Source organism: Saccostrea cucullata, unplaced genomic scaffold (genome assembly GCF_032062105.1).
Source record: "Saccostrea cucullata isolate Sc308-1 unplaced genomic scaffold, CSIRO_AGI_Scuc_v1 ctg889, whole genome shotgun sequence".
NCBI lineage: Eukaryota > Metazoa > Mollusca > Bivalvia > Ostreida > Ostreidae > Saccostrea > Saccostrea cuccullata.
Window position 1 is genome coordinate 176,649 of NW_026932237.1, and position 72,089 is coordinate 248,737.

Genomic DNA, 72,089 nt, shown 5'->3' on the forward strand with positions numbered 1-72,089 from the left:
TTTTCTCACATTTTGGATGAACAATTGTAGACTATATGTTTTTAACTACTATTGGCATATAGTGACCAACAAGTAAAAGAAAGCATATATGAAATACAGAATGAGAAGCATAAGTTTCCATTTCTATTGATAGTAACACATGTTTGAAAATAGACATGCTGCAAAATATCGGAAATGGATCAAAAGGGATCTGGATCCCTGGAATATTCAACTTTATTATTACCCCCCCCCCCTCCAAACGAAGTTTGGGGGTATATAGGAATCAGCTTGTCCGTCTGTCTAGCTGTCCATCTGTCCATGTATCTGCGCAAAAGTGTCCGGTCCAAATCTTCCTTAATATGGAACATTAGAATCTACTACTCCACACAAAGATTGCCCATTACCTTAGGGTGTGTCATGACCTTGATCAAAGGTCATTTGGGGAAGTTCAAGGTCACTAAAAAAATTGAATTCGTTTCGACATCTTTCTTACAGATAAACTTGGCATGTTCTTATTTCACACAAAGATTTCTCATGACCTAAGATTGTGTCATAACCTTGACCCAAGGTCATTTAGGGAAGTTCAAGGTCACTGAAAAAAGTTTCATAATTCGTGTCCAGTCCATATCTTTCTTATGGATTAACTTGGTAGGTTCTCATTTCACACAAAGACTGCCCATGCAATAAGAGTGTGTCATGACCTTGGGCCAAGGACATTTGGGGAAGTTCAAGGTCACTGGAAGAAATATTTCATAATTCGTAATATTGCCCATGACCTAAGATTGTTTCAAGACCTTGACCCAAGGTCCTTTAGGGAGGTTCAAAGTCACTGAAAAATTTCATAATTCGTGTCCAGTCCAGATCTTTCTTATGGATAAACTTGGTATGTTCTCATTTCACACCAAGACGCCCATGACTTAAGGGTGTGTCAAGACCTTGAACCAAGGTCATTTTGGGAAGTTCAAGGTCACTGAAGAACAATTTCATGATTGGTGTCCGCTCCATATCTTTCTTATGGATGATTTTGGTAGGTTCTTATTTCACACAAAGATTGCTCATGACCTAAGAGTGTGTCATGACCTTGATGCAAGGTCATTTGGGGAAGTTTTTATGGCTAAACCTCAATCTTCTACTTCACACAAACCTTGCTTATTACCTGATTTTCTATCATGACTTTGATCCAAGGTCATTAATGCAAGGCCAAGGTCACTGACAGAAAAAGTTCATAATTCGTGTCTGGTCCGTATATTTAGTCTGGGTTTTTTTTTTATTAGGATGAGCCTTCGTTTCATTTATGAAAATATTATGAGCAATCACATTTGCATTAAAATGTTTTAGCATTTCTCTCTTCTCTTAGATCCATTAAATATTCATGATTTAACACCTCTGAAAAACCAGCGGGGGTATTTAGTCCCGTTTGGACAATTCTAGTTTAAACTGACATAGTGATTTGAGCCACCGCCTCCTAGAGAAACTTTTCTGGATGCACCTAACAAAAAAATTCAATCGGGCTCGGGCTGTCAACCTGAATATAAACGATATTCATTAAGAAAATCGCTGTCATTTGAGTGTTTAAATGCAGGGAGAACATACTTTTGTGATACATGTAATGGAATGAGGTGGACGCGTTGGCACGCCGAAACAATTAGCCATGTCAGTTACAGCTAATGAAAGATTGACCGCAAATTTCATATCCCTCTTTCGAGAAAAACGAACGATTCTTTATTTTCCTGATTATTTATAAATATGTGTTACTATAGGCAGAAATGTAAAAATACCTTTAAACATTATTCTTATACACTTTAGCTCAAGCTTTTTCATATCGTTAATCATATTCTGTCGATAACAAATAAAAGCCGTTTGTCTGCACTTTGACCATCCCTGATATTAGGAAAAAAATGCGAAAGTCTACATTTTCTCGAGAATTTGCAGCATGTCTATTTTCAAACATGTGTTACTATAAATAGAAAGAGAAACCTCTGCTTCTCATTCTGTATTTCATATCTTCTTTCTTTAACTTGTTGGTCACTGAATGCCAATAGCAGTAAAAAACATATTGTCTGCAATTGCTCATCCAAAATGTGAGAAAAAAGTAGAAAAAACTACATTTTTCCGATAGTTTACAGTATGTCTATTTTTAAACTCATGTTACTATAAATAGAAATGGAAACCTCTGCTTCTCATTCTGTATTTGACATAAGGCTTTATTTTACTTGTTGGTCACTATATGCCAAAAGTAGTTAAAAACAGATAGTAAGCAAATTTTCATCCGAAATTTTAGAAAAAAGTACAAAAAATGACATTTTCCGATAGTTTACAGTACGTCTATTTTTAAACACATGTTACTATAAATAGAAATGAAAACCTGCTTCTCATTCTGTTTTTGATATGATGCTTTCTTTTACTTGTTGGTCACTATATGCCAATAGCAGTTAAAAACAGATAGTCAGCAATTATTCATCCAAAATGTACGAAAAGAGTACAAAAAATGACATTTTTCCGATATTTTGCATCACGTCTATTTTCAAACATGTGTTACAATAAATAGAAATGGAAACCTCTGCTTCTCATTCTGTATTTCGTATATGCTTTCTTTTACTTGTTGGTCACCATATTCCAATAGCAGTTAAAAACATATAGTCTGCAATTGTTCATCCAAAATGAGAAGAAAAGTACAAAAAACGACATTTTTCCGATATTTTGCAGTTCGTCTATTTTTAAACATGTGTTACTATAAATAGAAATGGAAACCACTGCTTCTCATTTTGTATTTGATATAAGACTTTCTTTTACTTGTTGGTAACCATATGCCAATAGCAGTTAAAAACAGATAGTCAGTAATTATTCATCCAAAATTTTAGGAAAAAAGTATAGAAAACGACATTTTCCCGATATTTTGCATTACGTCTATTTTTAAATATGTGTTACTATAAATAGAAATGGAAACCTCTGCTTATCATGCTGCATTCCATTGAATGTTCTTTTGTTCTTGTCAGTCACATAATATCAGTTACATTTAACGACAGTAAGGCGGTAAATTTCCCATCTCTAATTTGAGAATTGGTGGAAAATCAACATTAAACAGTTAATTTCATATGTGTCTATTTTTAGACATCTGTACTATTTATAGAGATGAGAGCCTGTCCTCAATAATTTGTGAGATATTATACTATTCCTTGTTCTTATTGATTAAATATTGGAGAGATCCATATTTTTATTATTTATGATTCAGTGGAGCTTCAAAATGATGTAAAATTGACATTTTTCATCATTTTATGAGACATGTCTATATCTAGACATTTGAAGCTATAAATAGAAAACGGAAATCCCTGAAAATAATATGCATGGTAGTTATTGGTGTCCAGTCTCTGACATTAGCATATTGACTTTTACAGTATATTTCATAATTACCTAGCAATGGCTTCTTAAATTCTGCCCAAATTTCATTTTTGGATTTTTCTGAAATATGTCTATTTTTAGATACATGTTACTAAAAATAGCATTGAGATCCCACTCCAATTTCTTCATGAGGGGACACTACTAATACTGACGTTTGACGACACGCATATGATTTGAAAAATTTCCGTAGACAATTTTTTTTATTTAACCTTTAATTTCTCAAAAAATGCCAAATTTTCCATTTTTCACATTTTGAGAAACTATGCTATTTTGCAGATCCGTTTTCTAAGAGTAGGGTCAATTCTGGATTTACTGGTTATATACCCTGTATTCTTTAACAGTTGATGTTTTCTTTTGATACAAAGATTTATATTTGAGTTCACTACATAAAGATAAAAATGAATTCATATTTCCTCAATTTTTATGTTTTTGTTTGGACAAAAATGGCCGAAAATGGCCAAGTTCAATGGGTCCGTCTCCATGGCAACCGGGTGCACGTGGGAAACTTCTAACACCATATTTGCTGGTTTTGTACCAAGGTGCACCTGTGGTGCAAATTTCATTATTAAAATTGGAGATATGTCGTTTCCAAGATTTTTTGGTGCTTACAGAGAATGCATGTTAAATGCTAGTTACATTTTAGTATTGGTTAAAACACGCATGTTAAAAATAGCAACAGAAATTAAGAGAACAGGTAAACCATTTTTACATGTAATATTCTTCGATCATCGTAAACGGGAGGGGGGGGGGCATGTCTCAGCTATGGACATTCACGTTTAATTGATTACCTGAATTAATTAAACAAGAACAAGGCACACATGTACAATCTTAAGCTGTAACTTTTGTTATTTTTTAAAAAATAATTAATTGTTATAATTTATACATTTTTTTTATACACGAGAGGATGTACAAATATGAATAGGTTAGTAGATCAAGCACGCAATATTCAAGCCGACCAACATGTATTTTATATGTTCGATGAATCCTTTATTATAGAATATAGAGCGATTTGATCATTGACTTCAGTATAATATATTCAGATACAGATCTTGAACAAATATAGGCATATTACCACGGATTATTAATAATAATAATAATAATAATAATAATAATGCTTTATTTAGAGAAGGTAACCCGATTAGTACCAGGTACTATTCTTCCCCGGGGGCCTTCTAATTTCAAACAACATATTACATAAAATGATACAATCAAAGATAAAACATGTAGAGTTCGTTAGTGCATAATGTAATGTACATCTAAATGAGATATAGATTCAAAATTAATAAAGAAGTCAATATTAATTGTTCAAGAGACATTGTCTTAAACAATAGTAATAGTCAAACATCTTGTACAAAGGACATATTCAAACATTTATTTACATACGTTGGCTAATTATAATTTTTTCTACATTTCGTCTAAAAATAGGTAAGGTTGGTGATAATTTTATATGTAATGGTAGGTTATTCCATGAATTTACACCTGAATATTGAATAGAATTTGTAAATAAAATTGTTCTATGTTTTGGTAAACGAAGATTATAATTTAATTCTGAAGGTAAGGAATAGGAATCATTGCTATGAAAAACAAAAAGGTCCTGGAGATATTCGGGGCTCATACCATCAAAAGTTTTGTACAATAAAATACACTTATGAAGTGTGACTAATTCAAATACATTTAGCCATCCCAGTTTTTCAAACAATGGTTTTGATTGTTCGTCGGGTGCTGCATCAAGAATAATTCTAGCAGCCCGTTTCTGAAGTTTATGAATTCTTTCAATGCTAGTTTTAGATGCATTGCCCCATATTGTAAGATAATAGTTTATTGAAGGCAAAATATATGCATTGTAAAAAAGTTTTCTGGTATTTAATGGAAGAAATTTCTTAATTTTACGGAGTGTAAATAACTTGTATGTTAAGGATTTACAAACTGAATCTACATGATAATTATAATGAAGATTTTGATCTATATAGACATCTAAGAGTTTTTCAACATTAACATTTTCAAGCTTTTCTCCAGAAATTTCTGTATTAAGTTCTGGAATATCTAATTTTGACCTTTTTTGTTGTGTACACAATGACATAAGCATAGATTTTGATTTGTTCGTGTTCAGAATCATTTGGTTCTGTAAACACCAGTTTTCAATTTCGCATAAATCATAATTCAAAAATGTTTCAATATTATGTACATTGTTATCAGATAAATGCAGAGTTGCATCATCTGCAAACATATCAATATTACAGTGATTGACACATAGGGGGAGGTCATTTATGTACAATAAAAATAGCAGTGGACCTAAAATAGATCCCTGGGGCACCCCTGCTGTGATAGGTAAGATATCAGAAGAACATGCACCAATTTTAACACTTTGGGTTCTTTCATTTAAATAAGACTGAAACCATTTAATTGTAAGTAAATCAAAGTTATAGTGCCTCAATTTCTCAATTAAGAGATCATGACTGACTAAATCAAATGCTTTACTGAAACCTAGAAATGCTATGCCAGTGAGATTCCCTTGATCCATTGCTTGCAACCAGCTGTCAGTAAGTTTGGTTAGTGCCGTTTGGCAAGAATGGAATTCCCTAAAGCCACTCTGTGAGTTTGTAATGAGGTCAAAAGCTCTGGTGAATTCACGTACTTGATTAGCAACATGTTTTTCAAAAAATTTTGATAAAGTCGGTAAGATTGATATTGGTCTGTAATTACTTGGATCATTTTTATCGCCCTTTTTATATATAGGGGTGACTTTAGCTTGTTTCAGATGCAAAGGAAAGATGCCATGAGTAATGCTAGTATTAATTAGATGAGTTATAGGCTTAGAAATTATATCAGCAGAGAGTCTTAAGAGGCGGGGACCAATGAAATCTATACCTGCCGATTTATTAATGTCAAGTTTGCATAGCATTGAGAAGACCTCGTCTTGTCTTATAGGAAGTAAGCTAAATACATTTTCATCATTAAGTTTTGACTTTGTGAATTCTTTCAACTTTTCTGGTTTAAAGTTACGCTTTGGCAATTCATTTAATAAATTGCTAGAAATTTTTGTAAAGTGTTCATTAAAAACATTGACAATACCTTGTGTATCGTTAATTTCTGATCCGTTGTCCTTAATATGAGTAGGAAAAAAATATTTTGGCTTTGAGGATAAATGGTTCAGATAGCTCCAGAGTTCTTTAGGATTAGAGCTCTCCTCAATAGCTGATTTATAATAAGTACATTTAGCATTATTAATCAAAAGCGTAACTTTATTCCTCCAATGTCGAAAATTTTCAAAGTCTTTGTGTTGATGATAGTAATCTCGTAATTGTCTAGCATCATTAATTTCTTGTGTTAACCATTTTGGACGAGACTCAGTTTTCACACGTTTAGTCTTTACTTTAGCGTGACTATTTAGAATAGTATTAAACATATTGTAAATGATATCGTTAGGATTGTCCAAATTCGTAAGGGCATCAAAATTGACTTTTTAAATCGGAAAGAAATTTTTCTTCATTAAAATTCTTGAAGTCGCGGTATTGAATTTCAGTGTGTTTTCCCTTACGCTGCATGCTGTTAGATCTGCGTGTTGCACAAACAGGGTAATGGTCAGGTACTTGGATTTCACAGATGAGGTCAGGTTGGGTAGTGTAGAAATGATCAATAAGGCCAGCATTTTTTTATTTATAGGTTTACGAACATCAGAATAAAAAAGTACCGTAGGAGGAGGAAATAAAAAAGATATTTTTTTTTTGGATAAATTATTGACTTTTGTACATTCATTTTGCTTCTTTTTTTATGCTATCCTAACAGATTCCTTGCCACTTGACACATAATGGTTACAAATAGGAAAGTGGAACCTTTAATAATTTATTTGCTTATTTCATCATCTGTTAGTTTGGGCCAGTGATAAGTTGATCAATATATCGTCAGTTTTTTTTAGATATGTGTTAGGTGAATGTGTGGCCATTGTTCTTAAATATACCTGAGACCTAAAATTATAATTCCTTTCATAAAACCAGGGACCTATATACTAAGTATATAGGTCCCTGATAAAACAGACGGTTAAAAGAATGATTTTTAGACTGTAAACTATAAAAGATACCTAAACAATGTCGCTGGCAATAGCTACCATGGGCAGTTTTAAACCTGTGGTAGGAAAATAATTTACAGACAGAATACTTTTGAATACGTATGCAGAATTATCTCACCAGCATGTCATTGTGCAACAAAGTCATCAGCATTTTATTTGTCCTGTGAACGGGTGAAATGTTCTGAATGGCACTTCTATCAATAAATTTTTAACTAATCCAAGCTATGGTGCTACTATGGACTTTTCAGATCCACGTATATTTACCCGCCATGTTCATCTAAAACCGGAAGGTACGATTTCGTATATTTGAAATCTCGATCCCGACTCAAATTTGACGACATCGGGAAGAAAAAAATCTGTTTTTCTCAATTTTATTTTTTTTCTGAAAATCCAAAAACTTGAGCGGCGGGTTTGTAAACCTTAAAATAAAAAAATGCTGGCCTAAGGGTAGATGAGGTGTTAGTAATTCTAGTAGGTGTGGTAATTAATTGAGTTAGTCCAAATTCTTCTAGTGCAGATGTCCAGGATAGAGGGGGGTCTTTTAGTAGATCAATATTAAAGTCACCTGTAAGTATGATTTCTTGGTCATCACAGCAGGAGGCACGATTTATCTCCCTAGCTAGGTCCTCCACCCAGCAGGTGGGTGCAGATGGTGGGCGATATGCAGAACAATAGAGGATAGGCTTTGTGTTTTTTAAATTGATTTCTAACCATATTGTTTCTATGTTACTAATTTCTAAATCTTGTCGACGCTTATAGGATAGATTATTTGAGACATAAATAACTATTCCACCACCTCCCTTATTTTGTCGATCTTTTCTTTCAAGTACATAACCATCTATATTCAAATCTGCGTCACTAATTTGTTCATTTAAAAAAGATTCACAAAGCCCCAACACATCCATAGATCGTTCATTTTGTAAATTAATTTTGGTAGAAGATGACACACGTTAAAATTTCCGAAACGCAAACCTTTTTTAATTAGACCAAAACCAGAATTTGTCGGGGCACATTTATTAGAGATGTTTATTGCTTTGGTAGAATTTAGACTTTCAGGGCTAGGGCTTTTGTTTATCTCCTGTTTAGAATTAGATTTTTGCTTAGTTTTGAGATAATGTATATTTTTGGCAGCTGAAAATTCTATTTGAGAATTTTTTAAGATACATTTACATGAATTTTTGTTACATTCTGAACATAAAGTTTCGAGAGGTAAAAAGTTATTTTGCAGACTTAATGAAATACTCTCTGTATATTCGGCCAGACATTCGTTGCCCCTATTCTAGTACGGACAGAACTTTTGTTTGTGGCCAGGTTCCCCACACTGCCAACAATCTACTTTGCTCCCATGTCTACAATTCCGGGATGAATGGCCTTGTTCTCCACAGAAGTAGCAGCACGTATATTTCATCGATGCGGAGGGAGCCGGTACTTGATGTTGCTTCAGAACTGGGGCATGCTTATTGTATAGTTTCAACAGAGAGGCGGTTCCTTGGTCAGATAAATGTATACCGTCCTTCCAGTATAAAGGGGAATTCCAGGCTTTGAAAATTTGACTTGATTTAATCACTGTCGCACCATACTCTTCGCACACAAAACGGATAGCTTCATTCACATCAATGATCAATGCATCTTTTCGAGGCATGACTTCACAAATGAAAACATTAATATTTGAATTCCTCTTCTTCAGATCCATTATTATCTCGGAAAAGTCATTTTCTACTGCTTCCATATTCCGTTTATTTGAGGCATCATTTCCTCCAGCCTGAATTATGACATTTTCTAGAGAAGACACATCGTATTGCTGCAATTTCTTACGAATATAAATACTGGCTCCTCTGTTGGTACTCACACTAACATTTGAACATAACCCACGGGTTTTAATACGTTGCAGAATTGAACTTCCGATCAGGAGTGTAGTTTTCTGCTGGTTGCTAGATGTGGAATTACGTTGTTTCTGGACGGAACTGTTTCCTAGTTTCCGGTGCACAGGTTGTTGTGATTCTGTGTTTGTAGAGCTTTCTTTCATAGATACTTCTGGTATAATTTCCTTACACTGTACATGTCTAGAAGTGACATTGTTAGAAGCCTTTGGCAGATCATTTGTACAATTGCCTTTATGTTTGAGGACTGTACAGGTTGTCTGAGTACTTGAACTGGTTACACGTTTATTTGCATTTTCACTCAGTTCCTTTTTTAACGACTCGATTTCCTGCGTTAAGCGTTGAACAATTGATGAAAGTTCCTCCACGCGTAAGGCAGAATTACAGCACCTGCTGCATTCTTTAGTTTCATTACACGGAGCATAATTCGATATGTTCCTCCTTGGCGTAGATGCCATTTGTTGCGGCGGTTGGGAAATAATGATATTTGTTTCATTTATGTCACATGCGTAAACACTTATTTCCTCAATGAATTTCTCGCACCATGATGATGCTGTATTCCCCTGAATATGGAGTACCGAGGTACTTCTGTAAATTGTAGCTGTAACAGATCTACAACTAGTCTTAAAAATATGGCCATCTCCCTTAGTAGTTTTCTCACATAACAATTCCTGTTGCAAATATGAAAAAATAGTTTCATATTTTTCTTGGTCAAGGTTCACAGTAAAGCTCCTCTTATTGGTGGTGACTTTTAGAAAGCTTGGTATGTCCACATTAATATGCACGTCATCATGATTGTCATTTATTGGATTTGTGAATCCAGTAAAAGAATCCAGAAATGATCTAAAAAGACTGGAACTTGAACTCACATCCATCATTTGATTTACTACATAGTGATTATTGAAAACAAGACTTATTTTGTAATCCAATCAGAGTAATTGCACAGGTAGCTCAGGTAAAATCAGGAGCCAAATTTAAGCACGTCTTATCACCTCGGCGTCTTATCTAATCAAAAATCTTTGTCAGGTCTCCGGTCTATCAATATATTTTGCATAAGCATAAGCGTCGGAACCCGGGGGGGGGGGGGTAGGAGGGGATAACCCCCTTTTTTTCCTAAAGATATACTTAGTATAGACATTGGACATTGCTGCGTAGGCTTAGCCCCCCCCCACTTTCCATAGACATGTTGCAATATAGGCTTAAAATGGGGAAAGTGGTGTGTTTGGAAATCAAAGTACTGAAAGTACTGAAAAGCGGTTAGCATGCTTTCATCTAATATGTACCGAAAAAAGTGCATGAAATGATGATATTTAAGTATGCATATCTTTGTCCAATGTCATCAGAGAAAAAAAAAACCAGACATTCTGTTTTTGTAATACTTTACTTAATAGTAAAACCAATAACATTCCAAACTGATGTCACAGATGGATGCAATCTAATTAAAATAAGATGTTCCGAATCCGCTACTGCTTCTCAAACATCTAACAACATCCTATTTGGGGTCATGTAAGAGTGAATCGCCAAAGAAAATGGTTCCTCCGAAATCTTGTCTTATAGTTCAGATGGGTTTCTTGTTTTCACTACCGAACCAAAACACCCGAGGAGTTTTGTAGTAAACAAAATATGCATTGCATAAGCTGTGTTATGTATGACGTGTGGGTATCTTGTGCTCTTTCGTTTGCATTATTCACGTTCAGATGCCAGACTGAAGACTATACATGAAATTGATTCCAAAATTACTTTAATTCAACGTAAGACAATATCAATAATGATGATATGTAGCCGTGGAATTAATTTGAGAATTGTTTACCGAGGCTTGAATCTACATGGCCAAAGTGTTTGTGTTTACAAGTACATGTATTTATAATCGACAGGTCGCTCTGATGTGACCCCGAATGGGATGTTAGATGTTTGAGAAGCAGTAGCGGATTTGGAACATTTAAATAAATTTTAATTAGATTGAAATGCATGTTTCAAAATTTAAACATGAGATTTCTTCAGTTTGAAAGACAGGAAGTGCATTTTTAAAAGTTCTCTCTTGGTGGCATCCAATCGTTCTCTGGATGAAAACAATTATGTTGATGTTGAAAATTTGATTGTCTTTCATGCTCTATTGAATCTGAAGTTAGGTAATTGTAAAGCCTACTATAACAAACAACTAAAAAAATGACAAATTAAATTCTTTAGATTAATGGATTTGGAGTAGTGTAGATCTACAGCTAGCTAGTGAGAGAAAAAAGGATGACTGAGCAGAGACTTTGTAAATGAATTGATATCAGAGAGCTCCTGTTGTGTAGGCTCATCGCGGGTATAACCTGTCAACGAGGGATGCTTACTTCTTCTAGGCAACGGATCCCACCTCTTGAACTTTCAGGAGTCAGCTTTTCTTCTTAAATCGTTCATTGATCATTCTGTATTTTGATACAGATACTGAATACTTCCGTTTAGTAATATTATGAACTACTACTTCTACGGGAAGACTGGCGAGTAAACAAGATTATCAAGCTTTATGAAATGTACTTTATTGACTTTTCAAACAAGTAAATGTTCGAATAAAGTAAATGGTATATGAGAATCATTTAAAAGAAGTCTTGCACAATATGTCTAGATAAGGACATATAATGTGTATTTGCCATATACTCTTCATGCAATATTGTTCTCAAATAAATATGTGAAAAGGAAAGTTGTCTAATCAATCAATACTAGTATTTAAAAATTCAAATGTACACTTAAAGTCAGTGTAACTTAAGAGGTTATCAGTGTCACTTTCTTCAATAAGTCGGTTAAACAATATACACTGATTTCTTTTCTATCAATGTGCCTCTAAACACCTGTATTTTAATTTAATTCTACTCAAACGCTCAAAATAATAATGGACAAATTGGACAAATTCAAATTCAAAAAGTATTTTCACAGCTATTAATACGTTCCCTAGGAATTGATCAAATTTTCAAAACTAATAAATATATTTTAAATTTTTGCTAATTGCCAAGATTTTTCATACCCCATTCTTCTGTGAATAATAATATCGGTTGATTTTTAGAAGAGGATCACAATGCCGATTAAAATTAATATATATTTATCCATTTTTTTTTCAAAATTAATTTTACTACTTTAAGTGCCCCATTATTTTTTTTAAAACTAAAAGTAAGTGATCCCTTATGATCGTTTGTACATGTAATAAATTATCAAAGATGGAGTAGAGAATTTACCCCCTGGGAGCAGAGCTTTTATAACTGTTTATTAGACAGAGAAGAAAACAAACGTTTCATTGTGGAGGTAATCCTATTGCTTCCATTAAAACGTTACAAAAAGTGTAAAACTTACAGATGTATTCGGTGTTTTTATAAAAACTTTTTTCAGGTATTACTTAACTTAATAAATGGTGTTTCTTAATACTTTGGCAAGGAAAATCAAACTCGATCGAGAGATTTGCTGATGTTTTTGCAGTCTGTAATAACCTTCAACCTGCTGTATAATTAACCGTATCGTTCAACTTTCAAAAATAAACTAACAGTTGCTATAAATCGCGATCGCACGATATACATGTAATATTAAGGACCGAATTCTCAGTTCTTTGAAGTTAGTGTTCTAAGTATTGTCAATGCTTTGGTAAATACTAATAAGAATTCGATATAATAGTTATAAAAGCCAATCTTCGTACACAGCATATTTGTCAATCTCTCACCAGGGGGCGTATTACGCCAACAGTATACAAATCATAGGAAGCGCTTTGCTGAAGTTACCGTTGTAGATAGGTAGCGCCTTGTGGAAGTTTCCGGTTTTGGTTGCAGAAGGATAAGGTTACGTGCCATAAAGCGATGTCGATAGGTAGCGCCTTATGGAAGTTTCCGGTTTTGGAGCACCCATGCCATAAAGCGGTTAGCTAGCTAACCGCTTAAAAAAGGTTTGGAGTTCGAACCTAACCCCCCCCCCCCCCCCCCCCCCCACGTAATTGGATTTTCGTGTTAAACCAATGCACATTTCTTTTTTTTTCCTTGCTTGTCAGGTCTTTGTGAAGGTTTAAAAATTCCTTTTACCTACCCCCCCCCCCCACTTTCAATTTGCTTCCAACGCCAATGTTTTGAGCAGATTTGTACCGTACTAATTTTGCATTAAACTGTCAATACATGTACATGTTCAATGCAACTTTTGCAGGAAAAATTTATTAACATTGTAAAAGTTTGTTACTTGTTTACATGTAATAAATTACGTGTTCTTGGTAGCAAATTTTCATAATTTGAAACGCATATACATATTCATTTAATTGCGATTCAACAGAGGGAAACACAATTATTATTTTCCAAGGTAGATGATAAATCGTGAAATGTTGGTAGTAAAGTCTTTGTCGGGGAAATAATTACTACAGGTTAAATAATCCTTAATACTAAAGGTTAAAATAAAATCATTAAAAAGAAAGTCTTTAACCTCTAAAACGTTTAATTTATACTCTCATACTGCACTGATGTTTTAAAAAGGGCTGAATGTGATGAGCACCGGAGACCTTACTACTTGTACATGCAACAGCCTGATTCAGCGATTTTATACATGACCGAAATTATGTTGTTTTTCAGGAATCCAGAACTCCAGAATCTTCGTTAGTACATGTAGATAAACCATGCACAAAATAATATTATTGCTTCAAGAAATTCATTATATTTGGAAACAGGCTGGGAACCACTGGAATATAGAAGAAATAGGGCAAAACTAATAACAATGTATAAAATGCACAATAATTTAGTCCCTATTTACTTGCAAAACTTAGTACCTGATACAAGAGGCAATATTTCAGGATATACTACCCGGAATTCTTTAAATTATTCTTTGCCAAAATATAGATTAGAACTCTACAATAAATCATTTATTCCCGATACCGTTAGAAAGTGGAATTCCCTTAGTCTAAAAACAAGAGAGGCAACTTCTATTAAAATTTTCAAAAACTATCTTCAAAATAGTAATGTTAAACCTCAGAAATATTTTTCTTATGGAAAAAGGTTTTTGAACATAACTCATACAAGATTAAGACACAATTGTATTTTAAAGTCTGATTTATATCGCTGTAACCTAATTACCAGTCCTAATTGTTCTTGTGGACTACTAGAAGATACATATCATCTGTTTTTTGTTTGTAAACATTATGTAAAAGCAAGAAATTCCTTAATGAATAAGCTATTGTCATTAAATTATTTACATATTATAGATGTACATTTAATACTTTGGGGCGATGATTCTTTAACTTTCGAACAAAATGCTGAACTTTTTAAGACTATTCAAACTTTCTTAAATGAATGTGGTCGTTTTTCAAAATAAGTTTTTTCTCAACATCTCAAATTATTTTTGTATATTTAAAGAATTTATTCCTGTTTATTGCTACAATGTATACAATGTATATAGTAGACCATATGTATATATGTTTGTTTAACTTTGGCAATTTTACAAAATGTTATATTAGGAGAGGACTATCTAAGTTACAGAACTTGTGTCCGATCCTTTTGACTTTGTCAATAAAATATGTTCAATTCAAAATTCAATTCACAAAATAATAATAGTTTGGAATAGGTTTGAAAGTTTTAAAAGTGTTCAAACAATTTGTATGAATTTGTAACAATGTGTATTAATTATAACATTTTAGTGATGTATCATGTTTGCCATTTTTACATTCGGTGTATTATGTATAAACTCATCAAAAAGATTATGGAAAGGTCGATAAACATAAATATGTTCAATCTGTTTAATTCTCAATCATGAAATATTTTAGACAGTGGGACCTTAACTTACAATGTTTGCGAGCATCCGTAAATTCAAGACGAAATTAGCACGAAGTATCCAAAGAAATAAAGCAGACACGCGACACAGAAGAAAGGGGGGATTTTTTCTACATTTTTTGTACAGCATGAGAAGGTGTTCAACAATAAAATAAATTGAGAAGCTCAAAAGGTCTTTCTTCAAAATATTCATTTTAAATCGACAGCTAAAACTAATTCCGGAAGAAGTGTCCAAATCAAATACTCTGTGTCGTATCTATAGAGAATACTTTAAAAAAAAAAACTAAAATTAACTATTTATCAAAAACAGTTCTAGCTGCAGTTCTGTAGCTCTCCGAAAAAATATACTGAAAAAAACGGAGAGCTACAGAGCCACACTGTAAAAAATGTGTTTAGATGATAGACACTTTCCTAAGCACTTTCTTGTCACACTTTTTTTGATGCGTTGAAATTCTAAACACATTTAATTTCATTACGTGTAACGGAAAGTGTTTAGACCCTAAACACTTACATGTTTAGACTTTAAACACGTTACAAAACATGTTATGATACATGTTTACAAATTAAACACTTGGATGTTTCGTTGTCTTCCTGCAAGAAAACTGAAAAAATAACAATTGTTTACATTTTAAATTTTATTCAATGAACATTCAAACATGGATTTTTAATAAAGAATTTTAAATCAAATATACATTATATTTTTACACGCTGGTTTTAATTCTAACCAGATTAGCAAGCAGTTATTCCTCGTGTATGTTTCAAGTTTAACTTCCGGCAATTTTTCACTGAGCAACACACGCATAATTTGTTTTCATCTGTGACCGTCAGTAGGTAATCCACTGTCATTATTTGAGAATATTTTTAGGTTGTTCAAAGCTATAACGAACAGCAGACTTCACAAAACTCAGTTTCCCCTAGAGAGTAAGAAGTGTTGAAAAATGTAAGAACGATGGCATGCCATTGTGGACTTGGAGATGGCAACAGTTTCTCTGATACGTGTATTTTTGCTTTCAAGTTCGATGTGGACCATATCCTGTAAGAAAAAAATTCAATTTTATTAAAATATGCTTTTCACTGGCTGGATTTGTATGAACTTTTTTTTTTTTTTTTTTACATGCTTGATAGCTATTATTGTGCTACTTTTATTGAACCTCGTCTATATAACCACTATTAAGTATTGATACTGTTGTAGATATTATTGATATTCTATATAATGTACTCTTTTCTAGATTTCAGGAATACAAAATATAACCGAAGGTAATCTTAATCTACAGCTACATGTGCAAACGCATGTCTATTTACGTAGCCCATCATGGTCAATTTATGTAAAATAAAAATAATAGTTAACATACCTTTTATCGCAGTAATGTTGCAGTTTAAATGCATTTCACAATCTCTTCATGGTTATCACTTTGATTAGCATTCACTTCCTTTAATCCATCTTCTTTAGCTAACATTGGGATTTCCTTTGTTTCGATAACCGCTCTATTTATCATTCGAATATATATGCGTCATTTCCGGGAAGATAACTCTGCACTTCACATAAAAGTGTTCAATTTCTAAACAGTTATATCTAAACATGTGTTAAATCTTAACATCATTTAGATATAACACACGTTTAGACCTAAGTGTTTAGCCGTTAAACACAATCTAACACATGTTTAGACCTAAGTGTTTAGCCGTTAAACACAATCTTATACATGTTTAGGTCAAAACACGTAATGGAAGTGTTTATTTTCTAAGCGCATTTTTTACAGTGCACCCATTGCAAAAACTGTATATTTGTTGCGCACAAAAAAGTGCGCTCGGTTCTCGATATATTTCTCCATGTTTTTAAAACCGTGATCTCAAAATATTACTCACCCTATGTTCCTAACATATTCTTTCGCTGTTTCCACAACCATACATTCCTCGTAATTGTTGTTAATAGTCCTCCTGACCCTGATATTGTAATCATAAAACAGTTCGTTTATTTATACAGCCATTTTGGTTTCAAAGATAATTCTGTCCAATATGCTTCGTTCAGATGTCAACTTTAAAATCTTCCTTTAATTGCAATTGAGGTAAGAATTTGGAAGAAGTTATCAGAACCGAGCGCACTTTTTTGTGCGCAATAAATATACAGTTTTTTCAACGGGTGGCACTGTAGCTCTCCGGTCTATCAATATATTTTTCGGAGAGCAACAGATCTGCAGCTATAACAGTTCACGTTTTATTTATATAAACGGCAACTTTAACTGTTCCAACCCAGTTTACACCGTTTACATTGGGTTAAATTCAACCATAAGTAAAAGAGAAGTAATTCAGGTCAATTTTCATGCATCGCTATTTAAATAAAAATACCTTAGTTTAATGCTCCTGTTAAATTGCATGTGCATTACGATGAAACAGCTGGACATTAAACTAAAAAAAAACTATCTTTAAAAGCTTGTTTGTTTGACCTTTTTAAATGAACCGACTAAAATCTTTTTAAAACTTCCAAATTATTCTTTCCGGGATTTTCTCACCCTATCAACAACTTTAATGCCTTCAATCTTTTTCAACACTGAAAATTTCCGACAAAAAAAAATTCGACCTACCTAACAATGTAATTTTTTAACCCGAATAGGGAGAAGGCAAACAAACTTCATTTTAAAAACGGCCTTACGGGAATTTTTCAGCCACCACTGGAAATCTTTAAAAAATACACACTTAATTGTGAAAAGGAGATATCACACAGCCACTTGACGGAGAATAAAGTTTTAATAAATAAACTTCATCAAATTACACCCAAGAATGTCTTAGTGTATAAATAAAACAACATCACCCTGTTCTATTGCGGATAGTTTCTCTTAAGGAGACGTTTTTACGTTGCATTTACCTTGTTGACTTTAGACGCGTCTTTTGACGTTACGTCATAATAGCCATAAGGGAGGTTTTTGCTTGGCGCGTCACATACATAAGTATATTATATCTGTTTTTATCTAGTGCTACATCAAAATGCACATAACCAATCACTGAAAAAATTACACGAAAACGATTTGATGAGTTTGGGAGATTAATAACAGAGATAAACTCTGTGTAAGCAAATTATTTGCATCTAACACCAGCATCCCTGTATCGACGACAATTAGTTTTCCGGATGCCGGGGTATGAACAATCAAAGATGGAAGATTCTCTTCCTCTACATCGTATCCTCCTTATCCACGCAGTTCCAGACCCTTGTCCAAAGTAGGCACTTTTCTGAGCCGTATAATCTCTGTGAAATAAACAAGATCTTATATACACAGTGAAAAATATATTATCTGACATGTACTCGTAGATTTGTGTCGGATTAGACAGGGTGTCGAATATCCCAGTGTTAAGAACACTTAAAATAGTAAAGTGAAACAGATTACTCAGGTTGGACAGTTTTCTTTGTAGCTTTACAATATGTCGTTTAATATGCGTTTATTTTGACACTGCACTAAATCTTAAAAAAGAATGAGTAAAAATTTACCCTGAATAACCCAGACTTCTACATAAAACTAGGGCTTCGTTATCATCCCATCCATAATCACACACAGTACCCCACGTCCCGTAGATAAACACCTCTACACGACCCTCGTTGCTTGAAGTTCCATTCACAAGTCTTATCATTTCTGTGCATAGAAATCTCATTATTACAGGTAAACGAACTAATTACATTGAATTTTTGTGTTTTTGAAATATGGGAGAAAATGTGAGAAAGCAACACCAACTCACAGGTATTTTTAGTCCGTGCTCATGATCAGTAACGTGTGTTACAAATTGAACACACGTGAAACATTCAGAGTTCAGCAAATTGAAGACATCAGTGAAACGTAAACTATTTTTGATAAAAGGGTTAAGTTATTGTCACAAAATTCACTGGTTGAGTTCAATTTGTTTTGAAAAGTCTGCACACATCACTGAGCACAGACTGACAATACTGATGAGTTGGTTTTGCTTTCTCAAATTTCTGTTCAGAAATTTCTGGATTATAGTGTTAGTATTTTGATATTTTTCATGAATTTGCCATTATTTGAGGCATATTCTATAATACATGTATTTTTTCAAGACTTTTGCTGTGTATCTGCTCATCCAGTACCAGTATAAATGTTGTCAGTATTCTCATTTTAAGGGGTTTATAAGGATATAAAGTATAAAAAGACATAAAGATATAAAGACATAAAGTTTATAAGGATAAGGTTTATGAGGATTTATGTTAAACGATTAATATTGTACATATTGCGTTATGTAGGTCGTGGCCACAATCACCAACTCAAAAATAAATAATTTTAAGAAGTTAAATTAATCTTTTAATTAGAAACAATTGAGTAATTACACAGCTCTCACATCTTGGCTCGTACGTACATGAATACCCAGTTTGGCGATAGCATGGTAAGAGAGAGAGAGAGAGAGAGAGAGAGAGAGAGAAGAAAGAGACGGGCCATAATGTTAAACCAAAAAAAAAAAAAAAAACAACAAAAAACGAGAAAAAAATCGATCCAGAGAGTCCTTATAAACTCAGCTAGATTAATTTCGTTATGCCCATTTTTTTGCAGACATTTTCTTTCAAAAATGATTTTTAGGAAATTTAATGTTCAATTTCACATTTATTTTAATTTTCGACCAACCGATTACATTTTTTGCTTCAAAAACCACTGGGCCAAAAAAAGTTGAAACGTATATGGAAGCATCCTTCGGTTGTGTAAATTCTAAGTTGTTCAAATCATGACCCCCGGGGGTAGGGCGGTGCCACAATAGGGAATCCAAGTTTAACACAGAAATATATAAGGAAAAAACTTTAAAAATCTTCTTCTCAAGAAACACTGGGCCAGAAAAGCTGAAACTTATGTGGAAGCATCCTTGGGTAGTGTAGATTCTAAATTATTCGAATCATGGCCCTTTAGGATTGCCAAGGGCAAGATAGGGTATTGCAATGGGGAAATCTGTTAAATGACAGAATGACCAAAGTTACTCAGGTGAACGATGTGGCCCATTGACCTATTGTCTGTATTGTCATAGGTAGACATATTTTGGAAAGTCAAGCAGTTTCGGGCAGCAAACAATTTAAACATATTGTTATTTTTCATTTTCAAAAACATTAATAAAAACGTTTATTCCAGAAATGTTTGTCAGATTTTTTTTTTGTATCTGTAGGTAGTTTTTTAAGCAACCATAGATTAATTAAATATGTCAGGACAAGTCTGAATGATTAAAACAATAAAAAAGCACATAGATCTAAACAAAAACATCCCTTAAATGTCTCTAATGGTTGCACATTTATTTTTGAATTTTATTTGTTAAAATCAATAAATTCATTAGAAAAATTGAATTTGAATAATCAGCTTAATTTTAAATATAGCATAATAGAGATGCAATGTCTAAACAACAAACCATTTATTTTGTGGTAGCAATGGACTCCTGCCTCCTGACCACTGCTACATCTATCAAATCTAGATACTCCACAATTTAACAAAGAGCTTTCATATCTACTGAAGCAATCCATAGGAGGTAAAAGCCACAACAGATTCTTCCTATCGTTAGAAGACGATAATGATACAGGGACTCCTCTACAAATACGATATAAATGAAAATGTTTAAGGAAATAAATAATAAAAATATTCACCTATTAAAGAAATATTTTATTGTATTTAGTATAGGTTACTTTTAAGCTCACTAGAAATTTTACTTGTCTATCATCATCATTAAACGTGACAGATTTGATATAACTAGCAGAACAGAAAATCAGACTTGAATTCATGTCTTTTAAATGAAATATATAGAGATAATAATCAGTATTCAGGCTCAAAATTCCATTAATCAATATATATAAGTAATAGAGCAAAGATAATATCAGAGGTGGGATCAGATCCACTAGAGTAGTAAGCATCCCCTTTTGACTAGTCGCAAACGTCTTTTTCTCCATGTCAATATCAGGTTAACGGAAAAATCCGTAGAAATGAAATGTTAGCATAAATATACGGCAGGACTTGTTATTTACAATTATATTCCAAATTACCCTGAGTACCCGAGACTCCTACATGCCACAATTGCGTTTTTTTCCTCTGATCCTCCTTCACATATACGTCGCCATTGGTTGTTCACCAAAACCTCGACTTTACCCTCATTGGGTGAGATACCATCGGCAAGCCTTACTGTACCTGTATTTTATATAAAATCAAAATATAATTTATAAAATAATAAACTAAATGATAGCTTAAATCTCAACTACTCACCATTAAATGTGTCGTAGCAAAGGGCACCCGCTCTTTTACCAGTATTGCAGGTTTTAGATGCTTCCGAAGAGCATTCTGACAGAGATTCCTCATTTCCTTTACAGTCCATTTTAGAAAAAAACCACATTTCTTCCTTCCTTTCGTATGAAGTCGGGACTGATACAGGGATACCCCTGAAAAGCGAAATAAAGATAAAGAACAGTAATTAGAATTAAAGTCATTAAAAAAATCAGGAGCCGTGCAAACAACTCCTCTGAATTCGAAACACCAGAAGCCGGATCAAGGAAGACTGACTCTAGAGTAGGATTTCACCCACGGAAACCCTTCACCAGCGTTAATTTTCCGGGGGGTGGGGGGGTTCTACTTCGTGAAGTAGTTATAGAGTGCGAATTCCCCAAGTGTAAATTTTCCCCCAATAAGATAAAATTCTTTATTTTTTGATTAAGGGAAGGGTGGCACATTGTTGCAAGTGTCCCTTCTTTAAAATGATGATGTATAAAACTTACCTGTACAAAGAATGAATCTGAATTTCTAAATCTCATTTTTCTCAACAATTCGAAAAAAACAAAAAAAACAATGTTACACTCGACTACATGTAATATATAATATATTATACTGTATTTTCGAGAAAAAAAAAATACAATGAACGTTAAGCATATGAATTCTGCACCTATTATATTTTTTGTTGTAATATCACCCATCTTTAAGCAGTGTTGACTCTTGCTACGCTTGGGGGCGGGGCTTCCTTATTCAGCGGATAAATTTTTTTTTCAAACAAATGATTCAATCAGATTCCATTAAATAACATTAAAGTTATACTATTGTTTTTTTAAATAGCCGCTTAATATAATTGATGTGAGATTTTAGACTTTTGAAGTATATAGCTGTATAATAGGAACTAATTCATAAAGGGATAACAATAGGAGATATCAAAAAACTCTATTCGTTATAACTTACTAGAAAATTATATCCTTATCTCTAAGATAAATAGGAAGATAACTGAATTGTTATTAAATAATTAATTTGTTTTGAGGATCGAGTCACCTTCGTAAAGCAGCGGTTAGAGCATCTTTAAAGTAAGTAGATGATTTTACTTCGCAGTTTTGAATTCATCTGTGGGACGTGGAGTCTGGTCCTTCGGATGAAAACGTATAAATCGAGGACCAGTGTCTCAGTAGGTGCTAGCACGAAAAAGATATCCCTCACTGTTCGATGGCCCTGAGTGTCGTGTATAGGAAAAACTTGCAGCTTTCCAAATACAAATGGTGGCGTCTCCATATGAGTGAAACATTCTCGATAAACAATTATTGTACAATCCTTGTACGGGGGCATTACAAGGGCAGACGAGACGTTCCTCAGTAATATATAATTTTTTTCAAGATTTTGTCATTGAAAAATTAATACTTTAACATGTTTACTCACAAAAAATTGAGATACCTTAACAGGCATTTATGTGAGATACCACAGGGTGGCATTTCCTATATTATCCTTAAGGGAAAAATGTAGTTTGTTAAAATCACATTTTTAGTGTTTCAAATTTTTAAAATCAGTTAGAAACCGGTTTAAAAATCAGAAAGTAATGAAAATTTTGTATATATTTTATATATTATGAAGATATACAGAAATTTGGGGAATATATCGTCTGACCTTAATAAAAGAAATTAAGTGTTTTACGTAAATTATTGAGTTTGATATCATTTTAAAGAAAATTTTAATTTGCAAAGAGGTAGAGTAGGACTATGGCACTGTTTATCAGCAATTCCATTGTCCATTGTATGGCTTGTTTACTAGCACGGTTTATGTCCAGTTATACTATCATCGACATCCATTTAAGGTATTATGCAAGGAAATAGCCAATAAAAATGAACTTAGTCAAATGAAGTTCTATATACATAGAGAAAACTTCTTTTTCTTTTTTCATTTTCGGCAACTTTTTTTTAGGTCTACAATTTTAATTTTGGACTCATGTACTAGGGATATCATATCTTTAGCAGAATTGTGCCACTGAATTAAAGGGAACTCTTTTTTAGGTGCGCATGATGCAACTTCCTGGATGGTGCGTAGGTTGTTTGTCAACATCTGAAACTCACGTGTATTTCCGGGTAGGTATGTTTACTCTCAAGCTTGCCTATCTGAGATTTTTACACATAAACTGCATCTGATATCAGTGTATAAAATATATAAATTTGGTAGATAGGCAAGCTCTATGTTTTCCGAAGGAAAACATGCTGTAAATTTAATGAAAATTTGCATAAAAAGGAGAAATTTCGAAAATTGGCCTATTTCCTGACCTCACTGTGATCTCTGTATATACTTAACCTTAAAACCAACACTCATTTTGTGGCAGGGGTGACAACAGGTTTTTATGGATAAACTGTTGGATCATTCTGAAAGACACCCAAAACCGGGGGCCAAATACTGGTCTTACCCTATCTTGCCCTTTCTTTTTAATATTCCACCTTAAAGTGTTTGCTTAAAGAATGATATTCCGCTTGTTTTTAGAAATCACACCATGCAACAATCAGGTTCCAATACTCTTTAATAGAAAAATTAATTTTACCTTCATTTCAACTTTTAGTTTGTATAAGTTTGGCAAATCCTGTTTGACAATGAAAAAGGAGGAAATTTTTACACCCCCCCCCCCTGGAAAAAAAATTACGTTAAATCAAAAAAGAAAAAAGATAAATGAAAAGCAAAAATATAAATAAAACTCTATACCTTTCAATAATACTGAAAGAGGCTCTTGATAAAATATTGAAATGAAGTTAAGCCTTTAAGGTAGAACCTATGTCGGAAAAGTCTTCGTCACAAGATTTTTAAACTTTTCAAAATGATAAATTAGTACTTGTTTATCAATCAGTTAAAAGCTCATGATATGTTTCCTTGTTTTTAAATCTAGTACAGGCTGTGAAACTTGGTATAGTATTTACGTACTGCAACTTCACATTTTCAAATATTTTTAGGGGTATTTGTCATAAAGGGAATATGAAAAATCACAAAAATACCTCCTCAAACATCGTCGTTTATAAACTTTATTAACTGAACAATATTAAACAATATTTTCTCAAGAATTATTTCTTTTTCATTCAATTGACATAAAAGATAAGTCCACCATTAAAAAAAATAGTCAAATGAACTCTTATTATTTTTAGTCAATTTTGCACCCTACATTTGCAAATATTTTTTAAAAGTCTTTGTCACAATGTTTTCAATCTTTAATATGATGAAGAACATACCCAATGATTACAAAAAAAGATTAAAATGTATACCTTTCCCCTCTAACTAATGAGAAATAGGCTATTTACCGTTACTCATATTCTTGACCTTTTTGCACTTACACGGATTTAAGAATTACATGACTGTTTGGGGTTACTTTCAGATTAAATATTTATCAGAAATTGTACCTTTAATTTAAAAAGATCATATTTAATAGAAAAATTGTAATCAAACACCAAGCATATGAATAAGTAACAAATAATTGTTAAAAGGAATGCGCATCATTTTATTATAGATATCACAAAAATGTACACACGAACACACGATCTACAACACGTACATCTTTGACTTACCGATAGACACATTTCATCATGATATTACACTATATAACTGTAGCTGGCAACTAAAGATTTCTTATGATTGTTGCATTCCTTCAAAATGGTTACATACCATTCAAATTATTAAGAAAGTTGTATACATTATTTCATTCCACTAGATAGTCTTGGGTTTGTCAACTTCAGGTCTAGATCTAGTAAATGAAAGGTGCCAACATATTTTCTCTTATTCGAGAAATATATTGCCATTAAGCATTATAAACCAAAAATATATGAATTAAATTAAGATTACTTTGGCATGGCTGAATTCTGTGAGTTTCAAAATGCAGTATTTTCTACCATTTCTATTGAAGCTGTCAAGTACGGGAAAACGTGACATTGAATTAATTATGACGTCATAATGGATTTATGACGTCATAATGGTTCAAGCAAAGGTTAAATACATTCACCAGTTATGATGTCATACGACGTAGGTTCTACTTAAATGTTAGCGGGGGTATACTTGAAAGTATTGTGGCAAAGTAACAGTTGAATGATTTCTTAAATTAAGTTGAAAATTAGTAGAATAGTAGATTATTTTAAGCTTATTTTTAGTCCCTCCTTATAGCAAAATAAAGGCAGGGTAGTTTTTTTTTTTTTTTTTTTTTTGCTTTTGTTGATAATCGACTTAATCCTAAATACACCTAAAAATATGCTCTGTAAAGCTATGGGCTAGTGTAAAATACACATTCTAATGCAAAAAGTATATATGTAGACATAACCTTTTGATTTAGCACACAGTATTCATTACATTTCTAAATTCTTGTTTTACTCCACGATTTTACCCAGTTCTGAGTATATTTTTCAGAGAATATAATATGAAAATCAGAACAAACATTTTCATTTTTGTAACGTCTGCCTTATACTGTGTCATAATGTGAAAAGTTAATTGAAGACCATTTCTTTTTATGTCCATGTAATCGAAGATTCGGGGGTATATAGTTTTATCGTGTCCGTCTGTATGTCTGTCTGCTTTCTGACGGCCTGTTTCTCCGCAAAAACTTTAACCTTTACCATAACTTTTCATTTATTGTAGCTATGTCTTTCATATTCAATATTTGACATTCCTTGTGACAAGACCTTACTTTGGGTACCACCAAATTTGACCTTTTGACCTTTACCTTGGAGTTTGTCCCATTTCACACAAAAATGCAAACATTTTAATTTACTTTTGCTATAATTTTTAAACGGTAGATACTAGTACTCTCATATTTCACAAATGTAATCCTTGTTACATTAAACCTTTCTTAAGAAACCATCAACTTTGCCCCTTTGACCCTTGAGTTGGACCTTCCTTTCAAACACTTATCCTTAACCATTAATTTTGAACAAGTGGTGCTAGAGCTTTCCTATTTTGCAATTGAATTTCTTGTGAGAAGACCCTACTTTAGGTACCATTATATTTAAATTGCCTTTAAGAAAAGTTTAATTTTCGCTATGTTGCCATACAGGGGTATAGCTGTTTTACAAATACATCTTTTTATATATGAGAGGGGTTGCGGATAACAGATGGATACCCCAAAGCGTAACAGACGGACCGACATCCTGATCACTATAATACCCTCCCGCTTTTCAAGCGAAGGATATAATAATATATGATAATATATGATACTGCTGATTTTTCTGTCAGTACGATGATTTCCACCATCGAAAAACAATGTTTACCCAACCCTTAAGGCTCGATAAATCTTTACTCCTTTAGAGTCTAAATCATCGAATTGACCTTAAAATATAGCTATAATCGTATGTTATGAGATCAACATATATCATCAACTTAATCCCAGTAAGCTCAGGTGAGCATTTTGGCCAATATGCTTTTTTATCTAATTTTTTTTATGCCCCCTAAATATTTCAGCTTTAATCAACAGGGAGTCATTTTTCTACGGGGGTCATTTTTCTACGGGGGTAATTTTTCTTCGCGTGGGTTCTGCAAATTTTTAGGGTGGTGACACTTTTTCTACGGGCAAAACTGTCATTTTTCTACGTCGAATAATGACCGGGGGTCATTTTTCGCTGTCGAAAAATGACCCCCGGTCATTATTCGATGGGGGTCATTATTCGTCTTTACACCGGCGCCATTTTGGATTTTACGAGAAAATATGGGGAACACAAAAATTAACTCTCAGAACTTTTGAAATGCCCCTCGTAAGTATACGAATTCTTTTTTTTTTATTGGATTCAAGCAACATACAAGTAGTAAAAGGTATATAAAAATAAATCTTTAAACTTTAGATAACCTTGCTTCTCTGTACATAAAAATTTATGTGACACATACAAGTACCACTGTGCCATTTGAGGTGTTTGAACATCAAATCTGATTATATCTACAGTTCATCTGAAAGCTAAATTTTATTATTTGGGTTGAGACTCCATGATTTGAAAATTAATGTAATATAAATTGAAAAATACCACTTACCATTTAAAAAGAAAGCTTTTCGTTCAATAAACATTGAGGCCGTGGTTTATATTGACTCTTTAAAAGGGGAGTATATCCTACTCCTAGAAAGGAAGAGGGGGAAGTTTGGCTCTGGTGTAAGATTTCCTACCCTAGAGTAGGATTTTCGGGGGTTAACGTTTGCTATTGAGGAAATCCTTCTCTACAACACCAGTACTATTTTTGCTATCTAATCCTCTTTTCGCTCCTGAATGTTTGAAGAAAGGGTTAAAGAAGTGATGTAAATCAAATGTTGTATCTCAAAAATGTTAAAATTTTTTAGAAGATTCAAAGATAAAATAATAATTTTGAAAAATTAATAAATTTGAAACGTATAACTTTTTGAAATTAAATTCTACAATACATTATTTGCTAGCTTTTTGATATTATAGCAAATACTTCTTAGGAACAGCCTATCAGAGTTTTTTCTATTGTTAGGATTGGTCAATAGCAAAATAACTTTCTGAGAAATCAATTTTTTTACACACAAGCACTCTGCAGTAAATTGAAAAGCTATAAGTATTTTGAGGTCGACGTTGACATCATTTACGGATACTTAAGTTTGTGGAATAGTACGTCTTACATTTAAAGTTGGAATTACCGTAGGTAATACTGAGTACCTATGCTCCTTCATTTGTGACCCGGCTTATCTACTATCTTAAGAGTCAATTTCAAATTACCCCGAATATCCTAGACTCCTACACGTCACATGGGCGTCGCTTTTGTCCCAGTAAGAGTTGCAAATACCTCGCCATTGGTCATGCGCAAAGACTTCAACTACCCCCTCATGTGGTGAGCTACCATTGACAAGTCTGACCGTAGCTACATTAAAGATAATTAAAAATATAAACCTTTCTGAATAAAATAAAAATATTTAAAGAAATAAAGAAACTACTACAAACCATTTAAAGACTTGTAACAGCTAACTCCCGCGTCATCATGATGTCTACAACCATCAATTCCTCTTAAATTACATTTTAACAAAGAATCTTCATTTCCGTTACATCTCAAGTATTGCAAACCCCAGATTTCTTCTCTCCTATTTCTAGGAGACGGAAATTTTAAAGGAATACCTCTACAAAAGATTGTTGTTTTATAAAGAAATGTCAAGAGATCGACTTTTTATGTTTGTAAACACATCGTATAAAACATCAAAGGGAATATAAGATTCCTCTCACATCAAATGCATAAAAAAAATGCCTTAGATGCTGAATTTTTTTAGAGGTCAAGCAACCCAAAATGAAAATGCCCTGCGATTTTGTATCATCAGTCTGCTGTTGTATGCAAATTATGAGTTTCCTTTAACAAGTTTTAAAGATTTTATAGATAATTGAAATTTTGACTTAAATCTAAGTCTGTTTCATGATCCCGGGGCCAGCTCTTTAGACCTAGTTGTCTACTTCTGGAACAGAAGAGAAAACTGTGAACATAAAATATAACACTTTTAAAATTCGCTTTTCTGTATATTAACAAAACAATATTTTGCTGCGTTTTAGGGCAACATAAATCATATAAACAACCTTGGAACAAAATGATTGCCCTCCGCTCCCATTAATGTTTCATGTTTCATCCCTGTAGGACTTATACATCAATATTTGCCTAAACCACAGTCTATTTAATGGTATAATATTATAATTACCCTGAATAATTTAACCTTCTACAAGTGATATCGGCGCTATTTTTGTCCCAGCCAAGGTCACATATAGTTCGCCATCGTCCATTCACCAAAATTTCAACTACACCTTCATGTGGAAGACTACCATTCACTAGTCTAACTGTACCTACAATTTAAATGACATATGAATTGGTATATTCATCGATAAAATGGTAAATACAATGAGTGTAATAACCAAACACACCATTTGAGGTATGATAACAAATTACTCCCGCCTCTCCGTATTTGTTACAAGGAAAGTCAGCATTTGCTGGGCACTTTAACAAAGAATCTTCGTTTCCTCTACATTCCATACGAGGTAAACGCCATATTCCTTCATTTGGATTTCTCTGTGTTGGAAACGTAACAGGAATTCCTCTACAATATTTTTTTTTAAATTTAAGTATTCGTCTAGAAAATGAAAAACGTCTTCTGACATACCTGAGAGGAACATAAAAAACATTATTATTGAGTTTTAGCCAATCTTTTTTAAAGAAATCAAAGGACATTTATATAAAAGACTTTCAAAAATTATAAAGTTCGTTTTCTTCAGAAAACACATATGTTTTTAGATTTTCATTACAGAAACTGTTCAACATTTAGGAATATTGAAAAAGGTATAAACACATATAGTGATAATTTACATAGAGAATAATACATATACCTTTTCCGCATCACATCCTGTATCAGCCCTCGACTAATATCAGCCATAAGGCCTTTGGCTCAGCAGGCTGATATTGGTGTCTCGGGCTGATACAGGAAGTTATATTGAAAAGGGTATGTTTTATTATGTTTATTACATACTTAGTAATAAAATACAGTGCACATTAAGTTGAGAAGAAAAAAAGTAAATAATCATGCAAGGACTTCTTACACGTACACTATTGTCTCATACGGTTTGTTTTTTTCTGCATGTACTTCTATTTCAAATGTGGCCGATCCGTAATTTGAAAATAATATATGATTTGTCAATTAGGTTTATGTAGAATATGTAACCCCCAAAATATGTGTATGATCACAAGTACTGATTTTGAGGTTTAATTTACAAACGGTATGATATTGATCCGTCCCAGCCCGGCAGATCCATACCAGCCCTGATAAGGCTATCGTGACGTCAGACATATCGAATATGCCAAAATACTGTATTCAATACTAAGAATGTAATAAATATAATTATGTTACGTTGCAATATAACAGTCTTATTATTCACTCCAGACTTTAACCAATCAAAGCTCGTGTTAGAAGCTACAAAGGAAATGAAATTCTATATTACCCTGAATATCCTAGCAGCCCACATGTTACTTTAGCTTCACTTTTGTCCCACAAAAAATCACATACGCTTCTCCATCTACCATTTACCAAAACTTCGACAAAACCTTCATGTGGAAGACTTCCATCGACAAGTCTTACGGTAGCTTTACATTAAAAGATAAATGATTTAAAATTCAGTTAATTGTAAACTAAACTGAGAAATAACATGGAAAGTCTCCCAAACCCACCGGTTGATGATTTATAGCAAATAACTCCAGCTGAGTTTCTACAACTTGGGGATCCCCAACCTGCACATTCTAACAAGGAATTTTCATTTCCGTCACAATCCATGCGGTTGAAGAACCAAATATGTTCCCTGCTATTTCTGGAAGTTCCTGGGAATGAGATCGGTAAACCTCTACAAAGAACTTTATAATGAATTTCGGCAAAGCATATTGCAAAAAAACAGAGAATATATTCAATTGTGTGATTTGATATTGGCCTTATCCAACGAGGTGAAATGGTGTATATATTCGCGAGGCTTGTCTTTTTAACGAGTTGGATAAAGCCAATATCAAATCGCACAATTATAGATGCTCTATTTATCTCATACGACATTTGTTTTTAACAAACCTTTGAGTCTACCCCCGTGCACCTTCAGGAATGATTTCTAATTCAAATTAATGACCTATAACTTGATAACATAGCACTGTTGATGTTGACATGCCTCGAAAGAAGGTAGATCTAGATCGTGTTCGAAATAAAAAAAATTGCTATCTGTGTCTTTAAAAACATTATGTGACAATTGCTGGAGCTTTACATCAACCGAACTTCTGACTGAAAGTTTTTAGGACCAACGGATCGTGAAAATTAACTCTTTTTACGGTGCTAGGCAAGGGCTAATGCTACTTGTAGATTAATTGTTGTTCCATGGTAAATTTCACAGGTCTACCATACTAGGTAGACATACAAAGTAGGTCTTTAACATAAGACAAGAGGCCATTGGGCCACATCGTTCACCTGAGCACTGTGGCTAGGAAAAAGAAGAAATTGATTTATTATTGAAAAGTTTAAATCCCAAAGTAGTCCCATGACCAATCATGGCTTTGCTATTCTTGATAAGATGATTTTAAAAGAATTTTCCTGTATATGTCTATGTAAAACTTTGGTTCGTCATTGTGGTCCCGCCCTACCCCCCGGTGTCATGATTTGAAGAAATTTGAATCTACACTACCTGAGGATGCTTCCATATAAATATGATCAATTATGGCTTGGTTATTCTTGAGAAGAAGATTTTAAAGAATTTTCCTATATATTTCTATGTAAAACTATGGTTGGCCATTGTGGCCCCGCCCTACCCCCTGGGGTCATGATTTGAACAAACTTGAATCTACACTACCTGAGGATGCTTCCATATAAATATGATGAATTATGGCTTGGCTATTCTTGAGAAGAAGATTTTTAAAGAATATTCCTAATATTTCTATGTAAAACTTTGTTCGGCCATTGCGGCCCCGCCTTACCCCCTGGGGTCATGATTTGAACAAACTTGAATCTACACTACCTGAGAATGCTTCCATATAAATATGATCAATTCTGGCTTGGCTATTCTTGAGAAGAAGATTTTTAAAGAATTTTCCTATATATTTCTATGTAAAACTTTGTTCGGCCATTGTGGCCCCGCCCTACCTCCGAGGGTCATGATTTGAACAAACTTGAATCTACACTACCTGAGGATGTTTCCATATAAATATGATGAATTATGGCTTGGCTATTCTTGAGAAGAAGATTTTTAAAGAATTTTCCTATATAAATCTACTTAAAACTATGGTCGGCTATTGTGGCCCCGCCCTAACCCCAGGGGTCATGATTTGAACAAAATTGAATCTACACTACCTGAGGATGTTTCCCAATAAGTTTAATCTTTCCTGGCACAGTGGTTCTTAAGAGGAAGATTTTTAAAACATACCTCCAAATTTTCATTAATTCCCAATTATCTCCCCTTGAATGAGGGCGTGGACCTTCGTTTGAACAAACTTGAATCCCCTTTACCCAAGGATGCTTTATGGCAAGTTTGGTTGAAATTGACCCAGTGGTTCCTGAGAAGAAGTCCAAAATGTGAAAAGTTTACAGACAGACAAACGGACAGACAGACAGACAGACAGACAGACAGACAGACGGACAGACGGACGCCGGACAAAATGTGATCAGGAAAGCTCACTTGAACCTTCGGCTCAGGTGAGCTAAAACATTGTTGAAGATGTGAAAGGAATCTTATAACAACAACTTAACTGCTAGGCTTTTTCTACGAAATGCAAAAGTAATGATTCACTCATTTCTCTTACTATTGTATAATTTATGTTGATAAAGAATGGGTGGACTTAACGCCCTATTTTGGATCTTTTTGAGACTACTCTAACAAGTTGAAAATAAAATGAATCCAAAATATATTACAACCACTAGAAAGAGCGACGTATACATGGTTATTTTAGCTAGAACATATGTACAAAAGCATTTGCCCTTGTTGCCATGAATCAAAATTGAAACAACGATACATTAGTGTCGTCTTCCGGAATTTGACATGTACCCGGAGTGGTTTTTAGGTCGCGCTATCAATATTAATAGGAGGCGGGGCTATCGATCGGTGTCATTGTTGACATTTCTCTCTCTCTCCATCTCTCTCTCTAGAATTTCGAATACGTGTTTGGAACATTACAGCGATGTCATTATGATTTTTTGAAAAAAAATGTGAGGACACGCAAAATTGAAACAACATTTAATGTGCTAAATACTGAAAACAGCACCAAATATAGTGATTTACATGTAGGTCATGCTGAAGAATACAATGTAACTGTTTCCAAGAGTACACTCGCAGGTGGACATCACGTGATGAATTGTAATATTTAACAGGTCAATCGAAGTCGTAACAATGGAAGCGAGAAGTTTGTTTCGAACATGTTTTTTGTAAAATTAAGTGTGAGCGCACGTTTGTCGGCTCTTCTCCTTTTAATATGACATTATTTTGTTCAATATACAACTACAGTTTTCGTAAGAACAGCCGACAAACATGCGCTGACTATGTATTCAGACGATGGAAAATGCGTGACCCTGATTATCTATTGATATTCAACAAGTCTTCAGGCACCATACCTTCGATATTTATTTAGTTTGCCTCGAAAAGAGCATTTTAAATTCACATCCGTACCATAAATAAACAGTTAAGATATCGGGGGTTTATATGATGGAAAAAAATTAACATTTTATGGAACTTAAATTTACGGCATTTTTTCTGGCCAGTTAAGCCCACCCATTCTTTATGTTGTAAAGTAAATATAAATACAACTAGAGCAAAGCTCGTTGCAAAGCAACGAGAAGGTCTTCCGTCCTGTTTGACCGGAAGTAACTTTCATTTTAACAAAAATGAGTAATAGCGTGCTAAAATTGTTCAAATCCTCTAAATCTATGTTATTTAATGCAAAAATCGGCCATTTTTGCTACTTCCGGTTTGACCAGAAGTGACGATGACGGACGGAAAATTAATTTTTATGCTCCCAGTGACAGATGTTACCCAAAATCTTGTCAAGAATGGCAAAATATGCGTTTTCCGACTACTTCCGGGGCCGGAAATGACGTCGCCGGACGTACTTTGAGGACCTCAATAGTTTGACCTTAACATTTTGAACAACTTTGCTTCTTTGACGTATTACAAATTCTCAATACTTTTTGAGATATAAAGGAAAAACTTTTGGCCCCTCTTGGCCCTTAATTTTAGGGGCCAGCCCTTTTTTCAAGGTATCATTTGAAAGATATTCTAATTCTGCACAAATTATGTTCTATGTATTTTAACAAAATATATTTAGTTTAGAAGATAAAAAGTGAAATATGAGTAATTTTTGCCTCTTTTAAGCGTTCTAATTTTTGACCCCTATATAGCGCCATTTTGAATAGAGAAATCGAAAAACAAAAACCGATGTGCACAACTTCAATCCTTCTATTATCTAAAATCAGTAGAATTTCTGCTCCAGCTTTAGCCATCTCTGAGCCTTTGTCTGGAAACGAAAGCCTATAGATTTTCGTTTAAAGGGGAATAACTCAAAACCGGAATAGACTTTTTGAAATTTTCGACAGCATTCTGATAGAGTTTAGTAACTTCTAGTACCTCTGAAAATTTGAGCGAAATCAATTGAGAAATGAGTGAGATATGAGGCTTCAAAGTTGGCGTCTAGGAAGTAGAAGAAAAAAAAAAGAATAATAATCTTTACCAACAGAATCAGTAGAAGGTCTTCCGTTGGAAGCGGAAAACCTTAATTTCATAATGTTCGAGGGCTGTTTGGAAATTATTGAGACATTTACTTTGACTTCAAAAAGGGCAAAAACAAATTCAGGAAAATTCGTCAACATTTTTTGAAGAACGAATAAAAGAATTATATAAATTTTCTAATTTATAGGATAATTAGTTATAAGTTCCGGTGAAATATGTATATCGACCTGGAGCAGCATTGTTACATCAATTTAACATCACGTCAACCAGAGATGTTTTCGCATGTAAAAGGATCGGGAAACGGTTACTCTCCATTCTTTGATTTGATACAATGTGTCCTACAAAAATCAAACGGTCTGTTTTCTTAAACGGTTCTTAAGGTAGGATTCTTCTCTGGTTTCTGACTAGATGGAATATTCAAAGTACATTTGTTGATATTGTCATATATTTAAATGTAAGAGATTTAAAAGATCATATTTTTCTTTCCTCATAACAATTATACACCTTTAAATAGAAATGGTAAACTGTGTTTGAAAACTAGCAGGGACTATATTTTTGGCGTAATGGTGGCGTATGAAAATATCTTCTTTTCTGCCTCTCAAATTTATTATAAAACATTGAATTTAGTTATAATTTTTACGCAATCAAAGACAAGACGAAATTTTCAAATGTAAGTTAAATTAATACTTAGGGACTAAAGTATCAAAATATATCAAATAGATAAGATTTTTCACATATACTAGAACTATGTTGGCTTTTAAATGCTTCAAATCTAAGTACAGATTTGAGCCAAAAATCCGTAGAAAGTGTTATTTCTCACTTAGTAAACGATCAAAACTTTTAGTGTTTGTATCATTTTATACCTTTATCTCATAGCTTTACTATATGTGAAAATTGGAAAAAGTTAAATATAGGAAGCTTATAAAAATAACTAATAAATTCTAAAGATTTAAGAAAAGTAGAGTAAATTTGGATTAGTAAATATCCATTTTATTTAAATTATCCATGTCAATTTGGTAATATCACCTTATAGGCCCTATATGGTAGTATCTTTTTATGCAAAAAGAAAAACATTCAATCTTTTGAATTACATGTAGGAATCGTATGATTGGAAACTGTAATTTTTTATTCTTAATGTCCAGGAAAAAGGTAATGACCTTGACCTGACCTTGCCTCTAATATTAAACGGTCAAATTTAATCTCACTGATACCATCTGGTCCTCTTGATTCTGTGAAAATTTCATTAATTTTTAAATACAAGAAATGTGAGAAGAATTCTACCTTAAGAAACAACAAGAGGCCTACGGGCTTTATAGGGTACCTGAGTATCATGTAACGACTTTCCAGCAATTAAATTTGGTTCGTGTTTTAATCCAAAAGCCACGAAATTCACAATTTTTAAAGATACACCATTGCTTATCATAACTATACACTTAGCATGCTTACTTTGGTTGCCTAATACCCAGATGTAGATCAGAGAAACAAAGAAAAAATGCATCTCTACTTTATAGCCACCAGTTGTGCACCCCACCCAACAGGAACCATTGACACTATGGCCACATACTTTGAAATTTTGGAAACTTTATTATAAATTTTCTTTCATCATAAATGGTTGATTAATACCAAAGAGCAGATTTAAAAGCATTAATTTGTTTTCAGACATAGTACCCCCTGGTACCCCTGACCCATGGGGCCTGAAATTCACTATTTAGAAAGACGCATCCTTGTTTATCATAAACTTGTAATTAGATCATTTTCATATTAACCAGGAGCAAAGCAAGAGACTTTCAAAGAATTCTTGCATTTCACTATATTTTCATTAGAGCACCGCCCTAACACCAAAACCCCTGACCAAGGGGCCATGAAATTCAAAATGTTGGAAGAGACATTCTTGCTCATCAAATCTTTGTACTCGGTTAGTTTACTGTAAATCACTTTTTATTCGCGAGAACTTTATTTTCGCGTAATTACGCGAGACAGTGTGCTCGCGAAAATTTAATTCTCGCGTATAATAGTATTCTTTAAGTTATATAAAGCAATAAACACAATTCGTGAAAATTTTGTGACGCTAATCAAGAGTCAATGACTATCTCGCGAAAATAAGGTGTCGCGAAAATTTAGTGATCTACAGTATTTAATACCCAGGAGTAGAGGAGAAGATTTTCAAAGAATGTATGTTATTTCAATATATAACCGATAGAGCCCCATCCTAACACCAGAGACCCTGACCCCGGGGCCATGACATTCACAATTTTGGAAGAGGCAGCCTTATTTAATATAACCATGTCCTTGGTTAGTTTATTTAATGCCCAGGAGCAGAGAAGAAGATTTCAAAAATTATGCATTATCACTAAAATATAGCACTTGAACCCTTGACCCAGGGGCCATGAATTTCACAATTTTGGTAGCGGACTCAATGTTGATTACATTGTACAACCATGCCAACAGTTTGACTACTTGATGTCCAGGAGGAAAGAAGAAGATTTTTAAAGATTGCATTAATTTAAGTGCTTTTGGCCCCATTTCTCAGGGCCCAGGGGAACAGGGACTGTGAAATTTATAATTTTTGTTCCCATTTACCTATAAATGCTTTCTGTCAAACTGAGCTGGATTTTGCTTAGCGGTTGCAGAGAAGAAGCTGAAAATGTTCAAATGTTAACACACGACATAAAACGCACGACGACAGACGAAAACTGATAGCAATAGGTCACCCGAGTAGCTGAGTGCTAACCAGTGTATTTTTTTTCATGCGTTATATATACAGGATGAATTAGTATTATGTAGTGCAGATTTATACAAAGATGGTCAATGTTCTTAATTCCGTAGCAGTAAAAATTGATAGTCATCCGGACCTTTTGATTTAAGATTTATATGAAAGAAAAAGTATAAACATATGAAAAGACAAATGTTTCGACATGTACTCGTACTTCCCGTTGTTATTGTTTTAGCAGGTTAGTCAGTCTGGAAGAGTTTTACATACCGATACAAACAATTTACCGTGACTGCGCCGAGTACCCCTACAAATGTCACATTTATATACCATTGAGGAAAAGAAATTCAAAATTTCGAAATTATATCGTGCTTTTATGAATTCGTAATATTTGTAAAACTTATATGCAAATTGTCAACGAATGACATTCATTAGAAAGACATATATACACACTGTGTCAATAATTTTCGAACAGCACTCGAAATAATAAAGAAGAACTAAAAAAAATATTTGCAAAATTGCTTCGTCTTTATTTATTTTAAAATAGATTCATTACACCTACAGCGGCTGTGACTGGTCGGAAGGGAATGCTCCCTCTTCCTTTATATCTTATCCCGTCTCTGATGTTTTGGGGGCCTGTATTTGATCTGCTTCTACTTTGTACTGTTTTATGGATTTTTGCAATTGAATACTGTTCAGTATCTCTAAATATTTCACCTATTAAGTCAGAGCCAATGGCATTCAAAGCTAAGGAGCAAAAAAAGACAATATATTGGACGAGAACTTGAGCAAAGTGCCCCCTTTCTTGCACGTATAGATGTAAACCCCTTGATGCGTTTTGGGGATTTAGTTAAAACAAAATAGCTAGAGAATGTGAACAATGTCAGATTTTGTGATTATGACATTGCGTTCTAGTAAAAATAATGTGAATGGGTTTTCTATTTTTTTAGTTGGTTTTCAAAGAAACCAATAATCACAACATTCAAAAGCAATGTAATTTGAAGTTACCCTATAAATCCTATACTTCTACATGCCACATCGGCGTCATTTTTGTCCCATACGTGCGCGCAAACACCTCTCCAATGACCATTTACCAAAATTTGAACTAATCCCTCATCTGGGGAATCGCCATTGACTAATCTAACTTCTCCTGTAATATAAAGGTAGGTCCGTACTTTTAAAATTTTCTGTCAAAATGATAAATTTTTAATTTGAATACCTTGAACAAGTCATAAACTAACTATAACACACACAAAAGATACATTTTTGCAGGTTAATTTTCCTACAACATGTCTAAAAATTCAACAGACAAAATTGAACATAAAGAGTGTGATATCATATTTTATTTAGCTATTTACCAAATCACATCAAATTCATATTAAAACTGATGAAAATAACAAATATCCATTTGCCAAGAGTATATTTGAAATCTTTAATGGATATTATTAACGAATTGATGTTGAATCTGTCCACGTCTTTCAGAAAAAAAAATCTCAAATTTTATTTTTTTCATAATTCTATAAAAATCAAACTTGTTTATATGCCATTTTTTTCTTTATAACTATCTAAAGTTAACAAAAACACAAACTTTAAGATTGACCAGAGAAATTTAGCAAAACAGCCTTTTGAACTTTTGAAAAACCCATTTTTGAAGTATCAATTTTTCAAACATTCTTTTCAAATTTTGAAAAAAAGAATAAAATTTAAATTGATATAGGCTCAAAATCAATGAAAATAGATATCTACTTAGGTAAAAAAAAAAGAAAAAACCGATTTACGTCCATGAAAGCAATTAAAATTGTGTGTCTGTTTATGTACTAAATGACATGAAGATCCTATCTACAGAGTGCAAAGTGTTAATCTCCATAAATTATGTATATGAAATGCTTTTAATGACACTATAATAAACAAAAATATATACTTGCAAAATTATTTTCAGTCATCCAAAAAGAGTTTATTTCAATAGACAAGTAATAATCAGAACTTTATATTGTTGTTTAAAATTAAAACCGGACCCGTAAAAGTATGGACCTTCCAAATAATAACCAGGATAGATCCTTCAACAGAATAAAAACATGACGGTAAATAAAATCCCCACAACTCACCCTTTTTGGACGGATAACAAATAACTCCCGCGTCCTCATCACGTCTACAACGTCTTGTCCCCCTTGCTTCACATTCCAGTAAAGAATTTTCATTTCCTTCACAACGAGTGTGAGTTAATTTCCATAGATTGTTTCCTCCTTTTGTTTGAGTCGGTACTGATACAGGGATACCTCTACAAATTAGGCTGATAACTTTAAACTTCATACAAATCAAATTACTTAAAGAATAGATGATGCATTGTTGAGAAATTTCCTTCCACTTATCAAACCTTTTTGCTTCTCAGAGAGAATGGGGCATCATTAAAATAATATTTAATATTGATTATAGATCAATTATAAGTAACTATGTTAACTTAATTATGGTGACTATGATTTAAAACAGATCATCAACTTTTGCAATAGTTAAAAAAAAGAAGAGTTTCTTAAAGTAGAAATCTGGAAGCATAACTAATTTATGATTTAAATGATAATTTAATGATAATTATAATGATGAATTTAAATGATAAATACGAGGGGTTATCAAAAAGTTCGTGGACTGAGGCTATAAAATTAGTACTATGTAGTCTGAGCTTACAAAATTTTAAAGGAACATAAAACAACAAAATTTAAAGAAATGTTTAAAATGTTAGCTTTATACCTTCATTATTTCCAAAATTATTATAAAATAAAACGACATTATATCATCACCCGGTGCCGTCGCCGTTTAGTTTTATGACGTCCGACAACGTCATTGTTTTCAAATGTCTGCTCCTTCTACCTCATCCACTTATTTTGATGATATTCCCTGGAACTGAGTAAGGACTTATATCCGTCTTGTTTATATGACTTTACAATGTCATGAACAGCGGCTTTTAAAGCATATACTATTGCGAATAGATTCATAAATGGCAGAGATCCTAGCTTGATTGTGCCAGTATATTTTGCTTTTTGGAGTTCAATATCTACAACACATGATCAACGTAATTTTTTGACGTGATTTATTTTTCACACCTTGATTACAAATCGACATTTAATGTGCATTCATTTTCTCTCTGAATCTATTTTGGCATTAAAAACAAGTTATCTGGATGCATATTATTTCTCCGTAGCCAGTTTAAACATTTCCTAGGTGTATATTAGTTTTTCCTGCGGCAAAACTCCATAGAATGTTGGAAAATGAAACCCCTCCCCCTCATGACGTCATTTTCAAGGCAATATGTGTTTGGTTACTCCATGTAAGATTTACGATAAAATTTCATAGAACTTCCAGAATGAGTTAAAAATTTAATATTTCATGGAACAATAGTGTCCCAAAACATACCTGAATTAACGGGATTTTTGGATGTCAAATGTTCATGCCACAAAAGTTTTTCTTAGTTATACCTAGGTAGAAAAAACCGTCTTTTTCGAGGTTGCGCCGCATGGACATACCATTGCTTACAAAAACATTACCAATTTATCAAAAAACAAAATTTATGATTTGTGTTTTACTCTATAGATAGTAATGATGATGATAACTTGATATTTTAAAATTAATTCATGTACCTAAAGCGGTTTTAATTTTATGGTGCTAGTCCACGAACTTTTTGATAGCCCCTCGTATATGATTTCTAGGATTACCCTGAATAATTTAGACTTTTACATGTAACATTTGCCTCATCTGTGCCCCACCAAGTGTCGCATACACGTCGCCACTGATGATTCATAAACACTTCGACTAAACCCTCATGTGGAGAGCTACCAACGACTAATCTAATTGCACCTGTATTTTAAATAATAAACTATTACATGGTCTATTCAATATGCTGACAATCAATGATCAATATATTTTTTTTCTCTCACTTTTTGATGAAGGGTAACAAATCACCCCCGCCTCCCCTTCCTCGGAACAACTTCCTGATCCAGATGCTTCACAATCCAACAAAGTAGCTTCGTCACCTCTACATTCTATGTTAGGTAAATGCCAAATATCTTTCATCCCATGTCTTTGATTTGGTATTGGTACGGGAATACCCCTAAGAAATGTTTTGTCATAAGAAATTAATGATAGAAACAAGAGAACATAAAAAATATTTCTGTTTGAATTTCTGTATGTTTCCATCTATTACGAGGGTCATTGGGTCAATCAACAAATACGTACTAGACAATGTTCCTCATCGTCATATAAATACAAGATTATAGATCAACACATTTTCGTAAAAAAAGAAACATTAATTTTGTCGAAGTTTGATTAATTAGAATTCATGTTAGCCAATTTTTAAAGCAGCATGTCGTCTTACCAATGAGCACGGTTAACGAACAATGTAACGTCAAAAACAATGTTTCTAAATATAACTCTGCTTTTTATTTCATACACGGTTTGTAGCGTCTTCTCCTTTTATATAAAAAAAAAAAAAACGTATCAAGAACACTTGATACCTACGAGGGTTGTCCAAAAAGTTCGTGGACAATAACGTTTTTGTCAAAATAAATGGTTCAATATACATCTATTGTAAATCTAAATATTTCTTATGAAAAACCAAGTCAGAATGATTGAATTTTTATTGATGAAACTTAATTTTTTTTGTAAAAATCGGGGTCTTTAAAGATCACAGATTGTGCGCACGGACCAGTCTGACGTTAAGCTTATTTCATTATAACGTCAAACATTTGGATTTGGAATTAACACATGTTCATGGACACACACTAAATTTCTTTTTTAAGTCGCAATGCTTTTCCAAGTGCTAGCAATAATCTTAAAGCATAGAGTATAATTTATTAAATTTTTAAAATTCAAAACAATTCACAAAAATTTATGCACAAAATTTTACGAGCGTCATCTAAATAAAAAGTTTGTATACACAAACTGCACAGCCAAGTCCGACACTGCGCTAGATTTATAAGAATGTCATGAATAGATATCTCCATTTTCAGTAAATACATGTGTTTTTAAATTTGTGTAGTGTCTGTCTTGACACCGTTCAAAAATCATATATGCCAATCTCAAATTGATACACTAAACATATTTAAATAATTTTGAGGTGTTTTAACAAATATTTTGTCTCTTACGTCGTTTCAACCGTATTAAAACTTATTTTTTTGATCGGACGCTGCCCCGTGCGGACGGCCGACGTCGCTTTTTTGTCGAGTTTTGACACGTGTTTGTTAGGGTTTTTGTTTAGTATTTGTACTGTCTATATAGTAAGCGATACTTAAGATATCAAAAAATGATTATAACCTCTTTATTTGTCTTACATAAAATTTTTATGAATTTTTGACTTGTTTTATATAGAAAATAATCATTTTAGTCTGAACACTTTATATCAGAGTTTATGTCATCTTAACCTTGGTCCGTGCACACAATCCGCGATCTTTAGAAACCTCGATTTTTACAAAAATATTACGTTCCATCAATAAAAATTAAATCATTCTGGCTTGTTGTTTCATACGAAATATTTTCATATACAACAGATTTATATATCATAATTTATTTTCACAAAAACGTCATTGTCCACGAACTTTTTGGACAACCTTCGTAGAATGCTAACAATTGTGCAAAATAACTTGAACTAGATTGTCAGCGTTTTAAAATCTTTACCGCGTAACTCTATTATTTCCACAACAGTGAAACACATATCATGTTTAATGACATTCCAAATTCTTTTCATAAGATTTATAACTATAACCCGTTTCTTTGCAGACCACCCATCGTCCGATTCAAATTCGCTACAACTAAAAAATTGTATTTTCCATTTTATACCAATACACAGCCTACTTTCCAAACATTTCCTGGTTTATACAGATTGTTTGTTTAAGAGGTTTGCCGAATGTAAAGCAAAATTTTATTGCAACTCGCTGCTCCGTGACGTCCTCCAACGTCATGGATTTTGCCTTTTTAAATCAATTCATCTGCATTTAGAAACTGATAAATGGAGCGATATATGATATCATACCTGATAGCATGTTAAGTAATACAGAAATGCTTAATTTACACATGTAATTTTTATTTCGTCTCAGCTCCACTTATTAGTGGTATGGCGATAGCTACTAAAAAGGGACAATAAGTAAATTACTACAAATTTTTGCAAACAGTGGGAACGTTTTAGAAGATTAACCCTAAACGCAAATAAGGACCCCCAATCTATATAACAACCATTCCACATACTGTTATGGCAGACAAAGTAAAATTATTTCTTGCTGCATTTATTTTATGCTGGGTTTGTAATTCAGAAGAAGAGATTCATTGATGAAATCCGCATTTTGGTGATTCAAATATTTTAGGGTAATTTGGTTTATATATTTTAATGCAAAATCTCATCATTGAAAAATAGATGTAATGAAAAAACAAACATGCTATATTTATTCCTTGATACCTTGATCAAAATATAAATTTTAACACTCATTTCTTAAATCAAGATATGTGCACGAAAATATGATGATTATTTATTTTACCATCAATCGGCAGAAAATGTATAGCAACATTTTTTTTTGGCTTTGAATGTTATATGAATAAGATCGGTTATGTCAGATCTAAAATTCAATTTCACAATTTTTATTACCCTGGAAACCCTAATCTTCTACACGTCACGTTAGCTTCTGGACTGCCCCAACGAATGCCGCCACAAACTCTTCTCCATCGGTCATTGACCATAACCTCAACTAATCCGTCATCAGAGGAGCTACCATTCCCAATTCTAACTTGACCTTAAGAACAAATGACATTAAAAAAAAAAAAAAAAAAAAAAAACATTTACCAAGACTTCTCTAGAGAACAGAATTCTCTATTTATTATAAACTACATATATAATCTAAAAATACATAAAGTCTATATAATTAAAGCTTTTGAAAAATCTTGTGGTTTATTGAACAATATATTTCCATTATATCTACGAATACATGTTTATCCCGAAACTTTCTAAATAATATGATCTATCAATATTTTACAAAAACAAATATTCATAAGCTCGTGGTTTGTAAAGCCCACTCGTATCAATACTTATCAATATAAATTTCATGTTAACTACACAATAATACTGACCGTTCAATGTTTGGTAACATATAACTCCAGCCTCATAACTACATCCGGTTGATACTGATCGTGCACATTTTAACAGGGAATCCTCATCACCATTACAATCCATTTTATCTAAAAACCAAACATCATTCCCTCTTTCTCCAACCATTGGCAATGAAATTTGAAACCCTCTACAAAAGAACTCGATCATTATACATTGATTATATAGAATCATGAACATGATGAAGTAATGAACATTTTCTTCCTCTGATTAAAAAAAATCAGCAAACACGATCCGAAACTCATGTTGCCCATGAATTGAAGCAGGACAAATACACTATTATAAATCATTCAAAGAGACAGAGAGAATTTGGTCTGTATTTGATGAAGGCATAATTCTCTGTTTACATGAGCTAATGAATCAAAGCAGACATTGTGTATCATAGGTTTATGGAAAGACCAATGAACATTACTTTACTAAGGTCAGCTGTATTTATCTAAATTCTTATTAAATTAACATTGATTTTACTGTGGGTTTGAAATATTACAAATACTATCGTCATCGCTAGAATATGGAAAGTCTTTAATATACATGTAACTACCTTTCTAATGCCGTATTCTTCCGTTTTTTCAATGACAAGAGATTTAGTTTTCGGGTAATTGTTTTTTTTAAATGCGTTCATTGATAAAATGACATGAGCAGGTAAATTTAACTAGTTGAACTTTCTCGAAACACACAGCCTCTCTCGCATCCTCACTAACACCAAATTAAACTTTGAAAGAGTTAGAATAAAGGCATATAAAGAAAAGAAGACTCAATCTGAAAGAATCCGTGTATTTGTATAGGGACTGAAAATGAGATCCTGAAAAGAAAATAATACAGAAATAACGTTGATACCATGGAGCGACAGCTATACTTAAACATATTTTAGAGGTGTTCCTTTTCTTATAAACATTATGTTTGATGTTGTAAAATAACCGTGTATCTGATAAGCTTCAAAGAGAACTAATGGCAGGTTCTTGACAAGAGCTTTACAATGTATGGAGTACTAAATCGTTTATCGATTGGACAATTAGTACATGTGCATGTAATACTACTGGAAAAAAAGACGTTTGAATGCAAACTCGCATCTACTACACGTATAAGGATGCTTCAAGAAATGTTTTCTTTGTTGATAAACATAATTCAAATATTACCCTGAATATCCTAGACTTCTACATGTCACATTGCTGTCAACTCTGTCCCACCAGTTGTTACATACCCGTAGCCATCTGTCATTCACAAAAACTTCAACTAACCCTTCATCTGGAGTGCTACCATTAACAAGTCTAGGTTTCTCTGACATAGAAATGATTACAAACACTAAATAGATGTGGTAAAAGGTGTATTGATTTTAGAAGCACAAAACCTTAACAAAGATTTTACAATTACAGGGGACCTTCAGATATCCGGACGCCAGATATCAGGATGTTTCAGTATCAGGACGATTTCTCATCTGAACAAATTTTTTTAACGTTATTTTGTGTTGTTTAACTGGTAATTCAGATATCCGGAGGCTTCACATATCCGGACAAATTGACTGGGAACCAAAGCGTCCGGATAAATGAGGCTCCACTGTATTCTAGATATTCACAACTGCAAATTATAATTAGTAGAAAGAAATAAAATCTACTAAAAAAAAATAGAAAAAATGTTCTCACGACTTGGCAAAATACATAAAACACCGGCATCTTCTGAGTGGTTACATGAATGTGTTTCTGAGTATGGACAGTCATCCAAACCGGTTTCTCTACCAATACACTGTACATTATCTAAATGAATAGGCCCAGATCCATTTCCAAACACTGTTCTGGGAACAGCTAGACCCTGTCTAACATAGTATAAATAGAAGAAGGATATTTTAAGTACTCAGATTTTCGATGATGATGCTTCAGTATTATGATGTTTAAATTAACATTAATGTGACTAGAAGAATGTATAAAAATATAGGAACTGCCCTACTAGGATTGATTAATTGATTGATTGTATGCTTTTTATGTCCCATTCAAGAATTTTCACTCATGGCGAGACTTCACCAAAAATAGATGAAGGGCTTCAAATTTTTATCTTTACTTGGCACTTAGGGCCATTGAGCAGTAAGGGGTCTATACCATGCCAAAGCCTTCAGTAACAAGGGGCCTCGGTTTTTAAGATCTCATTAGAAGGACCCAAAACTTTCACTTCAGTGTGCCAAGCGCATGACAAAGGAAGAGTTGCAACCCAATTTTGTCGACTTAGGTCACATTCAAGGTGAAAAAGTCTTGAATATATTGGAATTTAATACCTTATATTTCATCTCCACTACCTTATCAATACATCTTATACTTACTCGCTATATCCTAAAGTTCTACAGACCACACTAGCGTCAATGTTACTCCATCCGTTGTCACAAATCGTTCCCCATGTATTGTTCATATAAACTTCCACTCTTCCTTGGAACTCTTTTTGCTTCGAAAGTCGAATAAGGGGCGCTACAAATTTGAAAGAGGCAAATAATAGGGGAGAGATTAAAAACTGAGACTATAGTGTTACATGTACTGGTATTCTGAAAGAAAACTCCCATTTCAAAACATTTTTGGCAAGGTACTGGAGTCTTTTGGCTGGTATTGATTATAATATTAATCTTTTGTTATGTTTTGAATGTAAACATTGATCAGTAGTCAAAAAATTTATTTTACCACTTAATACAACTAATTATGTTCTTTTATTCAACAAAAAGCTTCTTTTCACACATATCGAGATTTGGTAATAAATTTCAAGCAAATAAGTAAAAGATTTACTTTTAATTAGAATTGTATTGAGGATATTTGCTTTTTAGCCGAACAATATCTCTTAAAATTGTTAATCGCATTAAAAAGTTCAAAATTAAACTCGAACATGAAATTTTTTTGTAAGGCAATTTCTTTCTCGTGCAAGTAAATGTGAATTAGGGTTTTGTAAAGTCTTAAAAGTAGTTTTGTAAGAATAAAAGTTATATTTATGCCAGATATTAGGACAAAAACTTAATCAAATATACAAGGGCTGTCCCAAAAGTCGTAAACAGGGGTAACAGTTAAGTTTCCCTTTGCTCAATCAAATTTCTTTTCTTGTCATAGTAAAAAACGAAATTTCATGATCATGCTTTTTAAGTTTAATGATGATATCACATTTGATAAGAAAATTATGAATAAAATAAAGCATGCAAGTGTACATTGTACATCGGCACACGATATGATCTCTTTTTCTGAGCACCTCACAGACATCTGTTAACATCCAGTATTTTTTTAAAGTGAAAACTACTCTTGACTATGGAACTAATTTAAATTCACTACTGTCTTGTTTCAAGTAGATTCAAATTTCAGTCGAAATTCAGTCTAAAGACCACGTTGTACTCAGCAGAGAATAAAACATTGTTTGATGTCCTTCTTGGCCCAGAGCTCCCAAATTTCTGCTCTTATCAAACAGCACTCTACTTCTAATGTGCAGTAACTACTTTCGGAAAAGAGGAAAAAACTATCATTGAATCGCATGTCACTTAAAACAACGTCTCTAGTAGAATCTAGTGTGTAATGTCACTTCTGTACTCTTGTTTTTCCGTCTCTGATGTACATGTATATAAACCATATCCATAACAATTAATTACTTCTCCGTGCGCCGGACAACGCTCGTATATCATTTAAAGAATTGTTTTAAAAATTATGATTTTCAGCATAATTTGAATTTGAGTGTGATCTGTGATGTACTGTAACAATTATAAACTTTCAACACTATAATATCTTAAGTAAATCACAGGACTAAAATAATGTATAACCAGAATAAAATCCTACAAGTGTCTAGATACCAAATACTGTAAACCAACTTTTATTCGTGACAATTTTCTTTTGCGATTTATCGGGGTAAACTAGTTCGCGACGATTAATTTTCGCTATTAAGCCTTTTTTCGATTTGTAGGCAATAGAAACAGAAACTTAAAAGACCGGTTTGCGAGAAATATTCGCGATGAAGACGCTCTCGTGAACTTCGCGAAAATTTCTCGCACGCTGATAAAAGTTGGTTTACAGTATTTTGCATCCTAAAATATACATGTCGATAAATTGCATGCATTCCCAATACTCCTATTTGCATTTCATAAAGATATGCATGTATTTAAGAGTTAATAATTTTTCCTACAAAGATGGTCAGCAATTAAAGAATGATCTCTAAAGAAATAACATACTACTTTGTGAATTCGGAATCACTTTTGTTGCCAGTAAAAAACTGTTTTGATTCCGAAATAGATGTAAAAGCTTTTAATACAATACCTTTCATACAAATAACACCTGCATCTTTGCTATGATCACAGCTATGATGTAAATTATCTATATGGTCGCACTGAAGAAGAGAGCTTTCTGTACCATTACATCTGACATCATCCATGAGCACCAAACCAGTCCCTTGTCCAAAGTATGCATGACTATACGGAATTCTGTAAAATAGTCATATCAAAAATCAATTCAGTGCATAAATAATTGACCATCAATTGGTATGAAAAACGTCAGTCAGCATTTGACTTAGTGATAGGTTGTAATGACCATAGAACTTATAAATGACTATTTGGAAAAGTGTAAATTTAATAAAATAACCTGATGAGGATTGCTTAACAAGAAACGCTTCTTTGGGAAAGTTATTTGCATACATAAAAAAAACCATTGTAATTATAATACATAATGCAATCTAGAGACAGACCTACACTGAAATACTTCATATGATAATGTCTACAAAGAAACATATGGAGATTACGTATTCAAGCACAAAAATCCATTAATTAGTTCAAAGTAGCAGAGCAAACTTAAACTTCTAAAGCATCAGAGGTGGGATCAGGTGCAATTGGGGAAATTGGAGAATCTTATCAGTCTCAAGTAAAAAAAAAAAACTTCGTAACAAGCATTAATAGTTACATGTGAGCTCTCAAAAGATCACAAACACTTACCCATCTAACCCAAAGAGTTGTTTGCAGACTACTTTGGCATCATTAAAATCCCAGCCATTATCACATACCGTTCCCCAAACACCATCCTTGTAGACCTCCACTCTTCCTTCTCTCGAGGAATTTCCATTTACAAGTCGAAGATCTTGAAATAAGACAAAGGTGTGCAACAATAACACAGTGTTCCTATTATTCAAACATTATATAGTTGAACATTTGATATATCCACCTCTTCTTCTTGAATTTGAAATGTATTTTCTTAAATTTTGAACCAAGAAACTTGGACGGAAATATATCAATTCTCGTAGTGTGAAATATGTAAAGTTTGCCGCAGATTTTATGTCTGCTTCACGTAAGTGCGCTCCAGATTCAAGGAATTTTTGTATCAAATCAGATTCAAGTATTTTATAGAAATTAAATGATATATCTATCATTTACCACAAGTTAAACTTATTGATGAGCTATAAGCGCACATGGGGCAGTTGCTTACTTTAACATTGACAGTTTGCTGTTGGTATAGCAATGATACAACAATATCTACTGTACATTAGACAAACATTGTAGCCTTTTGAACTTTCTAAAAGGATATTTTTGCATGCATATTCCAAATCTCTGCAACGTCTTTTGTATTATCTGTTTTGTTATTTCGCTTTTTTGACGATAATGATTTCTGGATCTGTTGTGACACAAAGGAACTAACGTTGCTTACAAACGTTTCCACAGGTCAGATAATGTGGACCCGGCTGTTGATATTGAATAAGAAAGTGATAAGCATATTCAATGATATATTTTGTTCTTGTACACTGCTGGATACAATTATTGTTTACAGTAATTATATATTAATGACGTGTCATAAATACATAATGACGGTGAAGAATATAATTGTATCCAGCAGTGAAGTATCTATAAAAGAGAAAGACTTGGGATACAATACGATTTCACAGATATATCATAAAATTGCAGTTTCGGGTATTTATATTAAATTAACAGATATCTCTTCAACAAAAAGTATACACTATTCCTTCACTATGAAAGAATTTTAAAACCGTGAGTGCTTACTCATTTTTCCTAGCCCTGCCTCGCTTTTTTCTTGCAAATTCCGAATAAAATTCTGCTGTTCTTGAATTTGACGTTTCAGGATTGAAATTTCGATTTTATTCGCCCTCACAGAAGCTTTCTGCAAGAAGAAATAATAATTGTTCATCCTGAATTTTTAGTTGCATTCGTTTTTAAATTCCAACATAATATTATGCATTATTAAAACTCAAATTCCTCTGATATATAAAAAAGACGTCACATTTTTCCTGTCTGTGGGGCTGGTTAGAAGCACTGGTTCCTCCAAACTGATTATAGGAGATAGACCGTCATGTTTTAACCCATTTACAAAACTCCGATTTTCAATGGGCATTACAGAGAGTAACAGCACCAAAAGATGGTACACAACCATGTTTCTGAAAAAGATAAAAAGTCAGGACATGTTAAATATTTACATCCACTGAATATTTTTTCTTTTATTTCTTAAGAAAACCCATTGCGTTAATCATTTCATGAACTACACTAGGCATGTCATCTGTACTGATTTCTTGATCAGTGGCTTTTCCATCAATAAAAAGTATAAAGACGTCCGCAACATTAATACTGACAATAATTAATCTTTTTAATCCTACTTTAAATGACTACTTAAACAGATATAAATATAAACAGCTATTGCAGAAAAAAATACATGTTTGCATATGTATTTTTTCTGCAACAGCTGCTTCATTCATTCCCGTAGTAACAACCCTAGAAAGCATTTTATTATTATAGTAAAATGATAAAAATGCACAATACAATAAAGGAGTAATAAATATTACAAGTCAAAAATACGTAGCTTGTTTGTACGCATATAACGAATTACAGAAAAAGCGAAGTAATTTCCAAGGTCCCAGAGACTTTGTTATAACCTGTACATTATGTTTTCCTTGTACAGTCTTAACACACTAGCAACAGATAAAAGTTTTCTAACATGTACTACGATGTTTATTCTTTAGTTATCAAAAACTATTATTATTTACAATTATTTATAATTAAAACCTATTTTTGTTGCTGCTTATTGGTTTTAAAGAAAATAATCGCTATTAAAATGACCCCAGCAATTCGAACATAAATAATTTAGAAAATGCTGGTAGACATCAGAAGCATTGAGGAATACCTAAATACGGCCTATAATTAAAACAAGCAAATTCAAAGAATTGTAATCAGCCGCTTTCGGTGTATTTTTGGGTAAGATGTCATTTTTTATGACATTTTATGTCTAATATGAACGCCCTATCATAAGTCATCTATTTAGAAATTATCACTGAACTCCAAAGTCAAGGTCAAAGGGTTAACGTTCTTGGTATCCGATGAAAAATCTTCTCAAAAGGATTACATATGTGAAGTATGAAAGCCCTAGCCCTTACCATTCAAAAGTTATGGTCAAGGTTAAAGTTTTCTCATAAGTACAAAATATCTCCAAGGTCAAGATCAAAAGGTCAAGATTATTGGTATCAAATGAAAGGTCTCGCCACAAAAAATACATAAGTGAAATATGAAAGTCCTAGTGTCTACTGTTCAAAAGTTGTGGCCAAGGTAAAAATTTTTGAAAAGTAGGTCAAACTTCAAGGTCAAGGTCCAAGGGGTCAAAGTTCTTGGTATTCCTTGAAAGGTCTTCTAACAGGAATTATATATATGAAGTATGATAGCCCTAACCCTTACCATTCAAAAGATATGGTCAAGATTAAAGTTTTTTTCATAAGTACGGAAATCTTCAAGGTCAAAAGGTCAAAGTTGTTGGTATTCAATAAAAGGCCTTGCTACAAAGAATACATATGTAAAACATGAAAGTCCTAGTACATACCATTCAAAAGTTAGGGCCAAAATAAAAGTTTGGAATTTTTGTGTAAAAGTGGGTCAAACTCCAAGGTCAAGGTCAAAAGGTCAAATTTGGTGGTACCCAAAGAAAGGTCTTGTCACAAGGATTACACATATAAGGTATGAAAGTCATACCTCCACTAAATCAAAAGTTATGGGCAAGGTTAAAGTTTTTGTGACGGACGGACACACTGACAGACAGACGGAGAGACGGACAGACGAATGAGATTTATTGTACCCTCGCTTTCGCGAAAGCGGGGGACAAAAAAGAACCCTCATTTCATAAAGAAGCAAAGAATAAGTATAAACTCTCTCTCTCTATATATATATATATATATTGTACTCAAATTTCTCATCTTAATCGATGAAGCAAGTATTTAAATATTTTATTCGTAAATCAAATAAATATTATGTAAAATGATGTAACTTTGGAGAAAAATATTAAACAAATAACATTTGATGATATTTTAGAATTGTCACCGTTTTCAACTCACGATTTAATTGGTGCCTAATTTATTTAAAAAAAAACACACAAAAAAAAGTTTGCACTTTTTTCAGAAACAGTTAAGTAGAATATCTGTGTCAACTCATCTTTAATTGCCATAAACCGAGAAACCAAGGGTTCTTATACTGACATCAGGAAGATGTCCTAATTTTTATGAAGATTTCCTTATATTGGAAAAAAAAACCCTTATTTCTATCAAGAGTTTACTTTTCATTAAGATCTTTCCTTCATATTTCTACTTTTTGATATTATGTATTAAAAATCATTATCTTGACTATTTTTGATTGTCTTATTTCATGTACATGTGGTTTCTTTCAACTTACATGTAACTATTTACAAGTAGAAGATAACACTCGTATTTGTATCAGGCATATTTTTCTGTAAAAAAAGATTTTCTTTGAATGTTTGCTATTCGAAAACAACAGGCGCGGATCCAGAAATTCTTTGCAGGGGGGGGGGGGTCCACCCCCGTCCAAAAAAAAAATTCCAACCCAGAAATTTCCTTACAAGTAAAAAAGAAAAAAAAACCAAACGTCAAAAAACCTATTTCGTGGGGGAAGGGGGGAGGTTGGCGATGACTTCAATTGCCTCAAATCTGTCACTTTTCATACCCATTTCACACAAATTCGCGTTTACCAGGGGGTCTGCCTATTTTTAAGGGGGGTCCAAGGTAATGTTTTACTTGCTTTAGTACATACATTTAATGACCTTGCTAATTACAGGGGGGGGGGTCCTGACCACTTCCCCCCCCCCCCCTCTAGATCCGCGCATGAACAATACATTGAAAATTCTGATTCTTTAGATATCGATTTGTAAAAGGTAGAAAAAAAACTGTGCTTATTTTTATTATTACAATCCTTAAAATTAATCCCCCAAAGGTAGAAAAACACTACTCTTATCTCTTTTGATATCACACATACGTAGAAGGACTTAGTATTCTATAGCTATCGTTCATATATTGTAACCATTGATCACCTAGAAAAGTACTCCTTAGTATGCAGATTTTGAAGCAAGGAAAAATCCTAGTACATGAATAAAAAAGTCACATGAAGGAACCAATTGAATGTAAACATCCTTTTAAATCAATGATCAAAATAAATTTTGGTAACCTCACCATCGTTTTATTTAGAGGATAAATAAATATTTTAAACTAATAAAATTGATAAGGAATACTGACCATGAGGGAAAGCTTCTTTCTCCTGCTCTTCTAAAAAATATGACTTGTGTGCAAAAATGAGATGCTTCAATTTGATTAGATTTCACGTAGCTTCCTGCCTGCACGGCCTCTCTCACGTGACACGTTGCTATTGTTGCATTGCTTTAACTCTCTTGATAAACCACTCAGAATTTGACATTTATATATTGTTTCATCAACAAAAATATTGAATTTTGTATCTATTTTATAGGAGGGTCCTATAATAAAAAAGATGTATTCGTTGAACATTGAAACCATAGTTTGGCAGCTTATGGCAGTGTTGAAGTTTCAAAATTGCAAGTAAAACTCCAAAGGTAAAACATTTTGGTATCCAAACGAAATTCTTTCCACAAGGATATGAAAGCCCTATCCCAAACTGTTCAAAAGTTATGAAGTATGACCAAGGTTGAAATTTGGATTTTTTTTTTTGTAAAAGTGGGTCAAACTCGAATGTCAAGAGGGAAAATGTGGTGTACCTAAGGAAAGGTCTTTTAAAAAAATAATAAACCACCTGAGAAGGATAAAAGCAGTAACCCCACCTAGTGAAATCGTCGATTGCTTCCCATAAATATATGCTTTTAAAAGAATAAGATATTTTTTCAGAACAGAAAATATTTCTTCAAAATATATTTATTGGTCCGAAAAAAAATGCCAATAAAGACACACTCATGGATATGTTATATTTGTCACCAAGGTTAAAATAAAATTACAACCACATAAAAATCAAAATATTTTGATATTCATGAAAACCAGTATGGACAATGCAACGTTCAGATTAATATAGATCTTTATTATGCTCTCTCTGTATTGTGTATTATTGTTATTTAAATAAAAACACAAATAAATATTAGATCAGTCGAAAAAATTTATCATTTTATATGAGCTATTGCAAATAAAAATTTACATTTTAAGCATTAAAAGAGTCACTTCTCACATGCCATACACGTCATTTTGCATACTGTTTACGAACAGTGTGATCACCTTTTGCATTTATGATGATTTCTAGAATTAAATATAGACATATTTTAATCTTCAAACTTATTTACTCAAAAAACATTTTACTCTTTCAGTATTGAAATCAAAGTAACATGATTTGAAATGACCGAATCATTGGATCTAGTCCCATAATATATACGGTAAAATATGAAAAGAGCTCCTTTTTTCCTTCAAATTAATATTTCAGAAATAGAGCAGACGAGGATCATAAGTGGTAGGATCAGGTGCCATGGAGGAGTGAATATCGTCTGCCGACCTGTCGCGGATAGCCTACTTGTTATGAACGAAAATGACGAAATAATTCGTAAATAATTTCGTATGAAAATGGCCTTTCAATTAGTATGAAAAACTTCCATGAGTATTTTACTTAATGATAGATTGTACTTGCTGACATATCATTGTATCGACCATAAACAAAAATAAACTTTCAAAATGATACGACGCTGTTGATATTATTGTTTAAACAACTTGATTATTTAGAATTTTCCTCGTTTTAGAAATTATTCATACATAGGCATTTACTTGCGTATCAAACTAAAGACATTAAAAATCCATTTGCACATAATGAAGGTAAATTGTGAACAGAATATTACAAAGGGAAGTAGACAATTTAAAGAATAAAGTCATAACTTTTATCATGAAGTTCTGATTTTAGATTACCATTAAGTTATGTTTCGAGTTAATAATCAAAACATGAAGCAGATGTGACAGACTCTGTTATATCTTTTATTTCAAGCTCAATGGGGTATATATCGTGGATAGAAGTAGCAATTCCTTAAAAGTAATGTTTGAAAAGGATTTATTTAACACAAAAAGTAGAAACGCCAATTTAACAAAGTATATATGAGCAAAATAGGAAGCTTTATTTGAGGTGAGATTGTAGCTATTTTTAAATATGCTTCACTTTGAGGAAAATGTATGCAATTGATAGTCTTTTATTGTATTTAACGTCCATTTCAGGTATAAATGACAAAATTACGGTGTCTTCGCTCTAAGCAAGGCGTTTTTTTTTTTTGGATTTTCATTACTTTAATAAGGGTTATATGTCAATTGATTTAAATAATGGCTCAAGTTCATTGCCACAAGAAGCAAGTACGCATTTAGCCCCACAAATCGTAGGTTTATGAATGAGGTTGTTAAAAGTTTCAGAAATGTCGAAGGTTATTTCAGTAATTGACATTTTATTTTCAAGTTTACTTTCATAACCTGCATTATACCATGATTGATTTTTATTAGATTTAATGAATGATATTGAGTGCCTTGGCTATGAGAGACAATTCCTGGTTTCCAGAAAGGCTATGCAAATCACATGCATTGTACTTGCTGTCATTGTTCTCTACCTGTGATGAGAGTTGCTTGGAGTGGTGTCTTTTTTATTTGTAATTAATGCCACCTAACCTCAGTTATCTTCCTTGCGATGAGGAGCTCCATCAATACAACCAAGTGCCTCTTTTTGGGTGTAAAGCTATGGTTGATATTACGAATATAATTTGGTTTTTATAAACTAAAAACTATTTGAAGCTTCTATCTTTGAAATAAATAGAAATTCATATGTTTCGTGCATTCATGTATTATGCACTGCATTGTCTAGATCTAGAATTTTAGAAATCTTACGCTGTTAAGCTGATAGTTAAAAAATATTCAAGAGATCAGTATCAGTATTAGATGCTTAAGCTGCAAATATAGTTTTATCTGTGTTTCCTAAATGGATATTGAAAAGAAATCCAAGGGAAGAATAAGTAAAGCGTTACCTTCCCTTTTAAGAATTCCACCATGAGAAAGGAGACCAATTTTTGTAAAACAAAAATAATAACAGCAGCCTATAGCAACCTTTGATTTGCTAATACCAGGTCTGATAGGGTGCTATCTGTTTATAAAATCGTCTTGTATTGATAGAACTTTGCAAAACCATTGCTGACGGGAAAAGATAAATGGTGTCATTTCTATTCAGGTAATTATTGGAGAGTAAAGTGATTATTAATTCGAAAAACATCGCATTCGGGTACAAGCGTTAAATCACCACAGATGCCTTTCACGTTGGTCGTTCTGGTATTGTTTCTGGGCCTTGTGTATGGGGAACGATCTTGTCTTTTATCGGGAAAGCATTCCTTAAATGTAAGGACTCGGCCAGAATGTGCCATTTTGTGTGGGATGCAGTCAGAATGCTTATCTTTTTCCGTCTGTGAAAACAACGAACAAAACTATTGTGTGACGTATGAAAAGAGATTGGATAACGCATGCGTGAACATTTCTCTGATGGTTTATTGTGAAAATTTTGTAAAGGTAATATTCATTATATGTGTTCATTGATATTTTATTGATGACTTCTTTTGAGTTTGATGAAACATTCATGATTAGTCTCCATTGTATGCATTGAATATTACCACTTATTTATTTTTCAATAAGATTTTTAAAAATGTTACTACTACCGTATTTTTAAGTTCGTACCTCATATCACAGAATCATCAAAATGATTTGTCCAAAGAAATACAGTAAACGATTGCTTTGCCTACCAACAATATTATTCAAGACAGAATATTTCCGTTAAATTTTTGCTGAATTTTATGTAACGTGATCAGAAGCAAACGACCTTAAATTTAAAAGAACATATGTATTTGATCACTAAAACATTCACTTTTTACGCCAACATTAGGACAATCGTTTATCAATAATACATGTATATGAATGGGATCATAAAACACCCCATAGTTTGTTTGTTGAGCATGTGTAAGATTCAATACATAGTCATATCAAACGTGTATCAACGTTGTATACATGTATTATGAGTAGATTTGACTAAATAAAATGACTACAGAAAACAGATCTAGATCAGAAAATGTACATGCAAAAAGCTCTTAATATATTTCGTCGTCTTTTTTACTATAAAATTTTTTTTGCTTCCTTTCTTATGAATGGACAGAAACTTACGTTGGTAAGGAATCGGACGTGACTTTCCAAAATTATAAAGACAATGCAATGTAAATCATTCTTGTCTATAAAATTTACATTAGCTGTGTTTCTAGTAAGGCAACTGTGAAATTGATTTGAGTTTCATTTTTATGTAAACTCACGCGTAGAATTATACACAGAGTAACTCACGCCAAAGTGACGTCACAATGAGGCTACCGAGTCTCTAGTAAAATTATAACGATCATAAAACAGAGAGAAATTCAAACATTGAGTATATTATTGATGCATTTAGACATTGTCAAGTAAAATGCAAATATAATGATTTTTAAATTAAAAGTTAATTGTGAGTTAAATCAGGGTCCACGCAGAAAATATATAAGCGAGGTTTAACTGGATGTCATGGGCAACTTTCAGGCTACGCATGCGCAAATATGCTAGAGAGTTCGCCCCTAAAACAACTTGCCCGTAGAATAATTCGCCCTACTTGAATTAGAAGATGCCATTCATTGGCAAATCTCGCTTTTAAATCTGCATATCGTATTTATGTATTCCGGATCCGAACTTCTTTCATACATATACTTTTACACACAAACTAAACATTGATTCTATGGCACAAGCATTTTAAAAAATAGAAAGAACTTGAGGTCTTCACCGGCATTAGTTTTGTGGAACAAGGCTTACAAAATAATTTGATGCACAGCAATATACAGCAATCCAAACAAAGATTGATAGAAGCCTGTAGAAACGTATTCCATGGGGGGAGGGGACTCCGAAAAAAATCAGCGTACTACAGGGCTTTGCTGCACGTATACCATCAGAAATTTTTTTTCCAATGATAGATTCCTTCCGTATAAAATCAGAACAGATGTCAAGTCCAAGTCGTTGTGGGATACATGTATCAAAATAGCCCGATTTTTTTTTTAAATGACAAAACTAAAGGCTAATCGGAGATAAAATTTAACAATTTTGCTATGAAAGTACTAACAATCAAAGAAGGCATTTCACTGTAGTAAATGTGAACAAACCTATATGAATAGTCACTACATCTAGAAATTTTCTTATATGAATGAATATCGGTTAGAAACACATGAATATGGTCTAAGTATTGCAGTACTTTTTAAAACACAGCAATTTGTTGGTGTATAAACCACAGAAGACCTGCACGTAGGCATATTTTACAGGAAGCGACAGCGCGCTTTCATAGAATATGCCTACGTGACAGGTTTGTGTAATTAACACACCAATAACTCATACAAAACTTCAAAACATTCCTTAGATAATTTTGTGTTACTTCAATAAGGAAGCATATGGAATGTCCTATCATTGAATTTCTCACTATACTATTTGTTTTTAATGTAACAGATGGAGAGATCAGTAGATCGCATATCGCTATTATCTTCAACTTCTTCAACGTCATCGACAACAACGTCATCGATATCGTCATCACCAGCTGCCAATGAGGCGACTACTACATCGTCTTGTGGAATGCCATCAGAACTTTGCCAAGGAGATTAATCCAGTTTAAGAAAGACTTTGTGAATCAATATATTTTTTTTATAAGTGGCTTTATGGTTTTTTCTTTACAAAAAAAGCTGTAAAATATATGATTGAAACTTAAATTTAAAACTATCTTATAAAAAAGGAACATAGAACTAGAGTATCTGAATACATTTATGAGAAGTGAGTTGTAGACATTGTGTTACAGTGTAGCAAATTTAAACTTAATGTTAGATAAGCATATGTTTATGTAACTGAATACATTTATGAGTAGTGAGCTGTAGACAGTGTACAGTGTAGCCAATTTAAACCATGTTAGATATGTTTATGTAAAAAAAAGTGAAGAAGCAATGCATAAAATATTTTTATTAATAGAGAAATACAGTAACAATGTACTCTTATCTTAATAAAAGCCAGTTTTGATTGAAATCTGAATGGATGTTTCAAGAACATGGAATCTGTCAGGTATACGTACATGGAGACAAGAGCCTTTAGATAGCAAAGAAATCGATATCCCCAATCCAAAAGACATTACCCTTTAGATAGCAAAGAAACTTTCTCTAATCACCCATTCTCAATATAAGGGCTCAAATAATGTCGCCTCATTTTCATTTAAAAGAAATACCACTGATGTAATTTCTAAATCAACATTATAAATAGTCATATAACAATGAATAAGAATTCATATAATTATCGATCTGAAAGGGTATTTAAGGAGTTCCAAATTCAAATATAGTAGCCTATTTGAAATGTACGTTACTGTCGCCGAGGCAAATTTTATTCTGAATCCCCTCTGTGTAATATATAGTTTTGATTCTTAAGTAAAAATTTTCTGATAAGTTAAACCTTGTATCATATATATTTCTTTTCATAACAATAAATACATTTTCTTTGTGATAATAAATAATTTTTATTGTGCAATGTCCCTGTCGCTTAATTCTATTTCAACCACATTACAAACAAACACAAAGATTGTCCACCTGATAGTTTTGTTCTCCTTTATTTATTGATGGGCTAAATTTGAAATTTCAATAGATTAATTACTCCTACTTAGATAATGTAACATGAAATTAAACAATTTGAGCAACTTTTATAAATATGTTTACGGAATGAAAGACATTTTCAATCGTAGAGATAAGAAAGAAATGTACGTTACCTATATTCTTCCATTAAGAATATATATTAAGTAGAAAATATGAGACAACTCTGAATAAGCAACCCCTTGTGTCCTGTAAACTGGCAAAGACGTTTTGCTTAACACAATTAAAAACTATTTTTTACATGAAAAGTGATCATTTGAAATGTACGTGACTGAAATGTACGTTACCATGAAATTCGAATTAAGTGAATCTCGCACGAATTTTCATGTATTCTCATACTTTTACACACTCGAATGTGTACACAAAGGAAAGTTTCAAAGGTTGGAGGTCGGCTAAATCCCAAAATTAATGAAAAGAAACGTTTCTGCTGAGGAAAAAAAATATATTAAGGTCAATTATATGTAATATAATTTTGATACCTGGTATATATTTCTGAATACGAAACCTGTATGATGCATTTCTTATGATATGCAAGTTCAAATAGTATCAATATATTGCGTGTCTAACGTACGCTTGTGGAAGAGAATTGATTTTTATATTTGAAATGTACGTTACGTATGGTAACGTGCATTTAACGTATTTCTAACTGACATTTTTTAAAATTTAGTCAATGAATTGCGTTTACACGAGCGAAACAAAATTTTTGTTACAATCCATTTGACAACTGGCCACATAAATCCGTCTAAATGCACCCCTAATCCTCGTAAATGTGGTAGACTGTTACCACATGCTAGAAAATTTATTTCTAAGTGTCTTAAATTCATCTTTGGCAACTTTTTTGCAGTTTGTTTACTTTTGATATGCGACTTTTCGTCAATATTAATTTAACTGTTGTTGATAATTTAAAACAAGGTATGCATAGGCTTATAATTGGTAAAAAAAGAAACAAAAAATAGAAAAAAGAAACAAATAGGCCTAAACCCAGAACACAAGACGGTCACGTACATTTCAAATACTGAAAGGAACACAATACTCAGTTTTGTTTGAATCATTGCATTTTGGGTTATATTTTTCCAGATCTGCTGAAAAGCACGTATGTTTGTGTTTTGAAAAACGATATTGCAACATACTAAATGAAATTGTTAACAAACTGTCGATGGATATATTCGGAATAGATTTATGTTAAGTTTCAATGGTCAAACACGAGCATTTGTTAGATCATAGCAAAATACGTCTGACTCTTATATTTTTTTGTCTGTACCTTGCACATAGGTAGAAGTAACTAGGCTACGACCGTTGTCAATTTCAGCGAAACAGCACAAAAGAATGGTAATGAACTGAGGTGGAGGGGACTCTCCAATAATATGTGAAATGAACGTTACCGAAGTGACGTGACATTCATGTAGTTGATGACAAATAACCTCGTTTGTTACATTATGATTTCTTATATTACTGCCTTAAAACGCTTCATTGAAATGATTTTTATGTCAATAATTGCTTTTTTTCAAAATTTTCTTATTACTAATTTACATATTATTACAAGCTTGAAATGTACGTTACCTACTCATATTCTGAGGCAATCGTGTCTTTATAGTGGTGATTGCGACATATAACACAATGTGATTACATAGAGAATCTTTTTTTAATAAACTGAAACAAAACGATGGATTTTTAGATGAATTTTAATCTTTTTATTAAACAGAAATATATCTTGAAATGTACGTTACATTTACGTAGTTTTCTAAATCGGCATGGATATAAGTTAAAAAAGACAGTAACTACAAAATAGAATTTTACTACATGTACATGGTAGGTTCCAGTATCTATAGAAAATGACAAGATTCAAAACTGATCGCTCTAAACAAAACAGAGAGAAGAATTTAAAGCATATATATAAAAAATGTTTTTATACATCTGGATCAAAAAGTAACCTTTGTTTTTTTGAAAGGAAAAATCAAACGCACGTTCGTATGCCGAGAAAATATGTTGCGGACAGAGCTGGTAGGGTGTGCTGGTGTTAAGATGAGACATTCCAATTGTGATTTTAATGACTACTTTTTTTTTACATATCTTTTTGGACATTGAAGAAAGAGTAACGTACATTTCAAGCTACATTTCTGAATAAAATCACCCTCTGCTTTATCGTCTTGTCATTATTCCATGTATTATGATTTGATGAAAAAAAATCTGGAAACAAAATCTTCAGATACTTTCTTTCAAAGGTAATTGATAGAAAAATTGTTTTCTTGAACTTCATTTTTTAAAAAATCAGAGAGGCATTTGTGCCCTTATATTGAGAATGGGTGTAATGAGATCCCTAGAAGAGTATTCAAAGAATTGGTCTAAATATACTGTGGAAGTCCTGGGAACTCTGTCTTAATAGATAACATAAAAAAATGTTTATCAATTTTTTCAAAGGCAGCATTCTACGCCCTTGATAGTCAAATTGCTAGTTAATGAAGCAACACTTCTCAAAGAGGTGTACACGAGAGAAAGAAAACTTTTGTTGTGATTGGAATTTTCACTAGTATCCGCTTTTATATCGACTTTTTATTGTAATAAATAATTATAAAAAATAGATACATGTACCTCGAAACACACAGATGGTGTGGAACCTGTCAAATTGATTCTTGATAAAGACGTAATCAGTAGATCACACACAAAAAGAAATCAAAAACCAAAGGAAGACAGTTTCTGGAGGAATTCTTAAAAATTCATTGGGAAAACGTCATCTTTTTCTAATACTTCGTTACGAGATACATATACACTTCATGTAAATATAATGTATATTAAAAAATAATGATTAAGGTAACTGCAAAAGTGATCAACTCATAATGATGGAATAACAAATGTACATATGTAATTCTTTTATATCTTTAATTGAGAATGATATATGTTCAATGGATAAAATACAACCTTTGAATTAAGAAAAAACAAAACAAAAACAAAACTGTATGTGCCTAAGTGTCCTTTATACGAGAATATTGAACTAGTAAAAACGTATTAATATGTAGATGTAAAAAAAATAACACAAATGATAATGTAAATCAATTCAAAAAGCGCATTTATGTAACAAAAAACACAACAAAGTCTTAACTTATTAATATTATTTGCAAGAATCTGATATTACGAAATCAGTTCTTCAGGATGACGTTTACTCAGGTTTCAGAAAACAGAAAAGAAATTTCATAAAGTATAATATGTTAAATAAAAAATGTTCTTAATGGATAAAAAAACTAAGTTTTAACTCAATATCACTTTAAAAATTTTATATTTTATATTTTGAAGAAAATATACAGGAACAAAAGTCAATGTATGGCAATGCAGAGGAAATTCTAACTAAATTTTTAATTTTTCATTTTTGTCGAAATCTTTTATTTCTTGCAAAATTAATCACAATTTAAAGGTTACATGTACTTTTAGACATCATTTTGCAAATATTATATGTATTAAAGCTCATAACTTATTTCAAATAATTGAATGATACGAAATAAAAAAAAATCAAAAATATAAACAAAAAAAAACATTCCAGACAACATATCTCAATAATTTAATCATTGAACCAATATAATATCAATACCACGAGAATGAGGGCAACAAAGGTAGTCTGAGGCTTTAAAGAATTTAGAGTTCTTATCATTCAGATTTTTGTAATATTCAATTAAAAATGGGGAAAAAATATATATATGACAGAGGAAATTTGGACTGTAAAAATTATCAAGTTTATGGACCAAACTTTAATCTTTTCTTTATATGAAGCAACGCTGGTCCACTGCTATAATATTTCATTATTGAAAGAGTTTTGTTGCTTGTAATATTTTGTGAGTGAAGAAAAAATTGGCCATAGTGTGAAAAATTGAGGTATTTTCCTAGAAAAAGTCGGGGGTCACTAGCATGAAAAGTTTGTCATTGACATAGTAATTTGAAATTGAAATTTAACACAAGAATAATAAGTGTACTATGTGCAATAGGTGGTTTTTCGTTCTTATCAGTAGAATTTTTAGTCATCTGAGTAAAGGTATACATTTTGTACCTTAAGGGTGATGGATGCAAATCTACAAATAACACGTCATACACTGCATCTGAAAAAATGATAATAATTGTTATAAACTTGACCGCGTTTGACAGTGGTTACCCAAAGCAAGGTTTACGATCTTATAAGTCGTTAAACTTAACATACACCCACATATACACTATGTCGACCGGTGAAAGATATGGATTGGGCAAAAAAATTGTTCCACATTGGTGATACTCGAAAATTTTTAAACTTTTACCTGAAGTCTCTTTAATCTTGTATCAATAATTTCAAAAATTCATCGTCTTTTCCCTGTTTTGGCAGAAAAATATCATGTTAATGATAATTGCCTATGGATCTTCAAGTATGGTAACTTACAACGTCACAATTTGCTCGTTTCTTATTATAACTAGATTACATTAAATATGCCACAAACGAAACTACTTAAATACCTATATCTCGTATGCCTTTCATGGTTGATAGCAAGTAAAAGATGAATAAATTTGTTTTTGTTAAAAGCTATGTTGAAGATAAAAGAAATGTAAGATAAATAAATCCCTTTCTCCAAATTTAAGACCCCCCTCCAAAAAAATTAATTTATTTGTTTTTATTGATACATGTACGAAGAAAAGCTCTCTGACATTTTTAGGAGGCAAAAATATTTTGCCAATGCAACAAAGGGACATATGTAAAGCAATTAAAGTTATAAGAATGATATAGAGAGTAACTTTTTAAACACCTCTCTTGGTTTTAATTTTGATGGTGTTTGAATAAGAGCTACTGAGCTACTTAACAAGATAGATATACAAATGTTGACTCAAAAAACTTCTTTATACATTTCAAATAACATTGCGGATACACCCTCGTATAGAAATACGTACCAAAACAATATTAAAATTTGAATTTGTGGACTTTCAGCACTTTGAAAAATATAATTGGATAAGGTATGAATGAAATATATAGAAATAACAAACAAAAGTCGAACTCACAAATCAATTAAATAATACAAAACTGGAGCAGAGCAAAAAATCCATAAAATTAGAGGTGGGATCAGTTGCCATTGAGGAGTGAGCATCCCCTGTTGACAGGCAATGACCGCCCTGTGCTCCTTGTCATGATTTGGAAATAACGGAAAAATCTGACAACAAATCAACTGTGTATATTATGGCCTAATAATAAGCATGAAAAAAAGTCAGTCAGCATTTATATGGTAGCTCTATGATAAATTGTAATTGCTTACAAGGTCATTGTATCGACCACAGAACTAACGAAATGATGTTTTTTAATTCCTGATACATGTATGCTTGTTTCAGCAAGTTTTTATCAAAAGTTTACCTCGTTTAGAAATTGTTCTCACGTAGAGTATGCCCCAGAGTACCGAACCAACTGAGGGATATCCTGTAAAACGAGAATATTTGGTGCACTACTTATTTAAGTTTTTATCTGAACGCTAAAATTTATTGTGCGCTGAAAGATTTCTAAATATTAATTTTTGTGTATGTTCAAAGCTTTAACATACTACATGTAAACCCGAACGCGCGATTACGTTATGCCGAAGGGTTGTTGGTTATTAACACTGACTCAGCAGTGTACATGGTAGGATTGATCGCTGCCAAATTATAATTTGATTAAGCTATTTTTAGTTGTTATCAAATTCTTATCATTAACTTCAAAGTTTGGCTTCTTGGCGTGTCATCTCGCCTCGAGGTAAACAGAGCAATCAAGCATGGTGATCGAGCTTGCAGACAATTCCTGATTATGATTACTGTTTATCCACTGTAATTTTCTTTCCATGAATGCGTTGTTTTAATATGAATAAAATGCGTAAATACTCAATTTATTTTATAAGATAAAATAGAATTAAAATTTAAAGATTTTGCCACGACCATGTGATTGCAACAACACGGTTTACTACGGGAGTGCTACTGTGTTTCCGTACTTGACTAACCAAAAAGTCAAATACTGGCTTAGATTCACAATTATATAGTTTAATGACAAGTGCAAGCGCTAAAAATTTGCGCCAATGCATTCCCACTTGCGTTTGCGCTAAAATAAGTATGCGCAAAATTTTCTCGTTTTACACATGTTACAGTAAAGCCCGTATGCAGGTGATGCAGTTATATTGTGATATAAATAATAAGTTAATATTAAAGTTGTTGTATTGCACTACATATACTCGTTTTTCATACATGTATATATGAGATATATATATCTATACCCATCCAGTCTAGTGACAGGCAAAAAAAAAAAAAAAAAAAAAAAAAAAATCTAAAAATATTTATTTCAATTTCAAATCTTTATTTTCAAACAACTAATCAAATATCATTGCATCTCTAAACTACCTCGAATCATTTTTTTTCCGCGAAAACATTATCGTCGCCTGAGAATTATAAGGTTCTAACTGAATTTTGCAAAATTTTGGGAAATTGAAGTTAAATTTCGGGGATCAATATCTTTTTACTCAAAGCTCTTCGGACTATGATATAAGGCATAAATACTTAAAATATGCTAATCTACGACAAAATTAACTAAATATTTAATAATTTTGAGCAAAAATATGAAAAAAAATTACATTGAAAATGGAGATAGAACTTTCTATCGAATATTTTTGTGCATATAAGTGAGAATTATGCTCATGGCGGTAGAACTTTTATTTTTGAAGAAAACTGATAAAATGTTTCACTTCTGAAAACAAGATTAATGTGAAAATAGTAAGGGGCATCTATTTAAGTCGGGGGGGGGGGGGGCTGGGCTGGCAAATTTTACCTAGTCATATTATAATTTATTATTTCCATGTCGGTGAAGGACAGATTATCTATTTCCAATAACATCAAAGACAGATTATTTATTTTCTTTTTCTTTTAATTTATTTACAACATTTTCGAGGACAGTTTATTTATTTCCAAAATCTGCCAGCCCCTTTAGAATCAACAATCTTTCCCTAAAGAAAAGTTTTTTTTAATACAATCAATTATAAATTTTTAACACTTAATTTCATTTGCGCATTTTTGATTGTATGGAAACATCATTTTACAACAAAAGAAATCACAATAAAAGGAGAAAGAAAATCTCTGATCCTTTTTGAAAATATAAAAAGTAATTTTAGAATGGATACATTCTGTTAGTTCAACAACAACAGAAAATCACCCGAGATTCTCGGGTGCGTTTTGCTAGCATCTGTTTCCATTGTTCTGGTCCGTAACTCCATCAAACAAATTGTAAAACATTTTCAGTTTCTACGAGTACTCCTGAACAGCTATTCCAATGCATTTCAACCAATTTTGGTATATTAGTATATCATCAATAAAAAAAATATACAGGTATGAATATTAAATCCACAGGCACCTAACGTTACTTATTTTTCTTTTAATAAAAAAAAATACCCATACCTAATAATGAACCTTTTATTATTAGGTATGGGTATATTTTTTTTATTAAAAGAAAAATAAGTAACGTCAGATGCCTGTGATTAAATCACACAAATTATATAATTGTGATTTTTCATGGCCTCTGACATCCTTGGGTTCAATGGAAATAGATGACGGAGAAGGTTGTTAAAGAAGCCTTCCTCCTTTCATAATTAACATCTAACCAGGCAAATGTTTGCTTCACTATAAATCGTACTTAGTCCTTTACCAAAACTTTGGAAACCAGGTCCCTGGGTTAATTTTTTAAGCCTTATGGTTTTCATTGATTATATATTGCAAATATGTTACAAGATGGACATCAACAGGCAACTTTTTATGTGATTTTTATAAACACTTAGCCCTCTAAAAATATAGCCTCTGGTTCAGATCTTAGGATTAGGATAGCACTAAACTGGTTTTATATTGAAATGATTTACACATTGAAAAATTTTCTTTACTCATGTACATGTACAAGAAAAATTTTGCACATGTAGTTTCCTTAACAAAAACTGTAAAATATATGGCTCGTGGTACCAGCATTAAGCCCAAAGTGCAATCTAGGCAACTGTTAATTAAAATAAGTACTTAATTCCTTTCTTAAAATTTTAAAACCTATGTCATTTGTATCCAGCGCTCAGGCCTCAGGGTGGGGCTAAATTGGTCATGCATTGAAATTTATAAATCACTGTGCCTGGATTTCTTAGAGGAAAGCTGCATAAAAGTGATTATACAAGCCTTTCAAAACTAACTTTGTGATATCAGAGATGCAGTTCTTTTGTACTAAATTGGCAATAGCTTTAGATAGAAACTCATAATTCTCAGGTGACCATTATCCCATGATTCAGCAATCGCCATTATAAAACTCTCACTCTGAATTCAGAAATACACTTCTTTGATTATTATTGTAATATAATTAATTTAAACGTGTTAGAGTAAATGTGACTAAGTTTAATTAGCTTCACAGTGACCCCCCCTCCCCAATCAAGTTTTCCATTGATAAGATCACGTGGTCAAAAGTAAAAATTGTGATTGGACATTATGGAGATAGAACTCTCTAATATTTATAAATTTGCATGAGATAGAACCAAAAATTACCGTTAATATCTTCTTTATTTTTGTCCAAAGAATCAAAAGGTTATCGTAGGGAGATAGATCTCAGCGAGCCGATTCCAACGATATGCATAACTTATTTTTGACCATTTTGGCACATAGAACCTTATAATTCTCAGGCGACGTTATGTTTTCGCATAATTACGCGAGACAATGTACTCGCGAAAAAAATGTTTTCAAGTATATAAGCACTGTTAAAGATTATATAAAGCAGTAAGCACTAATCCTGAAAAGCAGTAAATAAAAAGTAAACATAAGATATATCGAAAATTAAGTGATCTGCAGTATATAGACACAACGCAAATAGGTAGCGAAAGACAAAAAGGAGATTTGCAAGGTTATATTAAAATACGTCATCCTTTAAATTTTGTTTTTATGTTTGCCAAAGAGGTAAGTTCACTAACTCTATAAAATAACCCTGTCATTATACCAACTAACTGACCAAGTCCTTACAGCCCATTTCGAACATCAAAATTAAAAAATGTAAAACATGGGGCAATGCACATGCACTAGTTTCCTTCAATACTCACCAATTGTTCGCAAAAAATATATTTCAACTGACCTTAAAGGAGATTTCTCTTATTAAGAAAACTATCACAAACTCCTGATTAAGGCAGATAAAAAAATATCCAATGATATCCAAGTAAAAGGCATTTGCATTTAAGATGAGATAAAAATTATTCTCAGATATTGTCGTTTTTGAAATAAGCGATTGACATTGTTGGCTCAAAGCAATGATTTGTAATTTCCCACGCTGTTCTATGATATAAATGCTTAGATTCATTTTGGTCGATGGAACGTTAACTCTGATATGTGCTATAAAATAACCAATGTATTGTTGGTCCTACCTGATAAAGAAATCGAACTGCAAGATTGCGATCTTCTATACGATTCCGGCAGATCAGCGTTTACATAAAGTCTGTTTTAGTATCTCATTATAACGTAAACGTCCTGGCAGGCATTAAATATCAATTTAGAAAATAATAATGATAAAAAAGAGATGAGTAAAGACATTTGGCAGATTTGCTGTTGTACTTAGATAAATACGGAAAAAAAAAATACATGTGACCTCTCATCGGGGCCGTAATGTGTTACATACGGTGACTGCAGACTAGAATACTTGGAGTCGGTTTCTTACCCTTATTGCTTGTGATGTTGCTATTTCTTGTGTAAATCTTTTACACCCTCCTATTCGTTGATTGTCTTTAATACTTGATTGCTAGGTGTGCATTATATCTTATTATCTGAATAGGGTTGTATATTTCTCAGTTCATCACATACAGTGAACGCTAGAGCATTTTCTGCGTATGAAAAATTTCTAATCCGGGCTACGTTATTGACAAATAAGTTAATGAAGCAAGGATATCAAGACTCTTTCTCGTTTAAAGTCACCATTTTGTAAGTTCTATGGTCGATACAATGACCCTGTCTGCAGAGAAATCTATCTTTAAATGAAATATTTACTGAATTCCTTTCATACTTATCATCAGGCTATTAATATTGACATTTAATTCCAATTAATTATTTCTCGAACATGACAAGAAGCACTACGCAGATGTGACCAGGGTTGTTGATGCTACATCGCAAGAGAAATCTTGTTTTCGTTTTATTATGATACGAGAAATTGTTTGTTTTTAATCAAATGAAAGAAAAAATATGAATAAAAATATATATATTATCAGAATAAAAGGCGGTTGAATAAAAAGTTCATGCTTGATTTTTTTGTTGTTGTCAGCAAATACTTCAAGTTTCATTAAATGTGTGACGATTTTTGAGATATGAAAATTCTTATTTTAAGAATTTAATATTTCCTAATAAATGCATGTCATGACATCTTTAATATACATATCAATTAATACAATATCCACTTTTAATGTTATAATTAAGGAATGACTCTAATTCTTGGCCAGATTATCGAGTATAATATGGTTTGGGTCAGTTTACGCTTTATAATCCGCGAAGCGGATTATAAAAAAGCGTAAACTGACCCTGTAATATCTGTATTTCAAAATTATAAATCATTATTATTTCTTATGTTTATGTAAATCACTAGAACTATTTTTCTATAATTGTATTGATAACCTAATCACTCTTCTATTTCCCGCACTTTTATCAGGTGATGCTTAAGCGCATGAATATCTTGCAACTGATGATTAAACAGTGAACTAATCAACATGTGTTTTTCTTCCAACGTCCTTTACACAAGGACATAATATTTGGCGACGAGGATAATACATCGCTAAAATGGATCGATTACCGGAATTCCCACCATTCGAATACGCGGACAAGGCGGACGCAGGACCCAAATGGGAGAAATGGATGGAACGACTCGAGCTACTGTTCACTGGGATGAATATTGAGGATAACGGCCGGAAAAGAGCCTTATTACTACACTACGCTGGAGAGCGTGTATTTGATATTTACAATGCCGAAAAGGGAGATGCTCCGATTACATACGTCGGGACAAAGCAAGTACTGTCTACTTATTTTTCTACACGGAAAAACATACAAATGGCTGTATACAAATTTAGAAACTGTAAGCAATCGGGCACTCAAACACTTGATGAGTATGTAACTGAGCTCCGTAGATTGTCAAAGGACTGTGAATTTAATGATGTGAACAAAGAAATTTTATCACAAATCATTCAACACTGCCGCTCTAACCGCCTGCGGAGGAGAGCATTACGCGAGCCTGATATGACCCTGCAGAATCTAATGGATTTAGGCCGAGCGATGGAAGTGGCTGAAACACAGGCACAAACGATGGAGGAACAGAGTGAGCGTGCTGTGAATTTTGTAAACAAACCACGTTTGAAATTTAAGAACAGACAGAGTGAGAAGCCGAAAGGTCAACCTAAGGTCACTACCGGGAGTGCTGCGGCGAACACGTGTAGAAACTGCGGGGGACCGTATCCGCACACAGCAGAATGCCCAGCTAAAGGCAAACAGTGTCGATATTGTAAGAAACTAAATCACTTTGAGAAAGTATGCCGATCAAAGAAAAGTAATGGTGCTAGGGGAGGTTATCCAAAGAAACACAAAACAAGAGCCGTGCGCGAGTTAGATGTGGAAAATGTGTCCTCAACTGATGAAGAATATTTGTATACTATTAATTGCAGCAAAGGCCCAAAACAGTGTCTCAAAGTTAACGGAACATTCTGTGATTTTCTCCTTGATACCGGAGCGTCCGTAAATATCCTTGACGAAGCAACTTACCTTAAGTTGGGACAACCCAGGCTTGAAACAAATG

At 32.7% G+C, this 72,089-nt stretch overlaps 2 protein-coding genes across 4 annotated transcripts; one reads left to right on the forward strand and one right to left on the reverse strand.

Annotated features, from left to right (window-relative positions):
- Positions 1–18,146: 18,146 nt before the first annotated feature.
- Positions 18,147–53,958, reverse strand: LOC134234698 (deleted in malignant brain tumors 1 protein-like). 3 transcript variants are annotated; one of them, XM_062716750.1, is made up of 25 exons: positions 53,847–53,958; positions 50,570–50,723; positions 50,332–50,449; positions 49,276–49,417; positions 48,608–48,771; positions 46,657–46,798; positions 45,989–46,158; positions 45,485–45,626; positions 44,312–44,478; positions 43,833–43,977; positions 41,137–41,309; positions 40,915–41,056; positions 39,316–39,488; positions 38,219–38,360; positions 30,488–30,657; positions 30,262–30,403; positions 29,194–29,366; positions 28,974–29,115; positions 28,237–28,409; positions 28,015–28,156; positions 21,311–21,483; positions 21,094–21,235; positions 20,469–20,644; positions 18,568–18,709; positions 18,147–18,327 (listed from the first exon to the last, which is right to left on the reverse strand). In XM_062716750.1, the coding sequence occupies exons 2-25, from the start codon at positions 50,717–50,719 to the stop codon at positions 18,159–18,161; spliced, it is 3,714 nt and encodes a 1,237-aa protein (XP_062572734.1). In that variant the 5' UTR covers positions 50,720–50,723; positions 53,847–53,958; the 3' UTR covers positions 18,147–18,158. The 3 variants fall into 3 exon arrangements, 2 of the variants coding, with proteins under 2 accessions (XP_062572734.1, XP_062572735.1); XR_009985244.1 differs by lacking the exons at positions 18,147–18,327; positions 21,094–21,235 and having other exon boundaries at positions 18,573–18,709; XM_062716751.1 differs by lacking the exons at positions 28,015–28,156; positions 28,237–28,409; positions 28,974–29,115; positions 29,194–29,366.
- Positions 53,959–56,877: 2,919 nt separating this feature from the next.
- Positions 56,878–59,440, forward strand: LOC134234707 (uncharacterized). The gene is made up of 2 exons (XM_062716762.1): positions 56,878–57,143; positions 59,133–59,440. The coding sequence occupies exons 1-2, from the start codon at positions 56,886–56,888 to the stop codon at positions 59,283–59,285; spliced, it is 411 nt and encodes a 136-aa protein (XP_062572746.1). The 5' UTR covers positions 56,878–56,885; the 3' UTR covers positions 59,286–59,440.
- Positions 59,441–72,089: the final 12,649 nt, after the last annotated feature.

Coding starts and splice junctions, on each gene's coding strand:
- LOC134234707 (XM_062716762.1), top strand. CDS start 56,886: ATGCCTTTCACGTTGGTCGTTCTGGTATTGTTTCTGGGCCTTGTGTAT. Junction 57,144..59,132: donor ATTGTGAAAATTTTGTAAAG/GTAATATTCATT, acceptor TTAATGTAACAG/ATGGAGAGATCAGTAGATCG.
- LOC134234698 (XM_062716750.1), bottom strand. CDS start 50,719: ATGGTTGTGTACCATCTTTTGGTGCTGTTACTCTCTGTAATGCCCATT. Junction 21,236..21,310: donor TTGCTACGACACATTTAATG/GTGAGTAGTTGA, acceptor TATAAAATACAG/GTACAGTAAGGCTTGCCGAT. Junction 18,328..18,567: donor AGAAGTCTGGGTTATTCAGG/GTAAATTTTTAC, acceptor TTTATTTCACAG/AGATTATACGGCTCAGAAAA.